Source organism: Staurois parvus, unplaced genomic scaffold, assembly GCF_062004578.1.
Source record: "Staurois parvus isolate SC_StPar_1 unplaced genomic scaffold, SC_StPar_1.0 ptg000220l, whole genome shotgun sequence".
NCBI lineage: Eukaryota > Metazoa > Chordata > Amphibia > Anura > Ranidae > Staurois > Staurois parvus.
Window position 1 is genome coordinate 2,417,992 of NW_028318016.1, and position 72,089 is coordinate 2,490,080.

The 72,089-nt window shown below is 40.9% G+C and overlaps 1 protein-coding gene across 1 annotated transcript; it reads right to left on the bottom strand.

Annotated features, from left to right (window-relative positions):
- Positions 1–27,890: 27,890 nt before the first annotated feature.
- LOC149460854 (uncharacterized) lies at positions 27,891–51,939 on the bottom strand (the record flags this gene model as incomplete). Its single annotated transcript, XM_089679191.1, has 4 exons — positions 27,891–30,481; positions 35,915–35,968; positions 43,066–43,251; positions 51,835–51,939. Coding segments are annotated over 4 exons (380 nt in total), but the record flags the coding sequence as incomplete, so codon positions are not given.
- Between the last annotated feature and the right edge of the window lie 20,150 nt (positions 51,940–72,089).

Consider the following 72,089-nt stretch of genomic DNA (forward strand, 5'->3'; position numbering starts at 1 on the left):
CTGAAAGGATAGTTCAGAATCCAGGGTTACACCTAGCACCCTGGCATGCGTGGATGGGTTGATAGTCATGCTATTGATCCTGACCAAGAAATCAGGGGAAGAGGCACGTGGGGGAGGAAATATTATGAGCTCAGTTTTAGATAGATTGAGTTTTAGGAAGCGGTGTGATATCCAGTCTGATATGTCTGTTAGTAAATCGCTGATACGTGATGAGGTGAGCTGAGGAGTAGAGAGATAGATTTGTGTGTCATCAGCATAGAAATGGTATTGGAAACCATGGGAAGCTATCAGCTGATCCAAGAAAGAATTGTAGATGGAGAATAGGAGAGGTCCAAGGACAGAACCTTGGGGGACTCTGACGGTAAGAAGAATAGGAAAGGAGGAAGTAGAGTTGTAAGTGACATTGAAGGTGCGGTGAGATAGGAAAGATTTAAACCAACGGAGAGTCACAGTCACGGAGGCCAAGTAAATAGAGTTTTTTGAGGAGCAGGGGGTGGTCAACTGTGTTAAAGGTAGCGGAAAGGTCCAAGAGTAAGAGTACGGAATAGTGACCATTGGTTTTAACTGTTAGCAAGTCGTTTGTGAGTTTTAGGAGAACAGTTTTTGTGAAGTGTTGTAAGAGAAATCCAGACTGAAGGCGATCAAGAATGTTATTCTCAATGAGGTGGCAGCTCAGCCTGTTGTAGACTAGACATTCAAGGAGTTTGGAGGTAAAAGGGAGTAAGGAGATGGGTCTTAGGTTGCTAAGATTGGTGGGGTCCAGTGAGGCCTTTTTAAGTATGGGGGTGACTAGCACATGTTTTAGAGAGTTGGGGCAGATGCCATTAGAAAGAGAGAGATTGAAGATATGAGTTAAAGAGTGAAAGAAAGAGCCAGAGGGTGTCCACAGTATTTGTGAGGGAACAGGGTCCAGGGGACAGGTGGTTAGGTGGGCTTTAGAAAAAGTTTACTATCTCTATAGTAGCTGAGTTAAACAAGGGAAGTATTGATTGTGCAGGTGGGAAAGGAGTGTAGGGTGAGGGAGATATCTGTACAGTGGAGATCTCGTTACAAATTGTGTCAATCTTATTTTTGAAGTGATTAGCAATCTCCTGGGCAGTGAGTGAGTTAGTGGGTGGAGGTAATGAAGGGAAAAGTAGAGAGTTAAAGGTGGGAAAGAGTTGACGGGGACTGTGTGAGAGGGTGTTAATGAGATTGATAAAATAGGTTTGTTTGGCAGTGTGGAGACAGGAATTGTATGTATGAAGGGCAGATTTATATTGGTCGAAGTCTTGCTGGATCTTAGTCTTACGCCATAAACGCTCAAGAGCACGGCTATGTTTTTGAAGCATCTGGTATTGTCTGTTTTCCAGGGCTGTAGCAGTCAGGGCCTAATTCTGTGTGTAGTGAGGGGGCCAATGTGTCCAGGTGGATGACAGTGAATTGTTGTAGACAGAAGTGGCCAGGTTGGGGCAGGACAGGGCTGAGATTTTGTCATAGAGACAATCTGTTGCAGAAAAATGAAGAGAGGGACTAAGATAGAGAAGGTTTCTTCAGGTAACTGTTTGGTAGTTGGAAGACAAGGAGGAGGAAGCCAAGGAGAGAGTGAGTCTAATAAGAGAATGATTAGAAAGAGGAAAAGGAAAGTTGGTGAGGTTGCAAGGAGTTCATAGGTAGGAGAATACAAGGTCAAGGCAGTTACCATTAGAGTGAGTAGAAGCATGTGTCCATTGTTTTAGGTCAAAAGAAGTGGTTAGGCTCAGAAGTTTAGAGGTAGCAGGAGTGTTAAGATTAACAGGGATGTTGAAGTCACCGAGAATGATTGTGGGAATTTCAGAAGAGAGAAAGTAAGGCAGCCAGGCAGAGAAGTCATCAAGGAATCTTGATACCGGTCCAGGAGGCTGATAGGTCACAGCAATTCTTAAAGAAATTGGAGAGAATAGACAAATGCAGTGAACTTAAAATGAGGAGAGGGACAGAGAGCGAGGTGAATGAATGACCTGAAAAGTGCTTTCGGCCAGGAGAGGGAAAGTCAGATTCATGAAGCCAGGTTTCTGTATTTGCAAGTAGGTTAAAGAAGTTTGCAATAAAAAGGTCATGGACAGAGGTGAGTAGTTACAGACAGAACAGGCATTCCAGAGGGCACAGTAAAAGGGGAGGCTGGTTCTAGGAAGAAGAGGAATAGTAACCAGATTGTGTGGATTGCAGCCGCTGTTAGAAGATAGGGGGTTCCAGGTGTGTTGGTCAAAGGAAAAAGATGGTGACCCGGGATTTGGGGAAATGTCTAATGTTAGAAGAAGCAGGAGGGTGAGAGAGGTAATATGGGAGTATGACTTATATGGAGGGACAGGTCCCAGTTTCCTGGAGGTTTTTTTAGCATGTGCGTTCAGAATTAGCAGAAGTTGATGACTGCAGTAATAAAGTGAAGACAGGAGTGAGGGTGATATATAAGCTGTGGTGTGGAAAAGAGGGGTGAAGGGCAGAGATTTTGAAGAGAGAGGATACAACTGTGAGAAGTGGGAGTAGGGCGTGCATGTTACAGAGTGGTGAGATGAAAAAGTAGGCTGGGTAAGAGATGAAAGAGCTGGATGGGGAAACAGGTCACCTGCAGTCTGTTTAGTATTTAGAGTTGTCTGCTATGGTTTCTCGCTTTATTCTTCGCTGAAGTGCAGAGCCGAAGTGCAGTGATTAATACTTTATCCAATATGATAGTTGCCAATGCTACCCCTGGCTGTGCCTCCCCAAAGGAAGGTCTAAATTTATACTGAGTTGGGTGGGGGTATTGCCAATTAATCAATTAGGAATGCATAGGAGAAACACATGGCTAGCAGGGGAAACTTCTCATACCAAAGGAGGACTATAAGAGACAAGAAAGCAGGAGGGTAGAGTTGTAAAGATTAGGATCAGTTCATAAATTTGGGTTAGACAATAAGAGCAAAATAAACATCACAGTAATATAGACAGAGCTAAAGCTTTTGGAAGCAGAAAAACTTTCCAATAATAACATTAATAGTTATGAATCAGCTTCAGTTAGAAGTGGATTTTGAAAGCAGTATAGATTACCATATAGCACAGCAGGGTTAATTAGCAGTCATACATGGCATGGGTGATAGTACAGATGGCTATTGCTCACAGACATTTACCATATAGTGCAGCAGGGTCAATTAGCAGTCACGCAAGGCATGGGAAATAGTGCAGATAGATATTGCTTGCAGACATCTACCTGTGATGGGATAGAGAAGAGTTATGCAGATGGTTCAGAGCCGAAGTGCAATGCTCAATACTTAATCCAAGATTAATACTTTAGCGAGGATGATAGTTGCCAATGCTACCCCTGGCTGGATGAAACACATCTCTTCCACCATGGTGATCTCTCTGTGAATGTGCTGCCTATTTGTGTCTGTTTCAGATCCAATTATTGTGTAGCTTTCACCTGCAGAGCACTAGAGTGAGGGACCCACAGATTTTGGGATATGTAGTTTCTTCACAGCAGTTGTCACTTCTTAAACTACAGACAGAAGTCCTGCATTAAATTGTGCAGTACCATGCTGCATGCCTCATTTTTTAACAGAAACAGAAATTTTTAACACTGGAAGGTGAAGATTTACTCTACTATAGGCTGCGTGTAGTGAGCAACAAATGACTCAATGAAACTACATTATCAAAGTACATCTTATGCAGGTGAAAAACACACAGTGCAGGCAGATGGGTTTATTTTGATGGCTCCTCTGTATGTAAAGCCTATGTTGTTCACTGGTTAAATGTTTTTTTATTATGCTGCTACCTTATGACCATTTTTTTGTATTGCATGTTATATTCTGTATTTCCTTCCCCATCTTGTGAGGCAATTTTCTTTTCCTCTATGTTGGCTTCTCTAATGCTTCCCCCTTTCAAGACACACATTGCAGCTAGGAAAGTCAATACTCATTTTGACCATCTTAAACACTTATATGTCAAATTTACCATAACTTATTGTATTGCCTCAGCATTCTGCATACAATAAAGTTATTTGTGAATTCCAACTGTTTGGTGAGTTTGACTATCTGATGAAGATTGCTCGCAGTGGTTGTCTCTGCCATATTCAGGCCAGGCATTGAGGTCTCAAGAACGAATAATCACTATTATAACAATTGGAATCAAAATATTTATATAGACTTCAAATCAAACCTGTGCTCTTTAAGTTTGAATTAATCCCCCACCACTACTCCATATATTTTTTTTTCCTTCATTCCCCTGCCACTCAGTTCAGTGCCTGGAGCTGAAATAAATACCCAGTGCTTCTGGGTAAGAAGGAGCATATGACTTTTTCTGTGTGGCAGTGTTGGACCACTGCAGGTAACCTCTAATCATGCTTTTATGTCGATTTGAGTTGTCCAGTTCTGCAACAGATTAAAAGATAAGTTCACTTAAAAATAAAAAAAAACAAATTTTTTGCAGGAATTTTTTTTCTTAGGATTTTGCAGAGCATTGCACCTATGAGTAGATCATGGGTTCAAAGTCAGACTCTTGCAGACTGCCAGTACAGCTGTCTTCACATACCTCCTGTATGGGCAAACAGTTACTGAAGTCCAGGATGATCAGTGAACTACGAGAGCACTCACCGGTGCCTTTGCAGTTCATTGAAAACCACAAGGCGGCTGCCGTGGTGGCAGATAATACATGTTGTTAATTAACTGACAGAACTCTGTAAATGAATTACACAGCTGCGTGGGCAGAACTCAATGACAATTTTAAAATGGTGCTGTGGGAAACAAATGTGATCTCAATGCCTTTTTCTATTTCAATAAGTTCTTATTAAAGTTTTCAAATACAAAAAAGATTATAGAAGGGAAGTACAAAAGTGATTAAAAAAGATACAAAAGTAACCCTCACAGCTAGGGGAAGTAACATATAACAACAAACACCAAGTATGCAATACCATCGCAAGATACAGTGTGAACAATACGTTTACAATAACTTATTTTTTATACCAGTCAACCCATATTTAAAAAAGAATTAACAAAAGCAACATGTTTAAAAGATCTCAAATAAAATAAGTACTCAAATGAGTAGTTTTGATTTATGTGGGTAAGCACTTCTGAGGGATTAGGTACCAGTGTTTTTCCCCAATGTCTTGTTATAGTAATACATAATAGAAGCAGGATATGTGTGACTACTGTACAATATGCATGGGGGAAACTATCAATGGCCAAATTGTGTACTGCCAGTCCGGAGCAGAAGATTTTAAAATTCCTGTGGCTTCGGAGATAATCTAGAAGATCTTTCAAGAGCTTATGAGGCTAGGACATGCCCAAAAAAAGTGCATCAGACGTCCTACTTGACCTCACCCCCATCAGCATAAGAGAGAGGTGGAGGAAGAGAATTTAGCTAAATGGTATGGAGTATAGTACCATTGGTTTATTATCTTGTGTGCTAGTTCCCAATGACTGACACATTGGATTGCATGATATATGGAATGGAAGGCAGTCTGCCATTAGGAGGGAGCGATGGTAGCTCGAAGGTCTGCCCCCCATTTTAAAATTGTGGACGTTTTACTAAATGATAGTTCATCATGTAAAAAGGGAGATGGCTTTCTGAAGCATCATGGGTGACATGAAAACTTTCCATGCTTTAGGGTAGGAAGTGACTACAGGATCAGGGTGGGTAGCCAGAAAATGTAAATTATGGGTACAGATAAAGTGTGCATCTTTGAGCAGCCTGAACTCTTCCACTACATTGTCCAGGCTTTTGGTGTGGGTTCTCGGAAACTATCATCTATCAGTATCATGCCATGCAGTTGTTGCACAGAGAGCATGGGGATTACTGATTCAAGGAACAAGCTAGGGATGGAAACAACCTTGTTGTGTATGTTATATACTGCCATGATGTTGATAACTCTCCATACCATTAACCACTTTACGACCACCCACCCACAATGTACCGCAGATGGGTAGCCGCTGTAGGAAAAGCAACCTACAGGTACGTCTCTGCCTACTTCTGTTTTTTTGACCTCCCGGCACCTGCTGTGATTGTACACAGTGGCAGCCTGTCAGCAAGTCCTGGCCAATGATTCACAGCCAGAACCTGCTAATTGGTTCTGTACATATAAAGCCCAGAGCTCTGTGTTGGTAAACAACACAGAGCTCTGTACACAGGGAGTGATCTGTCAGATTCTCACCCCTGCAAAGCAAACTTTACACACACTACATATAGTTAGGCACACATTTAGTGCTTTGATCACTCTAGATGTTAACCCTTTCCTAGCTAGTGTCATTAATACAGTGACAGTGTATAGTATAATAACTGATCACTGTATCAGTGTCACTGGGGATGTCAGTGTCAGATTTCCCGCTGTACTCCCACAGTCCAATTATAAATCACTGATCACTGCCATCAATAGTGTAGAAAAAAATTCCAGTATATATACCATAGTTTGTAGCATAGTTTATACTTTTCACACAAAGAAAATATACATTTGTTGGGATTTTTCTTTCATTAAAGACATGTAATAAAGTACATTTTGTCCAAAATTTATGAAGAAATGTGATTTAACCACTTGCCTACCGGGCACTTATACCCCCTTCCTTACCAGGCCAATTTTCAGCTTTCAGTGCTGTCGCAATTTGAATGACAATTGCACGGTCATGCAAGATTGTACCCATATGAAATTTTTATCATTTTTTTCTCATAAATAGAGCTTTCTTTTGGTGGTATTTAGGCGTCGCTGGGTGTTTTACTTTTTGTGCTATAAACAAAAAAAGTGCAAAAAATTTGAAAAGAAAAAAAAGTTTCTTTGTTTCTATTATAAAATTTTGCAAACAAGTAATTTTTCTCCTTCACTGATGTGCATTGATGAGGCAGCAGTGATGGGCACTGATAGGCAGCACTGAAGGGCACTGATAGGCAGCACTAATGAGGTGGCACGGATAGGCGGCACTGATAGGCGGCACTGATGATGGGTACAGATAGTCATCACTGATAGACGTCACTGACTGGTGGCACTGCTGGGCACTGACTGGTGGCACTGACTGGCAGCACTTCTGGGATGCACTGATGGGCACTGATGTGTGGCACTGGTGGGCACAGGTGGGTAGCCCTGCTGGGCACAGGTGGGTGGCACTGATGGGCACAAGTGGGTGGCACTGCTGGGCACAGGTAGGTGGCACTGCTGAGCACATGTGTGTGGCACTGCTGGGCACTGGTGGGTGGCACTGGTGGGCACAGGTGGGTGACACTGCTGGGCACAGGTGGGCGGCACTGCTGGGCACAGGTGGGCGGAGCTGGTGGGTGGCACTGCTGGGCACTGATCATCAGGGCACTGATGATCAGTGCCCTGATGATTGGTGCCGATCCCTGCTCTGACAACTGCCAGTTCTCGGCAGTACTTTCCTCACGCTCTGACAGCGTGAGGAAAGTGCAGCCGAGAACCGGCAATTGCATTTCCCTGTGATCAGTGTGTCATTGGACACGGCTGATCATGTTGTAAAAGGCTGCTGTGATTGGCCTTTTACCACATCACATGGACACAGCAATCACGGAGATTGCTGGGGGCGTGCAGGAGAGCGCGTTCTGGGAGGACATCATATGACGCCCTGCCAGAACTGGCCGGCTAAAGTGGAGCTGTCATTTGGCTATCTGCGGTCGGCAACTGGTTAAAAAAAATTTATTGGATGTTTTATAGCAGAAAGTAATTTTTTTTTCTACATTTTTGGTAGTTTTTGTTTATATCTCAAAAAAATTAAAAAACCCAGTGGTGATCAAATGCCACCATAAATGTGAAAAAATTATATACATTTTGAGTACAGCATTGTATGAACAGGTAATTACCGGTTAAAGTAGTGCGGTATAGCAGAAAATGGCCTGGTCATGAAGGTGGTAAAATCTTCCAGAGCTGAAGTGGCTAAAGAAGCCTTATTTGGCAGATCCCAATGCCTTTTCTTAACAACACCTGGCACTCAAATGGATAAAGAACTTTAGCATTGAGACAAACCTGAACAACAAAAAAAGACCTTTAGCACACAGGGCTTCCTCCATGACATGGCCAATAAAACTGTTAGGACCTGATCTGGATTTCAGGAATGCTGATGGTTCCTCCTGTATTATCAAAGACATCAAACTGTGTTTGCAGGCTTCATTCAGAAATAAATTATAACAATATTGTCACAGTTGATTTTTTATGGTTATGTGCGAACTAAAACCTTTTCATTGTATATGCACCTTAAGTGCATTCCAAAGAATTTCACATTAGTACAAACAAATGCTTCTTTTTAACTGTTTATTAACCCTTAGTTAACCAAAAAAAGCCAGTGGAAGTTGTGCCCCAAGTAAAACATCCATTAAACAAATGGCTAGTTATAAATGATGTCTGTGGTCTCCCTGCATTTGATCATTTCTTCATTCTTAAAGTGGAACTACACTTCATCTCAGCACCACAAACCAAAAACACAATTGAATTAATTTATAATATTATAAGAAAACTCCTCCTTCCATCCATGTCTCCATGCTTTATGTTGCTGAGAAATCACTTTGAAAAACACCTCTTAGCATTCCTGGCATGTATTCCTCTGTTCTTAGCACAGACATGTAAACAGGAGGTAAACAGCCTGTGGTTTGCATAGGTCTGAAAACCAGGAAGTAACTGAAGAAATGTAAAAAAAAAAGTTTCCATTAAATATTGTGTAAGACCCTGCTATAATACAAGATGTCAGTGTCCTGCAATTCAGTGGCACTCAAGCTCTGTAGAGCAGCCCCATGGATCTTGTTTGCTGAACCACAGGACTTTGCTGGGGAGCAGTGTACCAGAGGACTACATTTCCCAGAGGAGCTTCCGTGAGGGCAGGTGCATTTATATACAGAAGCCCAGGAGACTGGACAGATGGAGAGAGGGAAGAGATCTGGAGAGCAGAAGTGGAGAGAGAGAGAGTTGTGCTGACTGTCGGAGTACCAGGCCAGGCCGCAGAGCAAGAGAGAAGAGAGGCAAGGAGGAGTCGCTGAACGCCAGCCTTACCATCCTGTTCAGCCATGCCAGCAGATGACCAGGAAGTCCTCTGAGGGACTGTCACCTTCATCTCTTCCTACTTAAAAAGGTCTGGATCATGGTAGTGCACCAACTGGGCCCCAATGAGCGTGCAGAAGATTCCTCACTGCATTTAAAGGGACATTGACTACCCTAATTAATGAGCTTTTTCCTCTCTCAGATTTAAACCTTGCCATCAGATCCTGAAAGCCCTAAATGAGCTAGTTCAACCTTTGATAGTTTTCCTTGCTCACTGGGGACTAGAAACTTTGGGTTAACTTCTGAATAGCAGGCCTGCCAACACTGATTGAGATTTTTCTGTATGTGTTGTTTTCTTTGCTTAGAGTTGCTAAGAGTGGTAATTGCCATTACGTACACATATACCACTTTATGTTGTTGACTGAGCTTACAGTCAAGTTTAATATAAACATCATATCAGTTCGCTCTAATCTGTGTACAAGTATATCTTCTGGTGGTAATTTACTTTGGTCAGATGAATACTCTGGTGTCAGCAGAGGTTGAGCTTTCAGAGAGGGGTTCAGAGCGTCAGGGAGCCTGAAAATAACTCAGCGACTCCTAAGGGGGTAGTGCTACAATAATATACATTCCTATCTATTTACTAAGGCTAGCAGCATAAAGACTAAAAAATGTCAATGTTGATTGAGAGGGTGAAGTTCCACTCTAACTTACAATGCCTTGTTCTGCACTATCTCTGTGTGAAGGCCACCATCTTGGTTGGAGGGAAGGGTTGCTTCCTTATGTCAGGGATTTCTGAGGAACGGGAACAGTGAGCAGTATACTACTGACACCAGGTAATCTCCTGAGACTAACAATCAGAGCCATCAGTGTCTAGATCTCACTTTCACACACAGGAGTGCCTAGGCACCCTAACATATCAGGAATTGCACTGGAAGAATTCCAAAACTAAGCTCCACAATATCGCTTCTAAATGCCCTTTGTAAGCTCTGACATGGAACGTACAAAAGGTTTGGGGTTTGTGTTCCAGTAGAGGAATGGAGAGACAGGAGAGAGCAGGAAGAGTATCAGCAGGTGGTGTGTTTTTTTTTGTTTGTTTTTTTGCAAGATAACCTGCCATTTAGCATTAAATATGAAAAGTGACAGAATACCTTTAAAAACGTAAGCGAAACATTTTAAAATGACAATCTGGTGGATTCTAACACTGATTTCAGATTATTCAACCATGGATGAGAGATCTGCCAGAGGTGTTGATGTTTTTTTAATGAGCAGTGAGGAAAATACAGCAGAGACCTCCTAAGCGCCGCTACAAGTGTAGGAGATGAAATGCTTGTATAAATGAGTTTCTCCCTCTGAAGAGTAATCCGTGGCGGCAGGGCAAGTGCTACCACTAGGCAAGCTAGGAAGCCACAGAGGGTGCAGGCACGGCCAGGGGCACCAAAAGGGCAGTACAGCCGGCCCTGCTGTTACATTAATTATATTTTCCCTGGCCTCCATCAGTTCACCAGAGGGGCCCAGGAGGCAAGGAGCAGAGGGGTACTCTTTTTTTTAATTTTAGGCGCAGGTGGCTAAAGCTGTGTTTTGCAATGCTGATCAGTGCCTGCCGCCCGCAGCTGCTCAGAGTCTTTCACTGGCAGAGTAATTATTTTACTGGTGAGGAGATTCTTTCACTGGTGGAGTGATTCTTTCACTGGTGGAGTGATTCTTTCACTGGTGAAATGAATATCCCTTCCTTCACTGGAGGACGGAAGACAAAGGCAAGGCTGTAGCTCGGTAGTGGAAGGCACAGCCACAGGCCAAGCGCACGGGCAACTATGGGAACCCGGTGCACAGTCAAACTCACAATTTCTGTTTTCTGAAGCACATACAGAGATATAGCCATACACTGCATACAGACAGACATACAGCACCTTCTGTACTGTGTGATCATCATCATTATAATAATGATGATCACATAAGCAGTGAGATGCTTCCTGTTAGTTCTTATTTACATGTGTGTTTGAGGGACTCATTTTTAACATCCCTCAAACACAAGAATAAATAAGAACTACCAGGAAGCATCTCATTGAGTGTGAGGCTGACTGTCAAGTGGAAATGATCCAATAGCTGTGCAGCCTCCAGATCGCTTCCACACCCCCCCATGTGCCCTGCCATGCTTCCCAGGCTCCACACTCCCAAAAGCAGACCTGGGACCTGCATGAATGGTGCCACCGGTGGAAGGGAGGGAGGGAGATCAGCGAACACCTGTTCACTGATTTCCCCTTCCAGTTAATGATCCGGAAACAACATGCAAAACGTCATTCTGGGTCCTGGTGTCACTGTCTCTAGATAGGATTGGATGATATTAGCTGGAGATGAAGCTGTCTCCTGCAAAATTCAACCAGTCTGAGAGGAAGAGGTATCCAGCCAATGAGGTGCTGCACAAGATGTGTTTCCTCCCAGTTCCCCAGTCCGTATGAAGCTAACATTGGCAAAGATTAGCTCTGTGCAGGGGCGGACTGACCATTTGGAAACTTGGGCACTGCCCGAGGGCCCGGGGTCAGTAGGGGGCACCATGAGATGCACCTGGTACCTTTTTCAAAGGCTTTTTTGAGTTTGGGCAAGGACACAGGGGTCCCATGATCCCCTATTACCCGGGGGCCCCATGAGTTGTCAGTCCGCCCCAGGCTCTGTGTGGAGTTTTGTTATAAAGTTTTATCTGAAGTTCAGTTTTTTTTGGAGGGGGAGGTGCAAGTAGCTGGTCTTGCCTAGGGTGCAAAATCGTCTAGCACTGGCCCTGCGTGGCAGATTTCTTCTCAGAGGGCATTTGACAGGTGGTGAGGACACATTGTGTTGTACATCCTGTACACACTGTATCAAATAGCTAATGTGTAGCATTTCTTTATTACAAAAAGACAATTAATCGTTTGATTGTTAGTGACATGGGTCATCTTGACAAAGCTTCAGCATGTCCTGACCACCCTTATACTAAACTTTCAAGCCAGCATTTGCAATGAAAATCCCAAATGTCAGAGTCGTTACTAGCACTATTAATTGTTATATTCCTCAATGAGCTTTTTATTTCACATGAGGGAGAAAAAAAATAAGAGGATTTAAATGTGTGCAGCTTTAGAAAATCTTCTTTAGAAAAGAAGGCTTTCTGCTTTATACAAGTGATAACCTATAAAGCACTGGGTGGAAAATGCAATTAATATGATAAGTTAGATGTTCCAAAGCAGAATGCATAGCTGAACTCAATAGGGCCAAATTCTAAGCAGTCAGAAATACAATTTAAGGGAACAAAATAGAAGAAGGTGAATAGAATAGACATCAGGAGTGAGAATTCAAACAGTAATGCAGATTTTGTTTTTTTTTTTTTTGGATTGACACATTTCTGCAGACAGAATAACAATCAAGTCAACCTGCTTTACTCCATGCAAAATCAAAGGGCTTGAGATGGGCTTGTCAATCTTCCTGAGCAGCCGGGTCCCCTGAGAGAACTACTGAGGTGGAAAGAAGCTCTAACCTTATGTAGTGATATGACCGCAGGATTCCATTAACTGAAATGAAACGTATATGTTATAGATATATATTTATTCAGGGTCATTTTTCTGACACTTGTGCCACATCATACATAGCTAATGAAATGTTCAAGAAGCTGAGAGTCTTGTACAGAACATGCTAAACATCATATGGTTGTATGTAGGGGTCCATCATGTCTCATATCTTAAGAATATACGGGGCCAAAGAGATCCCAGCAGATGGATGCTCAGCAAAGTGTTTGTATCAGTTTCTATTGTTTTATAATAAGTTGACGTTGTAACATCAGTTCGTAATGACATTCATTTTTATGGAGGATGATTCTGCTGTGAAGATGCTCTTTGCTGGGGGAAGGGGATTATTTCTACTGTTGAGGGTGCTTTTTTATTTTGGGGGGGGGGGGTGGGTTATATGAGGACCAACTTTTTGTCAGGAAAAGGTGATTATGTTGCTAGGGTTCTTAAGGGGAGCTCTTTGCTAAGGGGGTGATTCTACTTTGAAGGGATCTTGTAGGGAGGAGTTCTTTGTGTGTGGGGGGAGATTTCTGCTGTATGTATTTGGGGAGGGGCTCTTTCCTGGGGGGGTAGATTTCTGCTCTGGGTGGGAGCACTTTGCTGGGGGTGATTTTTTTCTGTGTGTGTATGGGCAGAGGGGAGTATTCTTGTAGAATGGAACTCTTTCCAGAGAATGAGGGTAATTTCTGCCGTGGGTTTTTTTGTGCAGGTGAAACGCATTAAAAGGGGCAGTCCAAGGGTGCAGACTGTTATTGCCATGCTCGTAGATGTCTCATACAATAAACATGGATGTCAGTGATTTATCCAGTGAGCTGCGGCCCTTTCTTTCTGCACTGTCTATTATGGGGGTTTAATTTCTGCTGTGGGGGATACTTTTTGGGGAGGAGCTCTTTGCTGGGAGGTTAATATCTCCTGTGGGAGCACTTTCTGCTGTGGGGATTATTTTCTTGTAGAGGGGGGGACTCTTTTCTTAGGGAGGAGGGTATTTTCTTTTGGGGAAGAGCTCTTTGCTGGGGGAAGTTGCTTAAGGGAAGTGAGAAGTTTGCTTTGAAGAGGGGTTGGATTCTGCTGTGGAGTTGGTTGGGGTGAGGAGAGGGATTTTTGATGGTGGTGGAGATTATGGCAAGTTCTATAGAATGACACTTTGCTTTAAGTACATCTGGCCTCTGCACTTTGTATGATGAAAGTGCCCTTATGTGGAGTGTGCAAAATACAGCATAGCATACAGAGTTCAGAGATCAGATATGTAACGATTTATGATTTCACTCTGTATGCTGTGCTGTATGGTACATAACGCTTATTGATCTATGCTACTGTATGCACTTACAGTGCTCAGAATAAATGAGTACACCCCAAAAGATTTGTCAGAAAACCTTTACTTTCCTTTCAGAATCAATATTTTTTATGGGACACTATACTACAAAGTACTCCTAAAAATTCAGGACATTGATTGCAAACAAGATTTGTTCATTTGCCCACACAAAAAAATATTTTTCCTAATAAATTAACTGAAGACCATGTTGCAAATATGAAAGTTTTAGGCGCAAAGCTAAATTTTAGACAACAAAATCCTAATTAACAAGAATTCAACTACAGGTGAGTCTAATTATTTATTAAACAGATGTACAGCAGACAGTTGATTATAGAAGGGTGTTACTTAACAAAGAAAATCCCTAATTTCTTTACACAAGAAAGGTGAAGGCTACAAGATCAGCAAAGCTTTACTTATCAGTCAGAATAATGTAGCAAAAGTGATACAAAAATTTAACAAAGATGGAACTGCAACCATCTCATAGACACGTCTCCGCTGTCCATGGAAGTTAACACCTCGACAGGAGCGTCTTCTGATGAGAAAGAATGAAGAAAATTGTCATGCAAATTCACTGCAGTTACAAAGTCAGTTATTAAGCCTTACTCACACTGGCTTTGTGAGTACTCCTTTATATCTGGCTGTGTGAAAATTGCTTTATAACTGGCTTTATGAGTAATGCTTGATAACTGGCTTTGTAAGTACTCCTTTATATTTGGCTTTGTGAATAATGCTTTATAACTGGCTTTATAACCACTAGTTTAGACATTTTAAAGGGAACTACACTTTATAACAGGGTTTGGTAGTAGCTCCCAAACCCTGTTCTAAGGCTACATCCGCAAGAGCATTTAGGCATGATGCAAATTTCAGGGGCAGGAATCTGTTTATTACTACTGCTATTTTTGATACCCGTGAGTACCCGCTATATTTGATACCTGTGTTGCCTTTTGATTGTTCTGAAGATGCAAGAATGGAGATGATCTTAGGTGTGCAGGTGCAGTAATTGGACATGATCTGAGGTGTGAAGGTACAGGAATTGAGGGGTGAAGGTGGAGGAATTGGGGTAATTTGAGGTGCAAAGGTGCAGGAATTGGGGCTGACCTGAGGTCTGAAGGTGCAGGAATTGGACATGATCTAAGATGTGAAGGTGAAGGAATTGAGGTGATCTGAGGTGTGAAGGTGCAGGAATTGGGGCTGACCTGAGGTCTGAAGGTGCAGGAATTGGTGTGATTTGAGGTGTGACGGTGCAGGAATTGAGGTGATCTGAGGTGTGAAGGCACAGGAATTGGGGCTGACCTGAGGTCTGAAGGTGAAGGAATTGAGGTGATCTGAGGTATGAAGGTGCAGGAATTGAGAGGTGAAGGTGAAGGAATTGGGGTAATCTGAGGTGTGAAGGTGCAGGAATTGGGACTGACCTGAGGTCTGAAGGTGCAGGACTTGGGGTGATTTGAGGTGTGAAGGTGCAGGAATTGGAGTGATCTGGAGTGATAATGTGCAGTAGTTGGTGTGATCTGAGGTGTGAAGATGCAGGAATTGGTGTGATCTAAGGTGAAGGTACAGGAATTGGTGTGATCTGAGGTGTGAAGGTGCAAAGCTCAGTATTGATTTTCTACTTATTATTCAAGTGGTTTACAGCATTTGCTTTATAAGGACTCCTTTTCGTGATTGAGAGTATGATTTTTTTTTTAATGTATCTGGTGTAGGGTGATGTCAGGAGGGAAGGTCGTATGCAGCTTCAGCTACCTATTGGCTCAGGAGGCAGCAATGGCTGCAACTAAATATTCATCTCACAGGTTTCCTGTCAGTACTGGTGCGGGATGGAGCCGTGGTTGAGATGCGGGGAAAAGCCTGCAGACAAGCACTTGAACTGAAAGCACTGAAGCTCCTGCAATGAGCAATGCACCAGCAAGAAACTGTTTTTCCCCAATAGAAAAGAAGGAAAAACAGGGAGCTTCTAATAGCCTGTGCCCCACCTTAATAACACTCATTGCAATGCCTTCCACATTCCTGCATTTTTACAGGGTGAAAGCAACATGACACTTGTGCAGCATAGGTGTCAGCTTATGGTCACCTAGTTAAAAGGACAGGAATATGGGTAGCATTACAATGAGTGATTGTTATTAGGCTTGGTTTACAGTAGATCTGAATTGGATCACTTTTCAGTTTGCAGTTAAGCAGCTGGAGGCCAAATGGCAGTATATAATGATGCTAATGTACTGAGGGGTGAGCTGAAAGGATGGTTTGTACTGAGGGAGAGGAGGTATACGCTGACGGGTGTCTTCCTTACTGACAATAAATTCTTTTGTAATGGCGCTTGGCTCATGGTTGTGGCACAACGCTACTAAGTTTGATAGTCATCACCAGGGGTGGACTGACAACTCATGGGGCTCCCAGGCATTATTAACACAATTTGCCACACCAACTATTTGTCACATTGTGGCAGATGTGATGTCAAATTATTGTTCACTAGGTGCCCAAGGCTGACACCCCCCCCCCCAAAAAAAAAGATCTACGACCCTGGCTAATACATAAGAAATGCTTATGCATTCCACATAAATACCCATATTTCCCAAACTGGGGAAATAATTAAAATGTATATCATAATTATTTATGGCTTCAGTAGATCTCCAAAAATGGGATGCACTATACCATACATGATGATATTATGTTGTCTAGTTTGGGATATAAGGGTATTTATGTGACATGTATAAGCACTTTTTATGTATCAACTTTTATACTGTATATTTTATGTGTGTTAACTGGATTTACAAAGACATGATTTTATGAAAAAGTATTGTGACACATGTTGCCTAAAAACTTCCATGGGAAGTTGTTACTTTTGAACACCTGACTTGCCTAGCACTTACACAATAAGCAGTCTCTTTGTTTGTCTGATGTCTCACCTGATTGCAGAGTTCTGTTCAGCCAGCAGCCCAGTCTTTTTCTCACCCCCTGCTAGATTAAGACTGTTCTCCCTTTTCCTCCTAGCAACCTACAGGCACACTTATCCTTGCTTTCTTACATGAGCCAATCACAGTCCTCCAGGATCGATCCAGACCCAGCCAATATGGCTGCTCCCTTCACTGGAGACAATCCATAGAAGAGCATTGCAAAGTGGTCTCTTTAAAGATGAATGCTGCACTTCTGCATTAATGAATACTCAGTTTAACCCTATCCACACTACAGAAGGACACTACAGCAGTAATGAAAGAAGTTCCACAACAGTTAACTACAATCCAGGTTACATATGTATAGCTAATACTTTTTAATCCCTTCTCAGGAGAAGAAACATCAAAAGGAAATCTCTACAAAGCAGAATTCCCACTCTTAGTTGTTAACAGAACAGGTATCCCCAATGGAAGATTTACCCTTGCCTCCTGAAAACTGTAAAATTAGGATTGCCTTTCACTTTCTGTCTTTCTCACAATGTGCACCAGCACACATAAATGAATAAAGCTACCTAGTGAGAGCACAGATTGCAATAAAACCTTAGCCTACTCTATCCAAAAGTTTAAAAAAAATCATTGGCTTTGCAAAAACATTAAAATACTTTGTGGATATGAGAAATGTCACATATGTATGCCATTGCAATATGGCCACACCCACCATTCATTGGAGTGCACTATGCATGCTGCATCATTCTTCTCTCCACAGCACCCCAGGTCTTCACCTAGAGCAGTGTTTCTCAACTCCAGTCCTCATGGACCCCCAACAGGTCATGTTTTCAGGATTTCCCTCAAATGAAACAGCTGTGGTAATTACTAAGGCAGTGAAACTGATCAAATCACCTGTGCAAAATAATGGAAATCCTGAAAACATGACCTGTTGGGGGTCCATGAGGACTGGAGTTGAGAAACACTGACCTAGAGAAACCTCTGCTAGCAGAATTCATCCTTTTCATTACCCAGGGTTGGCATAGTGTTTATTAGCTCCAGCACTACTTGCTTACTGAGTTAAAGATAGACTTTAGTCATAAAAAATAATGGTCAGGCTACTGACTGGTAAGATAGGCACCTGGCAGACTGATCATTTTTCTTTAATAAGTCATAACATAAACAATAGAGAAAGTTAGGGTCCAAAATGAATAAGCCTTCCTAATTTGGGGGTTAGATTTATTACAACCAAAGGGACTAAATCATGAGCTTGGGCTCATGACAAAATACCGCTAGTGCCAGAAAATTGCATCCTCTTGTTGAATCCTCACTCGCTCAGAAAGTGCAAGGTTAGTTCATAGGTAGGCTATACTGTATAACAGGCATACCTCAGCTTATGAATTTAATTGCTGGACTTTTCGTATTGCGAAAAATTTGTAAACCGAAACGCGTTTTCCCTTAGGAATGCATTGAAAACCAATTAATCCGTTCCGGAGGTCTGTTAAAAAAAAGTATTTTATCTGTTCAAAACTCTTTATAAAGTGCACTTTAAAGGCATAAATACTGTACAGGGACATGATTAAAAATTAATTTGTAAATGCATTGAAAAGCAATCCGTTTCGGAGGTCAGTAAAAAGTTAAAAAAAAGTCTTATCTGTTCAAAACTGTTTATAAAGTGCACTTTAAATGCATAGTACTGTACAGGGACATGATTAAAAAAAATTTGTATTGAAAACCAATTAATTCATATTGCGAAAAAAATTAATAAACCGAACCATTATTTTCAATAGATTTTCATTCGTAAACCAAAAATTACGTTAACCGAGGCACGCCTGTTTATGTGTATATATATATATATATATATATATATATAGCCCTTCCCCAGCATCGATACTCTTCCAGTATCATACTTTTTGCCACATAGTCATGCTCTCTGATTGGATGTTTCTCTAGTCAGAGGATGCCACCATCCAGCACATATTGGGATGTGTGCTGTTCTAGTTGCAGAGGCTAGAGCATTGTGGGCTCTTAAAAGTGAATCTGATCTGAACTCACTCTTTTCTTAAAAAAAATAATAAAAATATACATCTCTTCCACTTAAGTGGATGTCAATTACCCATAAGCAATTTCTGCTTTTGACTCTTCCAATATATGCCTATAGCTATGCTGTGGATCTGCTGAATAATGGATGAGTCTGAATGAAAATGAAAAATGACTATTGAAATTATTGCAAATAGTAATCAGCAACAGCTTCATGATATTGGATTTCTCTCTAAATTTCTTTGGAGTGACGCATAATTAAACCAGCTGCAAACACATACTGAGCATTTATATGTAGCAGTAGTGCAGAGTGATAAAAATAATGGTATCAGAAGTGATGGGTTGTAAGAATGATATTATATTTAGATGTTCTTTTGATTTAAAAACAGAAATGGATAAATTATTGCTCACAAAAAAATGTAGGCATTTTTCTATATAGGAGAGCTATACGATGTCTTATTTCAGTTCTTCAGTACTTTGTTGTTAAAGCGGTTGTAAACCTCAGTCATGAAATCTGAACAAAGCATATATATCTATAATGTCTCTCTCCAAAGCACTAAGTGTTTTTTCTCTGTGGTGCTTCGTTCCTCGGTTGTCAGCATGAGTCTTCTGAGAAGTTTTCCCGACCCCAGAGATAAATTTGCATCAGGGAGGAGGGGAATGGGGGAGGGGGTGACCTCAGCAGACAGCTTGCCTATAGAGAAGCTCCAGTGTGCTGTGTGAAGGGGTGTTTGTCCCATTCCTCCAATCAGCTCTCACAGAGCTCTAACTGCAGCTCCCTGCCCCCTCCTCGGCGATAATGACAATATGCAGAAGGATTTTACCTAAAATCAGCCCCTTTGAAAGGCTGTAAAGAAGTGAAGACTGCAGATAATCAAGTAAAATGTATGTAGGAGGATTTGTTTCATCTCTGTATCACCTGAGGCTATTCACTGCACTGGGTATATGACAGGGTTTACAACCCTCTCAGTGGAATGTTACAATGATGACTGCTTGTAATTTCAAAAAAGTATATATTTAAGTTAAAGTGTATCTAAACTCAAAAACAAAAATGTATTATTTTGCATTTTACCAATTCTTAGGTGTTGTGGGTACATTTCTAATCCTAGAATGTCAACATTGGATCACTTTTCATGAGGAGGTTTACATGCATCCAGGATGTGATACTGTTGCCTCTTAATGCCTGTGGGTTTTTTTTAACTGCTGAAAGGATATTTTGCATTGCAGGACTGTGTTTTTGGCTGGAGGGTTGGGTGCAATGCCATTCACCCTGAACAAAAATTAAAATAGAGGGACATGCATACTGACAGTCTGCCCACCACTTACTTCAATCCATTTGACTTGAGCTTTCCTTTTCTCCCAAAAGTATTTTTGCTTGGCCTGCTCCCATCCTCTCTCTTTAAAACCGCTAAAAAAATGGCACGTCACATTCTTACCTATCTACCCCTGCACCCACTGTATGCCAGAATGAAAGCTGTGGAATTTATGCAGTCTTTTATGGCACGCCTTACCAATAACCTTGAAAGGCATAATAAGGTTTGGGAGCTTTGGCATTATATTGAAGATTCACCATAATAGGTTTCTCTGGATAGTTCATGATTCCTTTTTTCTGGAGAGAGGTTACAGCTCTGGAGACTTCTACAGGTGAAACTCGAAAAATTTGAATATCGTGCAAAAGTTAATTTATTTCAGTAATGCAACTTAAAAGGTGAAACTAATATATGAGATAGACTCATTACATGCAAAGCAAGATAGTTCAAGCCGTGATTTGTCATAATTGTGGCTTACAGCTCATGAAAACCCCAAATCAACAATCTCAGAAAATCAGAATATTGTGAAAAGGTGCAATATTCTAGGCTCAAAGAGTCCCACTCTAATCAGCTAATTAAGCCATAACACCTGCAAAGGGTTCCTGAGCTTTTAAATGGTCTCTCAGTCTGGTTCAGTAGGAATCACAATCATGGGAAAGACTGCTGACCTGACAGTTGTGCAGAAAACCATCATTGACACCCTCCATAAGGAGGGAAAGCCTCAAAAAGGTAATTGCAAAGAAGTTGGATGTTCCCAAAGTGCTGTATCAAAGCACATTAATAGAAAATTATGTGGAAGGGAAAAGTGTGGAAGAAAAAGGTGCATATGTAGCAGGGATGACTGCAGCCTGGAGAGGATTGTCAGGAAAAGGCCATTCAAAAGTGTTGGGGACTTTCACAAGGAGTGGACTGAGGCTGGAGTCAGTGCATCAAGAGCCACCACACACAGACGGATCCTGGACATGGACTTCAAATATTGTATTCTTCTTGTCAAGCCCCTCCTGAACAACAAACAACGTCAGAAGCGTCTTACCTGGGCTAAAGAAAAACAGACCTGGTCTGTTGCTCAGTGGTCCAAAGTCCTCTTTTCTGATGAGAGCAACTTTTGCATCTCCATTGGAAACCAAGAACCCAGAGTATGGAGGAAGAATGGAGAGGCACACACTGCAAGATGCTTGAAGTCCAGTGTGAAGTTTCCACAGTCTGTGTTGATTTGGGGAGCCATGTCATCTGCTGGTGTTGGTCCACTGTGCTTCATTAAGTCCAGGGTCAACGCAGCCGTCTACCAGGAGATTTTGGAGCACTTCATGCTTCCTTCTGCAGACGAGCTTTATGGGGATGCTGACTTCATTTTCCAGCAGGACTTGGCACCTGGCCACACTGCCAAAAGCACCAAAACCTGGTTCAATGACTGTGGGATTACTGTGCTTGATTGGCCAGCAAACTCGCCTGACCTGAACCCCATTGAGAATCTATGGGGCATTGCCAAGAGAAAGATGAGAGACATGAGACCAAACAATGCAGAAGAGCTGAAGGCCGCTATTGAAGCATCCTGGTCTTCCATAACACCCCAGCAGTGCCACAGGCTGATAGCTTCCATGCCACGCCGCATTGAGGCAGTAATTGCTGCAAAAGGGGTCCAAACCAAGTACTGAGTACATATGCATGTTTATATTTTTTAGAGGTCCGATATTGCTCTATGTACAATCCTTGTTTTATTGATTGCATGTAATATTCTAATTTTCTGAGATTGTGGATTTGGGGTTTTCATGAGCTGTAATCCATAATCATCACAATTATGACAAATCACGGTTTGAACTATCTTGCTTTGCATGTATTGAGTCTATCTCATATATTAGTTTCACCTTTTAAGTTGCATTACTGAAATAAATGAACTTTTGCACGATATTCTAATTTTTCGAGTTTCACCTGTATATGTCTTTTATTTTCTGTTACTTCTTTCCTTTCTTTCATCTCCCCTTTCTTATTAATAAGATGGTAAACTTTGTACGTTTATAGTAAAGATGGACATCGAATAATCAAATTGTCTGAATAATTGCCTGCCAGTGAGGCAGTTTGTTTAACTATACCATTTTTGGTCTTGGGTTGGATTTTCAAGGTTGAATTTTCTCTATAAGTACTGCTGATTGGTTTATGGACCGTTGGACATTGTTATGCACTCTATCCGCCTGCATGTGGTGCTTACTTACCCAGCTTTTGTAGAATGCTGTACTACTCCTATTTCATTGAAACATAATAAGAAATTGTTAATTATATAAAAAAAATAGAGGGACATGGCTCTGAAGTCTTGGAGAACAATGTAATTGATAAGAGTGCAGCACAGGCAGACAACACAAAAACATTATCACCTCACAAGATTTCTGACAAGATCAATAGGTTTTTTGTGAACATATTAAACAGATTTAACAATTATTTCATGATATATTTAACTGCTTCCCGTCTGGCCTATAGCAAAATGATGGCCAGGTGGGACCTTTGTTGTTCTGGGTGGATGTCAAATTACATCCTCCCGGAATGGGTAGCACTGTGGGAACGATCTGTCACCGGCTGTGTCCCGCTGAGGGTACCATGTGATTGCTGTGACTAATCACAGCAGATCACATGACAATTGTAAACAATGAACAATTGTGTTGCTAGCTGGTATTGGTTACAGTGATAACATGGTACAGGCAGGGCCAATCACAGCCCATCTGTACCATGTGATTAGCTGAAGCCAGTCACAGCTAATCACAACAAAACACACTAAATTAATTGATTTGATTCAGTAAAATGCTTGCTTATAGCAGTGAAATTCACTACTATAAGCAATTGTAATGTGTAAAAAAGCAAAAAAAACTAAATCCTGATCACTTCCCCAGAGTATTACAATGTACTATGGTAACATTTTATTGCTCTGGTCACAGTGTATTAAAATAAAAAAAGGAATAAAAGAAGCAAAAAAAAAAGTAAATTAAAATAAAAAAACTTAAGTTTTGTATTTTGGGTTTTTTTTTCATACTGTCACTGGTCAGTGTTCCTGTACACCGCCACACCAATTATATGATGACGCTGTACTGCACTGGTGATAGTATGTTACAAAAAACAATTGTGACATTTTTATTTTAATTTCTCTTACCATTTCATTTTCCACAAAATTATGACAAAAAAACTACAACTTCAAAAAATTTGCCATGCCTCTTACTAAATACCTTGGACTGTCTCCTTTCCAAAACGGGGGCATTTGGGGGATATCTGTGCTGTCCCGACATTTTTGGGCCTCAAAAAATGAGACAGGCCAATCAGTAAAACAAGACTGAACAATTTTCAGATATATACCATAGTTTGTAGACTCTATAACCTACAGACTAAATAATAAACACTGATTTGGGTTATTTTCACCAAAGAAATGTGCATTTAGGCCTAAATTTATGAAGAATTATTTTTTTCAAAACTTTTGGATACATTTTTTCCGTTTATTTAGCAAAAAATAAAATCCCGTGGTGATTAAATACCACCAAAAGAAAGCTTTATTTGTGTGGAAAAAAAAAAAGAGATAAAAAGGGACCAAAAAAGAGACATTCATTAGGGTTTACACTTAACAAGGATATATATATATTCTTAAATTGTATTAAGTGAACATCTAAATGATTCAGAGAAGGATTGGGAGAAAGTGCTGTGGTCAGATGAGACCAAAATTGAGCTCTTTGGAATAAACGTGACTCGCTGTGTTTGGAGGAAGAAAAATGCTGACTATGACTCTAAGAACACCATCCCTACAGTCAAGCACGGAGGTGGAAACATTATGTTTGGGGCTGTTTCTCTGCTAAAGGTACAGACTGACTTTACTGCATTGAGGGGCCAATGGATGAGCCATGTATTGTAAAATCTTGGATGAGAACATTCTTCTCGCAGCCAGAACACTGAAGATGACAGCATGACAATGACCCAAAACATACCACCAAGGCAACAAAGGAGTGGCTCAAGAAGAAGCACATTAAGGTAATGGAGTGGCCTAGTCAGTCTCCAGACCTTAATCCTATAGAAAATTTATGAAGGGAGCTGAAACTTTGAGTTGCCAAGGGACAGCCAAGAAACCTTTAGATTTAGAGAACATCTGTAAATAAGAGTGGACCAAAATCCCCCTGAAATGTGTACAAACCTGGTAACCAACTACAAGAAAGGTCCTACCTCAGTGCTTGCCAACAAGGGCTTTTCCACCAAGTACTAAGTCATGTTTTGCTTGAGGATCAAATACTTATTTTACTCACTGAACTGCAACTCAATTTATAACATTTGTATCATGTGTTTTTTCTGGATTTTTGGTTGATATTATGTCTCTGTCATTTAAAATACACCTATGATAAAAATTATAGACCCTTCATTTCTTTGTAAGTGGGCAAACGTACAAATATTTGCAGGGGATCAAATAATTATTTTCCCCACTGTACTTATTGACACCAAAAGTAACCCAAAAAGAGATTTTCAAATGATGAGACAGCTGAGCTCGTCAAAGAGCATTTAACAGTCAGTAAGAAGGCATTGTATTGCCTCCTCCCCACGAGCTTTAACCCCTTGGACCCCACACAAGTACCCCCATTCACTTGAATGGGTCACAATCAGCAGGCATACAGGAGGCATAATTCCTGTGAAGCAAAGCATTATGGCCACAGCATGTGTATACCCTTGGCCGCTGTGTAAAGAAAGTGGTTGAGGGGCACTAAAACTACACCTTAACCACAAGGTTTTACTGCCCCCAACTTCATGTGTGAACAAGTACTAATAGTGCAGATTGCCACAACAGCCACAGTGTCACCAGACCAGTGTAGCAATTAGTGTTGCCGATTGCCACCACACCCAGGGGCGGACTGACCATTTGGAAACTTGGGCACTGGCCGAGGGCCCGGGGTCAGTAGGGGGCCCCATGAGATGCCCCTGGTACCTTTTTCATAGGCTTTTTTGAGTTTGGGCAAGGACACAGGGGCCCCATGATCCCCTATTGCCCGGGGGCCCCATGAGTTGTTAGTCCGTCCCTGACCACACCAGACCAGTGCAGAAAGCAACAGTTTTTCTGATCACCACCACACTAGTCCCAGTGTCACTAGACCAGTGTATGCCAGTAACAGTGTTCCTTATCACAACCACACCAGTTGCAGTGTCTGCACACCAGTGTAAGCCAGCAATGGTTTCCCTGGTTGTCACCACACCAGTCCCAGTGTCTGTCACTAAACCAGTGTAAGTCAGAAACAGCATTCCTGATCACCGCCACACAAGTGCAGTGTTGTCTCTACCTGCTGCCTGTACTAAGCCTGGCCTGTTTTTTGACCATGTTTATGCTTGTTGCCTGGACCCATCCTTTGCCTGTTTGCTGGCCATGGGGGTGATTCACTAAAACTGGTGTACACAGAATCTGATGAAGCAGTGCATAGTAACCAATCAAATTCTAGGTTTTATTGTCAAAGCTTAATTGAACAAGCTGAAGTTAGAAGCTGATTGGTTACTATGCACAACTGCCTCTGATTCTGTGTGCACCAGTTTTAGTAAATCAAATTTTTCTCTGTGTGCCACCTGAACTGACTCATCTGCATGTTTCACTGAATATGTTCCCGTGATACACTAGTCCTGCTTTCTCCTGCTGACAACTGCACTCCTGGAAACATTTTTTTTGTCCTTCCATTCTCCAGTCTCCTGCACCTCCTGGCCAGTGAACATGGCATTCCTGGCTGTAACCGCATACCAGTAGGCCGAGCTTACTTGCTTTATAGGAACTGGGACTGATTTAGGTTAGGCTACAGTAAGCCATGCATACAGAGGCAACCATTACAGTACATCCAAAAATTTGTGACAAGAAAAAGTCTGTAAAAAACTCACCATGCCACTTTAATACCTTGAGATGTTTCCTCTCCCAAATGTAGCCATTTTGTAGTGGTTTTCACTTCCCCAATGCTTCAGGACCTCCATAAATATTATATGTAGTCAGAAAATTAGAGACCTAATTTATACCCCCAAAAGCCTAGAAAAAAAAAAAAAAAAAAAGCTTATGGTACCCATCATACTCAGGAGGAGTAGCAGAATGTGTTTTGGAGTGCAATTCTAAGTGTGTCATTGTGTGAGCTAGACAGATCTTATTGACAGTTTTTGTATTTAAGTGCCTGAAGGTGCTGCATGGATTTTGGGTCTATCTATGAATCTAGGTTGTGAAAGTCTCACAAATGTGGTATCCCCATAATCAGGAGGCATAGCAGAATGTGTTTTGGGGTGTAATTGTAAGTATGCCTTTGCTGTGTATGTGATTTGTTAAAAATGACAACTTTGTGGAAAAAAATGTTAACTTGTGACAAAAAAATTACAACTACAAAAATTAAAACCTCATATTAAATACTTTGGACTGTCTACTTTCCAGAAAGGAATAATTTGAGGGATATTTGTGATGCCTTAAGATGCCTGCCATTTTAGGGCCTCAAAAAAGAGAACATTTTTAACAGAAACTAAAAAAACATTTTCAAGATGTTTTCATTTATATAGCAAATAAATAAACACAGGAATCATTTTATTGCAGTGTTGCATGAATGAGCAATTGTCAAAGTGTGACAGTGCTGAAATCTGAAAAAATGGCCTCGGCAAGGAGGAGGGGGGATGTGGTGAAAGTGTCTGATCTTGAAATGGTTAATAAAGGGGATTTTTGGGTCCCTTCTCGGATGGTGGAAGTAAATCCCCCAGATTTTTCCATTTTTTATCAGGGAGGGGTGAAGCCTTCCCAAAATAAATCTCCTCTCTGCCATCACCTCAACATTTTCCTCATCCTAACCACCAACACTTCTCCTCATATTCCTCCTTTGCCTCCTGCTGCCTCATGGCATTCCACATCCTATTGTAGGGTAGGGAATGGCATTCTGTGCAATATAAGGGTGCTGGCTTGACCTTTTGTCAAAATAATGGTGACTGTGTACCTGCCACTGTGGTATAGCACAAAATAGAGTGCATTAGCAGTCCCAAAGAAATGGCTCCTATGCATCTTTCAGAAGGAAAATAAAGAAAAGGGTGCAATAGCGGTCCCAAACAAAAAGAGCTGCTATGTGCCCTTGTGAAGGTGAGAGGAAAAACTGCACATGAACAGCATGATAAGGCCCCTTATTTGACAATGTCTTGCCTATTTCCCTTGAAAATGGTCAGAATTGCTCAGCAAGGTTCTCCTCCAAGGACTTCAATGGGGTTTGGTACTAAAGTATTTCTACCTTTGCAGTCAAATTTGGAAAAACTCAATTATATGTTTGTTATATGTTCCCCATTACACAGCATGCCTAAACATTTTAAAAATATTTTTTATCATTTGGATGTTTCTTAACAGAAGGTGTCATTGGCAGACAGCAAACAGTTATGAAGAAATTCAGAATGGGTCTGTCCCATCAAAAAGGCTTAGAACAAGTTCCTTCTTATTAATATAAAATGAAGACCCTTAGCTACTAAATCATTATCCTTTTGCTAAGACAAACAGTGTTCAAATGTAGTATGCAACTGATACTCAGATCTGCCAGCACAGTATAGACATAGTGAATTACGTTATTCAGCTCCCCAGCCCCCTCATAAAACAAAAAAACAAAGTAGGATTTTTCAGTGCTGGAGCTATCAGAAAAAGAGCTATCAGAAAAATTTTTTAAACAGGTTTATATTTTTAGGTTATGATGCACAAATGGGAACATGTAATAAATTAGGTATTATCCTAATTTGGAAGCAAAGTGGAAAGTTTCAGACTTTAAGCTGGGTTTAACACCAGCCACATTAGCCCATTCCTTATAAGCACCCTGTGTCTTCGAGTACATGATTGTTTTAGACATTTATTAACAAGAGATAACCAAATATTTAACACCATATACAAACTTTTTTAAAACATGTTTATTTTATTCACATTTATTTTAAAGCACACATCAGATTATTTTTTGAAAAATTCACAGTTTTAAACAGCTGTATATTTTTTTTTTTAATGGCACAATTTGTATAGCATCATTGTGTTATGTCCAACTGAATAGTCCAATTAAACAATACCTGTAAATACCTGTATATAAAATAAATATTACTTTGGTAACAAAAGTCCTTGAAACAACTTGGGATGACAAAAAAATGACTAATAAGGTTCCTTTGGACTATAACACGACAATCTACTGTATTACAAGACAGTTCAAGCAAAATATATGAACTGGAATGCTTAGTATACAATGACCTGTGGAATCAACAAAGTAATCCTACAATTTAATCTGTCACCAACTAGCTTTGTATAACATAAAACCAGCTGGTGGCAATTTGCTTCAGCAAATGGGAAAGTGGAATTGATTGTGTTACTGAACAAGTAATCATTTTTTTTCTAACAAATAACCTGATGTTTTCATTTTCAAAGATGGCTGTACAGGTTAGGGAGAATTCAGTGCACTAGACAATGTACAATGCTGCACCATTTTAGTGGTCCAAAAGGGATGCACCAAAAATAAAAAAGTGCAAACATAATGAATATTCTTAATCCCAAAATGTTCCTAACTTCATGTAATTCACAAACAAAGTAATGCATACAACTAAGGCATGTGTGTTCACTGGCCCTTGCATCAGTTGTGTAAAAGAGGCTCCACAAGAAAAAGTAAAGTGAAAGTTCATTATGTATGCACTGAAAATCAAAAAAATACTGTATAATTTTAAACACATTTTAACACTACTCAAATCTATTTTTATTACTTTCCCTTATTCGTCTGTACCTGAAGGAGGAGAGTCAGCACTCTTAGCCAATCTGCACTTCTAACACATTGGGTTTGATTTACTAAAAATGGAGAGTGCAAAATCTGGTGCAGCTCTGCAGAGGAAACAATCAGCTTCCAGTTTTTCTAATCAAAGTTTAAAGTGGAACTCCAGGCTCCCCCCCAAAAAATAGATTTTTAATATAATGACACTTACCTGCCCAGGGATCCAGTGATGTCCTCTATCGAGCAGATGCTTCAGGCACAGGTGTCAGCATCCTAGGTAAAGGAAACCAGCAGTGAAGCCTTGTGGCTTCACAGCTGGCTTCCTAGCATGCTATGCTTTGTGAATGGTCCCACAGTCTTCTGGGACCTGTGAAGTCTCTCAAAAGGCTGCAGGGTAGGACAGGGGGGGCCTGTCAAAACCAGGTACTCTCTCCCCCTCCCCTACAAAAAGTGCCAAATGTGGCAGTGGAGGAGAGGAAGATGCAAACAAGGAAACTTCCCCTTTTGGGTGAAGTTCCACTTTAATTGAACAAGCTAAAGTTAGAAGCTGATTGGCTACCTTGGATAGCCGCACCAGATTCTGAGTGCACCAGTTTTAGTAAATCAACTTTTTTGAATATACTTACTGGTGGCAATAGAACAGGAATGACTACATCAACCTACTGCGATCCGTTGTCTAAAAAGTTGCCTGAGGAAGGAGAGGAGACTAAGACAGCCCAAAGAATATAGAGGGCATCGAACCCATTGGGCTGCGTTTCACCAACTTTAGAGCAGTGAAATCTCCTAAATGCTGCAGGGTACACCATAAACTTGTATGATTTGAGGGTGCGGAGGTGAGCAGGTCTGAAGGTGCAGGGGGCCCCTGAGATCAGGTTTGTAAATAAAGTTCTACAGAAAAATGTAAACTGTAACTCTGAGCAAATGTTAAAAAATAGTCAATTAAGTATGTAGTTATAACACATTTTAAAATGATTTTTTTACAACAGCTAGCAAAACTGCACAAATCTATATTTTGTTTCCCGTAATCATCTCTACTGAATATAGAGAGGGACAGACGTTTAGACAGCATTTTACTGCTTTTAGAGCAGTGAATCTCCCAAAGTGCTGCAGAGTAGTCTATTAACTTGTACAATTTTGTGGCTGTCCACTTGGAATATACATATAACTGAAATTCTAAGATAATGACTTTTGCCTGGAGTTCGGCTTTATACTTTTGTCACTTGTAAAGCCGGATATTCAGTGACTTACTTCCCTCAGATCATTAACTGTCAAGCAAAAAGATGTGAGGCATTGCACATCCAAAGACTGTAAAACACTGGCCATACCCACTCTATAGGTAAAGACATTTTTATTCGAGAGTTTTGACACAATTGCCTCGCTTTTTTGAGCCAATTAGAAACCACAAAGATAAAGGTATAACAAGACATACAAAAAACCCTTCTACAATTCCAAAAAAAGATAAGAGTACCTTTATAATATATTCTAAAACACATTTAAAAATTACAAGCTGTCTTTTATATGGAAACATGCGCTTATTAATAAGCATTGATTTCTTAATGAAATATTTAAATGAACATTCCTCCTGGCTGCTGCAGGAAACACAGGACACAGTAGATTTATTCATGGCACGTAATGTTGCAAAGTCTTCAGTGATGTAGTTGGTTTAAAAATTAAAGGTCTACATGAGTTCAAATCTTTATTCACTTATCTAACGTCGTAAATTTGCACTTCCACGGTGTTTTCCTTGAAGGGATAAAGCATAATAAAACATAAAATTATCCAAACGTCCTTTGTAGATATATTTTATGGCAATGCATACAAACTTTGATCATAACATTGGTTGGTTATAAACTCTGGTATATTTCACAGTTGAAATACATTTGTTTACCTGAATATTACCTTTAAAGATAAATGTGATATTTTCTAGCCATTAATTAATAACTATGTAGTGCTCACCTAAATAACAAACAAATGTGCAGTGAATATCCCCTTAGTGAGAACAGTAAAATAATAATATCTCAAAGTGAAATAAAACAATGTTCCAATCCACATAACATCAATAGAAAATCCTCCTTAAAAAACATGATTGTGTTTTCTTAGTCTAATTGTGCTGCTCACACCATCCCTCCACCTCAAACTGAACACTCACTTACCCTTTTTATTACCTGTCATGGGAAGGTTACCAACGCTTACATATTTCAGTGCAGAAATCTTCCAATTATATATGCTTCCCTTTTTTTTTTTAATAACAAATCTTCTCCATTTCACTTGCATTAAAATAAAAGATAAAAGTACTAACAGTGTAAAATCTTCCACTTAATAGCATTTAAAAACCATAACAAAGTGACAACTCACATGATACTAGTGCATACATGCACTATTAAAAAAGCCAAAAACAACAACTTTAATACTGCACACAAATCATGCACACAGCTCTGTCCATTCCTGTGGCATGTTTACCCTCAGTTTAAGTTTGCATAACTAGGGTCTGCCCCGGCATGTTTCGTCAGAGATTACTTCAAAAAGGGGACAGCCCAGTTATGCATAGCACTTCTTAAATATTAAATATCCATGGCAACCCTGTTGAATTCTGTATATGCAGTAAAGCATGATTGATATACTCACTGTGGAACCTAAGGGGTTAATTGTCTGCATTCTATAAAAAGGCTGTTTGATCCTGACTTCTCTGATCCTCCCCTTCTTCCAGTGTCCCCCTCTTATCTACTTCTAAGAGATATCATGTGGAGTCAATCTGCACATGCTCAGTTTGGTCTGTATTACTAGAGAGGTTTTTTCTTGGGAGAGTGCATGTGATCAGCACAGGGCCAATCAGAGGTCAGGGGTTCTGCATCCTCAGAGCATAAAGAAAACTCCTTCTACAAGCTTTAACATGTACTCTGCTGAACACTGATAGAAGTCACAAGACTGTTCTAACCGCTGATGAGAAAAGGTATTTAGCAGTTTATATTTATTAAAATAATTGCATTTCCATGTTGTGTGTACTATGGGAGACCAGATAGAGTGAATGCAGGGTCCTGGGTTTAGTAACACTTTACCTTAGGAGCACTTTAATCACTTGTATACTAGGGCAATTTTTTATTTTTGGTGCACGTTAAAATATTAATTTTTTATTGGAAATTACCTCAAATCCCCAAACCATTATATATTTTCTGAAAGCAGAGGCCTCATAATAGAATAAAATGATGGCAGTCAATTTTTTTTTTAATGTGGCACAGTTCCACAACTTTTTCTCAAACGCATATTTTCTGGAAAAAAATATACTAAAATTAATTTTAGTACATACACACTATTATACCCATTTTCTTGTTAAAATATAAATGATGGGGTTGCATCGAGTAGATACCAAACATGTCAGGCTTTAAAGAGGAACTAAACACTCCTACAATTTACAGCCAAGCACAGATCTTGCTTGATTAACTGTATCCTCAAACAGAGAATAATGGCTGTGAACCTGGAAGTGATGTAATGCAATTTGCTTCTGGGTTCATTATTTGCAGGGGGGGGGGGTTCTCAAAGTTACTGTCATTCACCACGGGGGATCCCAGGAACCACTAAGGGTCCCAATGGTAGGGGTGGCAGCTTTGGGGCCCTTTAAAAGTTATTGATCAGTGCTAGAGCTGCCCAGATAACTTATACTTTAACTTGTTGTTACAGTTGTCTCTAAAAATCAATACCAAAGCTCATGGCTGTAGGTCTGTGGTACTTTACAGATCCATGGGTACTGTGACAGCCTCTGAGCATTTTCTTCAAATCCAGAGCTGTTTCACTGCTGCTGGCATTAACCACTCTCTGACAAATTGTTTTTTCAAAAAAATAATAAGCACAGGAACATGGTAAAGATTGACTTGATATGTCACCTTGAGCTCTGCTTCTTGGCATTTCCAGACTTCTCAGTCTACTGTATCTGTTACCAGCATAGCATTTTTCCTACAAATCCAGAGCAGTAGCACAGCCACTGGCACAACCCAGTCTCTGCGGTCTTATCAATCACCACTGTTAATGTTGAAGCAGAACTTGGAAAACACTAACCGTACCTTAATTATCTGGTAATTTGTGAGTTAATTTAGTTTGTGACATTCACTCTCTGCATTCTAGTACTGTCAAGACCTCAGGTAATTTGTTTGCCACTTATCAAACCTCCTGAAGCAGTATAACCCATATGTCCAAGATTTTGTACAGTCCTGTGTCCCTCAATGGACAAGAAAGAAACCTATACACTTTCCTTTCAAACACAGCAAAACAGCTAAATACACTATTGCAATACATATATGATAGTGGTTTGTAATTGACAAAATTATTTCTATACATCTAGCCCTGAGATTTACATGTCCCTGTCACATGACTAAGGCTGGTCATACACTATACAATTTTCTGTCCAATTTCTGCCCAATTTTCTTTAGATTTACCTTCAACTATGTAGTGCAAGGGCCTGCTTAATTGGATACAAATGAGATTTGACCTCATATTATATGGTTTTTGGTAAATCTAAATCAAAATTCTCAAAAAAATTGTATAGTGTATGGCCAGACATAGTCCTGTCTGACAGGAGCCTGACCATTCTCTGCTGCAGTTTTACTTTCACACCCCTGCTCCTTGAAGGGATAGTGAAAGGAAAAGGAGCACAATTATATCCTCATCTCAGTGACCCTCTGTATATTCTACAGATCAGCATGCACTGAAATGCATCTGATTGTCTCTTGTGCTGTTTCTCCCTCCCTCCATGAGCTCTGCTGTACAGGGACTGCAAGAAATTGATATCAGGTCATGTTAAGGTTCATATGCTTGCTTTAAAAACTACATTTAATAGTGTATTAATGATTAGAGAGCTGCATTAATTTGTGTCTTTTAAATCTACCTAGAGATTAGCTATTATGGATCCTTCCACCAAAAAGTAATTTCAGTTTCTGGCAGCTAGGTAGTATAATTGCTTTCCTTTGTCTCTTGGGAAAACCAGTATTGAGATCACTGCACTTAGTGCTTAGGTCTGCTCACGTGCTGCAGCCATTTTAAATGGTTTTGGACTCGTTTTAATATTTGTTATGTTTTTCAGAGTGCAGCAGGAGGATTTAAACTTGAAGCAGAGATGTGAACTATACCAGCGTGGTCTAACTACTCATCAAAAATCTGTTTTTGGTCCATAACATCGCGTACCCACCTTACATTGCACAAAATAAGTTTGCTATGTGCAAATACAGTGTATTAGAATTGTGCATGGGAAGAATAAAGATTACAAGAAAAATCTTGCATGAAGTGTAACTTTCTTTCTGCTTGGTACATAAATTTTGCCAGCATGAAAATACACTCAGCCAGCTTCATATTTTCATGATCACATCCATTAATCAGGCTGCAAATTTCAGATAATCGCAGGATGACAAACAGAGAAAATGTGCACAGTTGCTTACAACAGTAGACCTAAAGCCATCAATTTGTCTGATAAATCCAACTGAGGACCTAAAAAATGATGGTATTAGTAAAAAAAACAAACTCCATGCACTTACAGGAGCATAATGGAGAGGTCGTCTGGGAACATGGCATCAGACTCATTTAGTGCGGCCAATTTACTTCTCAGCAACATTTTTTTTTTACTTCTACACACTGATTTAACTGGCTGACTATTCAAATTAGAAATCTCAGTATAACCTTGAATGACTTTTAAACCACTTAAAATGTGACAAGCACAGTGAGAACAGTGATTTACCACTATTCTTTTTCATAGATCCAGTTTAAAATCTGGATTGGTAAATAAAAATGATTTATACCTGCTGAATCTGCCTTGTCCATGTGTTCTTCTAGCAATGTATAAAACTCTATAGAATAAATATGGCTCAGTTTGCATTAGCTCAAAGTCATGGAGTTCAGCGTGGTTCAATCTCTACCAGAAAGGTTTTTAAAGCCCAAATATTTTTTGGTTTAGGTAGAGTGAGGAAGGAATAAAACTGTTTTTTTATTTTTTTGTCGGTCTCCACTGGAGACATTTTTCATAATTTCCTGTCAAAGACACACAACAGGAAGTTAGAGAATAACTTTTCCCTCTCAGACAGTTCTCAAGAGAACAGGTATCCCTATTGTAAGATTTCCCCTCACTTCCTGTCTTCTTACAACTTTATTATTTTGGACTTCACTTCTGTCCAAGTAACAATGGTCATGGACAGAGAGAGAGGGCGAGACTCCCTAGCAGGGACAAAGACAGCAATAAAAACCTGACAGGAGATCTATCACTTCCATTTTCATCTAGAATAAAAAAAAGTTTTGGATAGAGAAACTTTCAAATCACCATTGAATTCTAAGAGTTGTGCTTTTTGCATTTTTTTCAAATTTGTGGTTTAAGCCATTTACTGTATTGTCATTTCTACTTGGCCAACAACAGTGATAATAGGGTAATAGAAAACAATGATATAGGGGCCTTGTATTTTAGCCTTAAATTGGAAAGTCCCACCATTACTGAAAAGAGAATGTCACCTTGCTTGCAACCCAGCAATCATCAATCAGAATGCCATCATGCTTAACTACACTAACAGCTCTATACACCCAAAAACATTGCCCTTCAGTTTGTCAGAACAGAAAATATTTGCTCAGAAAGTGTCAGAGCAGAGAGATCCCGTTGTCTGCTACTTGACCTAGGAACACTTTGGTATAGTGTACTCCACAAAGAGCTCAGCACTGGCCTCCTCAGTCTTCAGCACCTGGGAAGCCCTCACCCATAACTCAGCTGAAAATGATTGACAATGCAAGGTTGGTATTCTATTAGAACATTCCTATCTTAATCATAATGGATATTAATTGCTATGCATATTCTATAACATAATTCAGTAATTTATCTTTGGTTTAATATTTAAGGCAATTAAAAAAAAAAGATCAAACATATTGAATAAAATGTCATACATATAATTCTGTAAGAGTAACAGTGTTTCAGAAAGAGTGCCCTACACCATCATGCATCGACTTTGGTTAGACTCTTTGGTAAAAATGGTTGGTTAGTTGGTATGAGTTCCAAATGAGGTAATAGCTAAATTGCAATGTATTAGTCAAGGATTAATAATGTTACAGAAGTAGATAATTCAACCCTGACATAGGCAGCAGGATTGATGTTAGCAAAAGAAAATTGCTTTTAGTGGTGAAATATTATACAGGATTAGGGCATATTTAAAGCAGTACCCATTTTGTGGCGAGCTGCATTTCTTCTTCTCAAGTATTGTGAAATCTTCTCTTCTGATAAAATACATAAATATGTGATACTGAAATTTAGCATGCCAATAAAAAGTACATTAGTAACCTGGGTTTTGTTGAACATCATCTGTTACAATGGTAATTGTATGAAGCATTATTAGTATGATCATGACGAGTAACCGTATTCTCTCAGCAACTCCTAAAAGAAGGTCTCCATCATCCATGTAATTATCCTATTTTTGTTTTGCATAGACACTGATAAGGGCAAGCAGTGTGTAACATTTTAATCCTTGGATAAAGCCTAGCCTTGTAAGTACATATCTGTTCATGTTGTCAAGATGAGTAAAGTTACTAGCTTTGAATTTTCTTTGGCGTACAGTCAATTTGTCCTCTGGATTTGTGCAGTCTGTGGGGCATAGGACGAGCCCCTGCTGGCATTCAGCAACCAGTCTTCCATAAGGGTGGCCCAATCATTCAGGGCTTGGAAGCAGCTTTCCCCTTACTTTTGCCTCTTTTCAGTCTATCAAAGATGCAGTTCCATGGAGTTCATACACAAAACCTCTGATGTGCTGCTGCTCCTTGTCAAAATGTTAATTACCCCCTGTGCAGTATCCACTGTGTAATACATCATTGTGATTCAACAAATCAGAATAAAACAGGCCTTTTTTGCATACATTTGCAAATACAAATGAAGCCACACTGTGAAGTCACCTCTGAGGGATCCCTAACTCTATGATTAACTGCATTCCAGATTATAGGACATATGGACCAGTGCATAAAGAGAGAGCATTCTTACCTGTAGGAAGCCCTCCCCTCCTTCAGCTGTCTTTATTATTATTATTATACAGGATTTAGCTAGCACCAACAGTTGGAGCAGTGCTTTACAATATAAAGGGAGACAGTACAATATAATAGGGTGGGACAAGTGGTATAAAAGATTAACTGAGCTCATGGAAGTGATAAATATTTAGTTGGAGGTGTGATAGGCTTCCCTGAAGAGATGAGGTTTCAGGAATTGCCTAAAGGTAGCAAAAGTAGGGGATAGCTGGACAGATTGAGGTAGAGAGTTCCAGAGGATGGGAGAGGCTCTGGCAAAGTGCTGGAGGTGAACATGGGAGGAGGAGACAAGGGAGCTTGAGAGCACAAGGTCATGAGAAGAGTGCAGAGGACAGTTTAGGAGACAAGATTGGTGATGTTGCTCGGGGCAACGTTGTGAATGGCTTTGTCTCCTAGATTGTAAGCTCGAAAGAGCAGGGCCCTCAATCCCCTCATGTTTTGCATTGTATTGGTATTGTTCTGTCACATGTTCTGTCCCCCTTTGTAATGTACAGCGCTGAGTGAACTATTGGCACTTTATAAATACTGTATAATAATAATAATATGTTGTTAGCATTTTGAATTTAATTTGCAGGGCAATCGGAAGCCAGTGGAGGGATTTGCAGAGAGGGGTGACAGACACTGAACGGTTGGTAAGGTAGACGATTCTGGCTGCAGCATGCATGATCGACAGAAGAGAAGATAGCCTACAGAGAAGTAGAACTATGAGAAGGGAACTGCAATAGTCAAGGCAAGAGATAACAAGGTAGTGAATGAGTAGCTTGGTGGTTCATTAGTTAAAAAGAGGTGAATATAAGAGATGTTACGGAGGTGAAGTCTACAAGATTTTGACAGCGATTTTGATTTGGGCCCAAAAGGATAGGTCAGAGTCTAGGATTACACTCTGGCTTGAGGGGAGGGACTGATATTTACATTATTGATCTTGATGGAAAAGTCACAGAGGAGGGCACGAGTGTGGGGGGGGGGGGGGATATCATCAGTTGAGTTTTAGAGAGATTTAAGTTAAGGAAGTGGTGCAACATTTATACTGATATGCCGATTAGTAAGTTAGTAATGTGAAAGAAGACTGAAGGAGCGAGGTGTGGAGTAGAGATAGATTTGGGAGTCATAGGCATAGAGGTGGTATTTGAAGCCATGGGAAGTTATCAGTCGGCCAAGATAGGAGTTGTAGATAGAGAAGAGAAGGGGTCCAAGAACAGAGGAGTCTTGGTGGACCCTACAGAAAGAGGAATTGTAGAGGAGACAGAGTTATACAAGTAGGAAACACTGAAGGAGCACTGTGATAGGTACAGTTGTGTCCAAAATTATTCAACCCCCAATGCTGTAAAGGGGTTTAGGGACTATAGTGTACATTTGGAATTGTATTCAGAATCAAATCCTACAAGGACGTTGTAACTACCCAAATGCAACTAAAATGACATCAATTGTTTATGTAATACAGTAGTAAATGGTTCTTATGTGGTTTCTTCATTGCCACAATTATTCAACCCCTTAAAGACTACCACTCTGAAGAACAGAGGTTCATACAGGTGCTTTCCATCAGGTATTGAAAACACCTGTGGATGTCACCGAGCAGCAATCAAGCATAATAAGCACCAATTAGGCAGCTTTAAAATGACTGTGATACTCAGCTCCTTCTAGACATTTACTGGTGTGGTTACAAACATGGTGAAGGCAAGAGAATGGTCCAGGAAGACAAGAGAAGAGGTGATTTCTCTTCACAGGAAGGGCAATGGCTATAAGAAGATTGCAAAGATGTTAAACATACCAAGAGACACCTTAGGAAGCATCATTCGCAAATTCAAGGCAAAGGGCACTGTTGAAACGCTACCTGGTCGTGGCAGAAAGAAGATGCTGACTTCGACTGCTGTGCGCTACCTGAAGCGTAGAGTGGAGAGAAGTCCCCGTGTGACTGCTGAGGAACTGAGAAAAGATTTGTCAGATGTGGGTACAGAAGTTTCAGCCCAGACAATAAGACGCACACTGCGTAATGAAGGCCTCCGTGCCAGAACTCCCAGGCGTACCCCCTTGCTGTCTCCAAAGAATAAGAAGAGTCGACTGCAGTATGCCAAAAGCCATGTGGACAAACCACAAAAGTTGTGGGATAGTGTTCTGTGGACTGATGAAACAAAATTAGAACTGTTTGGGCCCATGGATCAACGCTATGTTTGGAGGAGGAAGAACAAGGCCTATGATGAAAAGAACACCTTGCCTACTGTGAAGCATGGTGGAGGGTCAATCATGCTTTGGGGCTGTTTTGCTTCTGCAGGTACAGGGAAGCTTCAGCGTGTGCAAGGTACCATGAATTCTCTTCAGTACCAGGAGATATTGGATGGAAACGTGATGCAGTCCGTCACACACCTGAGGCTTGGGAGACGTTGGACCTTTCAACAGGACAATGATCCCAAGCATACCTCCAAGTCCACTAGAGCATGGTTGCAGAGGAAAGGCTGGAACATTTTGGAGTGGCCATCGCAGTCACCAGACTTAAATCCGATTGAGAACCTCTGGTGGGACTTAAAGAAAGCAGTTGCAGTGCGCAAGCCTAAGAATGTGACTGAACTGGAGGCCTTTGCCCATGAAGAATGGGCGAAGATACCCGTAGATCGCTGCAAGACACTTGTGTCAAGCTATGCTTCACGTTTAAAAGCTGTTATAACTGTAAAAGGATGCTGTACTAAGTACTAAGATTGAATGTCACTTGGGGGTTGAATAAAACTGATAATGCTGTGAGCACAGAAAAGACATTTGTGGTTATTTCATTATAACTGTTATGTTATATTTGTCTGACCTACAAGTGCCTCTTTAATGTAAATGTAAGCAAGATGACTGAATGATCAAAAGCAATGTCAAACTGGCCAAAACACTCAATTTCAGTGGGGGTTGAATAATTTTGGACACAACTGTAAGAGGAGAACCAGAACAAAGCTGAATTTCGGAGACCAAGGCAGTGAGGTCAACAGTATCAAAGGCTGCAGAGAGGTCTAGTAGCAAGAGTATGGAGTAATAGCCATTGGTTTTAGCAGTTAGTAAGTCGTTAATGTGTTTTAGTAGGGCGGTTTCTGTGGAGTGCTACCGAAAAAAGCCAGACTGTAAGGGGTCAATAAGGTTGTTTTCAGTGATATAGGAGTTAAGATGGTTGTAGACTAAGCATTCTAAAGGTTTAGAGGTGAATGTGAGCAAAGAGATGGGTCTTAAGTTGTTCAGGTTTAAGGGGAAAGTGCCAGTAGATAGGGAGAGACTGAAGATGTGAATGAGATCATAGGATAGAAGAAGAAGAAGAGGGTGACCGTAGTAGTTGCGAGGGAACATGATCAAGGGGACAATTGGTCAGGTGGGCATTTGAGAAAAGTTTGGTAACCTCTTCAGTATTAGCCAGTTCAAACAAGGAAAGTGTAGTTGCGAGGGAACATGATCGAGGGGACAATTGATCAGGTGGGCATTTGAGAAAAGTTTGGTAACCTCTTCAGTATTAGCCAGTTCAAACGAGGAAAGTGTTGAATGTACTGTAACAAGGTATGTTAATTGGGGAAGATATCTGTACAGTGGAGGTGTCCACATGTATTGAGTCACTCTTGTCTTTAAAGTGATTGGCAATCTCTTGGGCAGTGAGGGAGTTAGTGGAAAAGGGGGTGGGGGACAAAGCAGTGGAGAGAGTAATTGTATTTTAGGAAGGCAGATTTATATAGGGAGAAGTCCTGCAGCGATTTGGTTATATGGTACAGTCTTTAAAGAGCATGACAGTGTCTCTTAGGATTTCTGGTTTTGCCAGTTTGCCAAGGTTGTAATGGCCGGGGCCTCATTCTTGTGTAGTTAGAGGAGCAAGTGCATATAGTGAGGATGAGAGTGAACTGTTGTAGACAGAAGTGGCCAGGTTAGGACAGGAAAGGGATAAGATTGTGTCATAGAGGTGGTCAGTAGTAGGGAAGGGTTAGATGGTGAATGTTTCTACAAGTACTCGTTTGCTGCTTGGAGGGATAGGTGTTTGGAGACAAGGATACCATGAAACTGATGAGGCTGTAATCAGATAGAAGAAAGGGGGTGTTGGCGAGGTGGCCAGGAGTGCAGAGATAGGAGAATACAAGGTCAAGGGTGTTACTACTGGAGTCAGTGGAAATTTCTGCCCATTGTGTTAGGTCACAAGATGAGGTTAAACTAAGAAGCTGAGATGTAGTTGGACTGTTAACATTAACAGGTATACTAAAGTCACCAAGAATGATAGCGGGTATTTCAGAGGAGAGAAAGCAGAGAAGCCATCAAAAAAGTGTGATACTTGTAGAGGCGGCCAATAAATCACTGTAATCACTGTACTGGAGAAAACAGACTAATACAGTGCCTCTCGAAAAGAGATGGATAGAGAAGGAGGGGTAGGAAGGACTTGGAAGGTGCTCTGTGGGGATAGAAGGAATTTAACTCCACCTCCTTTCCATCCACTAGGTCTGGGTGAGTCCAGTGGAAGCCACCATGGGATAGGGCAGCAGGGGAAGCTGAGTCAGAATCTTGAAGTCACGTTTCAGTTGTGGTACGTATATTAAAGCAAAGGGAGATAAAAAGGTCATGCACAGATGTGAGCTTGTTAAATTTTGAGCGGGTATTCCAGAGGGCACATGAGATTGGAGAGTTGGTCTTTGGAAGCAGTTCAAAAATGGAGGGCTAGGATTGGGGGAAATGTCCCCAGAGTTTAAAAGAAGGAGGGTGAGGGAAGTAAGATGGGAGCTGGATGTATATGAGCGCAAATATCTTACTGCCCTGGTGTTTGTCTCAGCATGTGGTTTCAGTATTTGAAGGAGGTGATGGATGTAGTAAAAGGGAGAGGGTAGGCGTGAGGGTGATATGTATAAGCTGTGGGGTGGAGATGAGGGGTAAAATAGGGATAATTTGAGGTCAGAGAACACTAATGTGAGAAGAGTAGAGGGAGCATATTAGTGGGCATCAGACTTTATAGGAAAGTAAATATCAAATGTTCATTTGCTTGCTGTTCTTCCAGATCGTGTTGTATCTTCATACAGCTTTAGTTATCCTGTTTTAGTTAAACTGGGGGTTGAAACTGTAACAACACTCGTAAACGAAACACTCAGAAAAGAAACATTCTGTTCACGACTGACCCCTGTCTGCGACTTCCCCATCAGCTAAACTACATTTATAGGGAGATGGGGCTGGCAAACATTTGTCAATTGATGACATAAGGGTCTGATAACAGACACTTGAATGGGAGGGGGAGGGAAAAAAAACAGACCAGTCACAGACACAGGCTACAGTCATAAAAGGTAGCTAATTATATGATTACGGAGGCAAAAATCAAATCACCAGTTATATAGACACGTTTAAAGGCTATTGCAATCAGACATTTACCATATAGCATAGCAGTGTCAATTATCAGTTATACATGGCATGGAGATAGAACAGGTGGATATTGCAATCAGACATTTACCATATAGCATAGCAGTGTCAATTATCAGTCAAACATGGCATGGAGGTAGTACAATGTTTGGCTTCTGCTGAGTTGCTGAGCCTTTAAGTGGACAGGGCTGATTTTAAGCAAGTCTATCAATTCATGCATTGCTATATATGTTCCATAGCAATCCAAACCTTGACAGTTTAAATTTAGTGAAAATTTATAAAGGTGACTTGAAGGGCAGTCTAGCTTCCCATACAGTATATTTGCAAATGCATGCAAAAACAAACTCTGTTTTTAACCTGAGATGTTGAAATACGTTAGTTTTTTTTGTGCTAACTACCTGAAGAGTGCGTTGATGAACTTTTGCATTGCTAGCCCAAAGCTATCTATCAATACAACGTAAGGCAGCATTGCATATTGATTGGCAGTCAACATCAGAAATTCTGTCACGGTATTGGCAAACTTAGGTTAAGTATGTATAAATTTCCATAGGCAGTGGAGCTGGTCTAGCAGAATAATACATCAAAGGCTGCAGTATGACCATGGTGATGATTTCCACTCACTTCCTGTCCTGATGACCATGTTTTACCAGACAGGAAGTGAGGGAGAATCTGCAACAGCAACACATACAAAAATAAAAATGATTTTTCTTTATTAGTGTAGGGGAAGGCTAGAACCCCTAATATTTTTTTTTTTGGCCATTTTGAAGATTTTCCCCCACTTGCTGTCCCAGGGTTACATTTTCCACCCCATCCAAAAGCTAGACTGAAAATGTTTAAATAAATGTTAATGTATACAGTTCAGAAATAGCCAAGCACATGCAACAGTAGTGAACAACAGAACAGTATTAAAATTAGTATGCTGCAAATCATCTTTCTGACAAATTTCATTTAAAAATTCTCACCTGGCCCCCGTCTGCTGATGTCACTATCATAGCCTTCAATAAGTTCTCCTGGATAACTCTCAGAGGCACTCACTGTAACCCCTCGATCACTTCCCAGACTAGTCAGACTGCCAGACAAGCCACCAGAGTGGATGCCTCCAAAGTGTTTCCTGCTGGTAGGTGTCAGTGTGGGTTCAGTACTTGAAACTGGGGACGAAAATATGAAGATCTACATTAGTGTTCAGTATAGACATTTCCTTTTCACACTTAAGAAAAATCTTTATTTTTTCATTTTGGACAGAGTAAGGAAGGGTTATAGGTGTGGCACCCCTCCTAGTTAGCTAAGGGGAGCTAGCTGATTATTTTTCAGACAAAAAGGCCAAGTAGCAGCTTGGGCAATAGCCAGCTAGGTCAAATTCAGGTCAGGGCTGAGAGGCTCTGCAGACCAGTTCCTTGATACCTTCCCTTGCTCCAGAATCTTGGAGGAGATTCTAGAAGCAGTGGACGGGGATGAGGAGGGGCTGGTCTGCATACCCAAGGGACTCTGGCCAATACCCAAGCGGGAGGCTTGGCATGGGACCAGAGCAGCCCATAAGTATGACCGAGCCTGCTCAGTAGCAGGAGAGTTCAGGTGGAAGATGTGAGAAAGACCGAGATGCAGGAGCTTGGGAGGGGGCCCAGAGGGAAGAGGTCTACCAACAACCAGGAATATGAAAAGGAGGATAGCTCAGCCTCAGCAGCCCCCAGAGCAAGGACCACCTGTACAGCCAGGAAAGGAGCCAGCCCAGGAGAAGGTCTGAAGGCAGCCAACTACCTACACCAGCTCACAGGAGAGATACTGAGTAATTCTACACCCTCTGGGCCAGTTAAGAGGAAAAGAGCAGTCTGGTGAGGAACCTGATGAGCTCCTTACCTGGGACTGTTCAACTTACTGTGGCAGGCATTGGATCCCCTTGCCAAGGGATTCCCTCAGGCAGCTGGATAAGAAGAGGATTTATCTGGGGTGGTACACTAGCAGAGACTGGAGAGCTCTCCCAGAAGAGAAACCCTTCTATGGACTTGTACATAGTTGCTAAGGATTTTGTCCTCAGACCACTGTTCCTTGGGCAACCCATACACCCCTTACCCCACCGAAGTTCAATACCCCTGATAAAAAAAAAACAAGCTCAAGGACTGTTTACTGTATCTGGAATGCAAGTCTGTGAAAAATGTGTTTTGTTTGGCTGTGCAGAACTATAGGGGGATTTCTACATAGATCATGTTATCTTTTTTTCCTTTTTGCCATCTGTGTCCCATTGAGAGGATTTCCCTTTACTTGCTGACCCATCACCAAACAGGAAATGAGAGGAAATCACTGGTTGTCAATGGGGTTGGTAAAACTAGTGTCCCTATTGTTAGATTTCTCTATTCCCATTTTGGCAACAACCCAAAATTGGGAATATTCTTTTACTTTGATTCTTGGCAATAAAGGTATATGGGACAAAAAGAAAGGGTGAATCTCCCTAATAGGGACACAAACAGCAAAAAAACTGAAAAAGGTGTTCTTGTCCCTTTGTATTATATCCCAAACTAAAAAAATGCCTTTAGTTATACTTTATCTGTTTCCTTTCAAGTCAGACAAATAAAGTGAACAATCAAAATGTCATCCCTGTTGGATCTAGTAAAGGAATATATTGCCAAGTATGTGATCAGTATTAGAAACTGGCAGAACAGAGAACAAAAATATTCCCCCAAAATGTATATAGGCATTTTATAACCACGGTGTACATTATTACCTAATAGGGGCACCGATACCCAAAATTCAGCTTACCGTTCTACCTTTTCTAGCAAATCCTATCATCATGAGACAAAGAAACAAAGCAGGAGCATGATTTTTAAATTTTTGAACACCATGAAATGAAGAAACACTGGCGCTTTTGAAACTAGTCTTTTCACCTATAACTCACGTACCATTTAATATCTTTCCCCTTCAAATCAACAGGCTGCAACCCCCTAACAGGAGAAGGTAAGAGCTGATCATGCATGAAATGTGCTTATTCATCTGGTCAAAGAACTCTTCCCTTATGAAACAAGGAAAGGTAAAGATGAAGCTACTATTGAAAAAAGCAGAAAGAACAAATATTACATGCAGGTCATGAAACTAACACTGAAGGAAAATGCCAGCTCCAAATCATACAGTCTCAGCATAGCCAACTTGCAGTTGTCTTATCAGACGCAAAGAGGACCTTCTCTCAGTACTTTAAAAATTAAAAGTCCTGCAGCTACAAATACTGTAGCTGATGACTTTTAAAAACAGGTACGTCCCAGCCCATGGGAGTCCAGCGCTGTCTTCCGACCGCCGATTCTTCTCACCACTGCTGGATGTCTGGCGACACCATCTTGAATTTGGAAACTGGCTTGTGACTTCCTGATGAATCACAACTGGCTCCCCCAGTGCATATGCACAAGATATTGCATGGAATAAGATATTAACCACATTCATTAATAACACCCTGCTTTCCATGACATACTATGTATATTCTTGGATCCAGAAACAGGCTTTCCCCTCTGTGCACGGTACACAGTATAGTTAGGATTTAACTAAACATTGACAAAGCGTTGCAAAAAAAGATACATAAAGTAGCATGGTATGAGAAGCAGGTAGTATGTGTAATCAAAGTGGAAGGTTTCACTTGCATGGAGAAAGGTAGATAAGCTGTTCTACAGTCAGGTCCATAAATATTGGAACATCGACACAATTCTAACATTTTTGGCTCTATACACCACCACAATGGATTTAAAATGAAACGAACAAGATGTGCTTAAGCTGCAGACTGTCAGCTTTAATTTGAGGGTATTTACATCCAAATCAGGTGAACGGTGTAGGAATTACAACAGTTTGCATATGTGCCTCCCACTTGTTAAGAGACCAAAAGTAATGGGACAATTGGTTTCTCAGCTGTTCCATGGCCAGGTGTGTGTTATTCCCTCATTATTCCAATTACAATGAGCAGATAAAAGGTCCAGGAGGTCATTTCAAGTGTGCTATTTGCATTTGAAATCTGTTGCTGTCAACTCTCAAGATGAGATCCAAAGAGCTGTCACTGTCAGTGAAGCAAGCCATCATTAGGCTGAAAAAACAAAACAAACCCATCAGAGAGATAGCAAAAACATTAGGCGTGGCCAAAACAACTGTTTGGAACATTCTTAAAAAGAAGGAATGCATCGGTGAGCTCAGCAACACCAAAAGACCCGGAAGACCACGGAAAACAACTGTGGTGGATGACCAAAGAATTCTTTCCCTGGTGAAGAAAACACCCGTCACAACAGTTGGCCAGATCAAGAACACTCTCCAGGAGGTAGGTGTATGTGTGTCAAAGTCACCAATCAAGAGAAGACTTCACCAGAGTGAATACAGAGGGTTCACCACAAGATGGAAACCATTGGTGAGCCTCAAAAACAGGAAGGCCAGATTAGAGTTTGCCAAACGACATCTAAAAAAGCCTTCACAGTTCTGGAACAACATCCTATGGACAGATGAGACCAACATCAACTTGTACCAGAGTGATGGGAAGAGAAGAGTATGGAGAAGGAAAGGAACTGCTCATGATCCTAAGCATACCACCTCATCAGTGAAGCATGGTGGTGGTAGTGTCATGGCGTGGGCATGTATGGCTGCCAATGGAACTGGTTCTCTTGTATTTATTGATGATGTGACTGCTGACAAAAGCAGCAGGATGAATTCTGAAGTGTTTCGGGCAATATTATCTGCTCATATTCAGCCAAATGCTTCAGAACTCATTGGACGCCGCTTCACAGTGCAGATGGACAATGACCCAAAGCAGACTGCAAAAGCAACCAAAGAGTTTTTTAAGGGAAAGAAGTGGAATGTTTTGCAATGGCCAAGTCAATCACCAGACCTGAATCCAATTGAGCATGCATTTCACTTGCTGAAGACAAAACTGAGGGGAAAATGCCCCAAGAACAAGCAAGACAGTTGCAGTAGAGGCCTGGCAGAGCATCACCAGGGATGAAACCCAGCGTCTGGTGATGTCTATGCGTTCCACACTTCAGGCTGTAATTGACTGCAAAGGATTTGCAACCAAGTATTAAAAAGTGAAAGTTTGATTTATGATTATTATTCTGTCCCATTACTTTTGGTCCCTTAAAAAGTGGGAGGCACATATGCAAACTGTTGTAATTCCTACACCGTTCACTTGATTTGGATGTAAATACCCTCAAATTAAAGCTGACAGTCTGCAGTTAAAGCACATCTTGTTCGTTTCATTTCAAATCCATTGTGGTGGTGCATAGAGCCAAAAATGTTAGAATTGTGTCGATGTCCCAATATTTATGGACCTGACTGTATGTGCAAAGCATGGCTTGTGGAGCAGCTGCAATTTGAAATTTTATATACACATAAGATATATTGTGTTTATATAATTAAATATGGATAATGGCATTAGAAATATACATAACATGGGAAGCCACAGATTTTTATAATTGCCATAACCATACGATTACTGATAGTAACGTATAGTCTATTTCATTTTAAAACTTATTTGATTAGGTATAGATGAAATATTGCATTGAGTATTTCTATTTACATTTACCATCAATTCTTTCCATTTAATTTGTTTACCTGGCCAATTTTTCAAACACAAAATCCAATACAAAAGGTGCAGCGCTTAAATATGTGAAATATAAGCTAAAACTGATAAAATGTCCAGATGAGATGACAAAATTATATTGTATACATATGCTCCGATGCCGTGCATGTGACATAAATATGCATCAATAAAGCGTAAAAAATGTGAACAGTCCACACATAAAAAGTGACTGATGTGCTCCACGTTAATTGATAGTGAGTGATCCTTGCTTCTCAGACGATCAATCAGGTGATGTGTCAAAGGGGTATTAAAAACGCACACTCACCAGAAGAAAGATCATGTAGCGCATGGTATGAAAGATAAAGCCGGAAGTCCCCCTTAAGAGGTGGTCAGCCGATCAGGTCCAAGAACTCTCCTTCCTCCCTGGTACTCTGCCCCACAGCTATCGTCCTCCAGGAATGGGCTCTGCGATGGTGTTGGCTCATGAAGAGCCAGAAAGAAGAATGCCCATAGTGTAGTATTTCAACATCCAAAACGTTTATTCAAAGTATAGCAACTCAGTATGAACAGCAAAAAGGAATCAGCACTGACCATGTACAGTATTAAAGATGGCCGCCGGACCTCCTTGTGGTCTCGACGGCGGCGTGACGTCACCGCGTATGGCTCCTCCTCTACGCGTTTCGTGCACGAGGACGTAATAATGAGGGGTATGCACATAGAGCCGGGGATGTCATTCAATTCAATATATAGTCGGGTTGAAGGATGTAGATCTTATTTTATCTTACCATTATGATCATGGTTTTTCCCCATTATACTGACAGCAGTAGATGATTTAGCACATTTTTTATATATATATTGGTATATACGTAATTTTACTCAGTTTTGAGGTTTAGTAGTATATTTATCCTTTGGATCTTGTATTTAATGATTCTCCTTCCTGATCCGATAACTGTTTACTTATTCAACATACGTCATTATCTTTGCGCCAATGCTAGTTCTCTTTTCACATCTGCTGTCAGTTATTCTAGGAGTAAAACCTATGGTACAATTGCACTTTAGTCAGCACGTGTATGTACTCCAACAAAATGTCGGATCGGGAGTGCGCGTCCGCCACCGCGCCCGCTCAGAGGTTTCCTTGTGCACACGCGCCACCCCGACTATATATTGGATTGAATGACGTCCCCGGCTCTATGTGACGCACATCAGTCACTTTTTATGTGTGGACTGTTCACATTTTTTACGCTTTATTGATGCATATTTATGTCACATTCACGGCATCGGAGCATATGTATACAATATAATTTTGTCATCTCATCTGGACATTTTATCAGTTTTAGCTTATATTTCACATATTTAAGTGCTGCACCTTTTGTATTGGATTTTATGTTATGAGGTTTTTTGGTTGCCTTTGGTGTATCAGCTGCTAGTTAGTATTGGCGCTCGCTTTGTTTCCAATTTTTCAAACACAGCTCAGTGAATGAATAAGGTGACTGGCCATTCCTCCCCTCCCCCCCCCACAACACACTTTACATATGAAGCAATATGGAGATTCAATTAGTCACAGTGTGATAACATACAGTTAAAAAAAATCAATGAAAACCCATAAGACTCTGCAAATCAATCATTATACCCTATATTAATTTTTTTTTTATTTGATAAATACTTGCTAAATACTGTAAATCATTAGATCTACAAAACAGTATAAACTTAATGAAAAAAAGTATTATCATTAAACTTCACACCATTAGCATTTCCCTTTAATTCATTTTCTGGTGACTGTGTGCCTTGGGATGTTCTATGTCAATGGGCAACAGGGATGTGCATACAGTAAATATGCAAGAAACCTTTACAGTTCTTGCAATATTTGACAGTCTCTTGTAATGTTTAAACATTATTTAAATAAAACTCTAAGGTGCCCTTAGCGAATTAAAGTAACTGTGTCATAAAAAAAAAGTACAGAAATGTTAGACTCCTAGTTGTCATGAAGACACTTTGACTTGAAGATTAACTCCACTTTTGTTGAGGTATAAAAATTCTCTCTGGGTGATCAATGTACATTTCATTTTTGTTGCTCTGATTAAATAGCGGTTTGCTTCACCACAACTTTTGCAGACAGAATGGGAGGAACTCATTCTTTATAATCACCTACCTGCATTGCACCATGCACTCCCAGTGTTCTAATGAAAAATTTGCATGGCCTGTATCCCTTTAGAAGTATTGAAGCCAAAACCGAAAATTCCTATTGAAGGGACTATCTAGAATATGACTTGTATCTAAGTGCAGACTTCTGGGAAAATCACTGAGCCAAACACACAAGCAGGAAATTGTATTTCTGCTTGGGAACCCCTCAAGATTGCCAAATTGCACTGAATTTTACAGAAAATTACTGCGGGCGCAAATTGAAAATGAAAGGTAATTTTTAATAACATTAAATTACATGGCTTATATAGCAATTGTATACGCCATGTTATTTTTTTTTATTTGCTATATTTCTTTTGCACGAAAGTGGAGTTACCCTTTAAATGCTGAGTCTCTGACCTGACACAAGTACAGAGATAAAGAATGTGACACTTTGACACTCATTTACTGCCTACATGTTCTGGGTCTTTGACTCAAAAGCACTGAAGCCAGACCAGGGGCGGACTGACAACTCATGGGGCCCCCGGGCAATAGGGAATCATGGGGCCCCTGTGTCCTTGCCCAAACTCAAAAAAAGCCTATGAAAAAGGTACCAGGGGCATCTCATGGGGCCCCCTACTGACCCCGGGCCCTCGGGCAGTCCCCGAGTTTCCAAATGGTCAGTCCGCCCCTGAGCCAGACACAGCCAAGGCTTCTAGCATATGCAAGAGCCAGCAATATCAACGCCCATACTTTTTACATGACAGAATCACTTTAACCACATTCACTTATTACAGGCCTTGCCCACTTTTCAGTGCTTTGGAAGAGTGAACCCTGACTCTCATTTTCTCTGGTGGGCCTCAGGAATTATAGTATGACCCTGGACAGAAAGAGTTATGTAGCACCCTTCCTGTATGGGGGCATTACAGAGGGCTCGTCTCCAGCAGGGAGAAGGATGGCATTTACATTAGGGTGAATCCATGGCCACAGTAGGGAGCATTACGAAACAAGGAAGGGCACCAGTCACTTTAGGATTTTTCAAAGTTTTATTGCTTTGGCTCACAGGAAGAGAGGGTTAGACATTTAGTAGGAACCAGGCTTCCAGACTCTATTGCTTTGAGCATTTGCCAGGACTCTTCAAAAGCAGACATCCATCGGGCAAAAGAAAGGCCAGGACTCCCCAAGAGCAACAATCATTGCCCCTTCAGCATATATCCATCGGACTCTTCTACACCAAAATGAACCTTCCTTGATTAGGCAGGGTGGCTCAGCTAAACCTGTGTTAGGCCCATAGGGCTCAGGCCTACACAGCACAAATTCAAAACATGTCCTCCCCAGGCTGAGGCATAGGGTAGAGAGAGCTCGCCAGGCCACTCGATGAGCTTTTATAACCTCACCCAGCATGCACCACTGCAGAAATTACTAGTGGAAGCAAGCAGGGACATAAAGGCTCAATAGCAAACTACTTACCAAGCCCCATAGCTATGGCCCAAAGGCATCAGGGACACCTAGTGGTGACAATAGCTTGCCACAGCAACTCTACAACATAAGGGAAAGACCCAAGTCCTGGGGACAGAGAGCTTGCCAGGCCCACTCCCACTCCCTGAGCTTTTATACCCTCTCCCAGCATACACCACTGCAGAAACTATTAATGGGAGCCAGCATGGACATAAAGGCTCAATAGCAAACAGCAACTCTAAAACAGAAGGGAAAGGCCCAATAAGCAGCTAACTATTGTCACTGGTTAGTGTTGACACCCAAAAAATATAAATTTAGACCCCCTAAAATACAGTGTGGCTAAAGTTATATTTGTTTAGGTTCCTATGACTCACAGATACATTTTCACATTCTAAAGACACATTTGTAGAATTAGCAGCTGAATGAAAAGTACAAGGGATCCTTGCTTACTTTGTCATTTAGTATTGGCGGCAGTAATATTACAACAGTATTGTTCAAGTGGTACAAGTAGTGCAGTTTTAACTTCCGGATCATTATGCCATTACATATAGTATATTATATATAATGCATCACATTTCATATACTGTAAAAAAGGCATTAATGCACATTTAGAATGAGAGCTTACCTGAATCTATCCTAATATTTCTAGTTTTTTCTTGTAGCGTTGAAGTTTTGTCATCCAAACTTGATGTGCTTAATTCAGAGTCACTTTCACTGTCACTGAAGGCCGCTGAAAAGAAGATAGTGCCTGATTAACGTAATAAGCTTTAGTCATTGTACGTGTTGATTTAGCAACTGAGTGAACTTTCTGCAATTATTTGCTCTATTTGCTCAAAGAATACTCATTATTTGTTTCATAACAGGCAATGTCCGTGTGAATAATGTGGTAATAAAACACATTAGCCAAGAACACATCTTTGCATTTCTACATAAAGGACAATATAGATGCTGAATTGTGTATATTTCTGCTTCAATAAACTGATAAGAGTTGAGATGTGCTTTCCCTGCTCTGGCCCCAGATCTTTACCGTCAGGAAAAGTAGATTCTGTTGATGGAAGTGGAACTGCAACCAAACGCTGGCTATACCCTGAAAAATCCAGTGCGGTATAAAAAAACTTTATTGTTCTGGACAAAAACATGATAGCCCTGCCTAGCACCTCCTTGTTTGTCATGTTTTGCCCAATGACAAGCAAAATCAGGGCCCATGTAACTGTAAAAGTCTAATTGTTCAATCAGACAGGATAATACAAAGCAAACTGCCCTATTTCTTTTTCTCTTTATATAACTCTTAGTGCTTTGGGATGCCTTTGTTGTGTACTAAAGGTTACATTTGTAAAACAAAGATTTAATATATATAGTGAAAAATATTAAATAGTAGTTTAAAAACTGCCTAAACAATTTATAAATTCATTGCAAAGGCTCAAAACCTTCTCTGTACAGAATCTCACCTAAGCCCCCTCTCGATTCAGTGATGTGCACTGAAGTCCTGGCTATCCCGGGACTCTCTCCCCCCCTTTGGCTGAGACAGTAGTGGGAACCATTGGCTCCCACTGCTGCCAATCACAGCGAGTGAGCCAATTAGAAGAGGGGACAGGGCCAAGCTGCTGCTTGTGGGTGAATGGATACACAGAGCAGCGACTGGGGAGTGTATATGCTCGGGTGCCCCCATAGCAAGCTGCTTGTTGTGGGGGCACCCAAAAGGAGGGAGGGGCCAGGAGCAACGGCGGGGAACCCAAGGAGAGGAGGATCCGGGCTGTCCACCTTTTACAACATGGTAAATGTTACATCCGTATTTAGGGTGTAACATGTTACTGTGCATCAGCCGACCTCTTCCCATCATCCCCCATGACAGCAGGCATATATATTATCTGCTCTGTGCAACAATATTGCACAGAAAGGTCACACACCTTCTCTGACAGTGCTGTCTGCTCTTCCCTTCTTTGGGTGTATTCTGTAGCAAACCAAATGCTCAGAAGGAACCCTTGTGTGCACGCTCATGAGCCAGGCTTTGTGCATCTATAGGCACATACACACACAGCACCAGTAAGTCACACATCCATTCCATCCACACAGTTTGACTTACAGTAGCAGGAGCCTATGGCTCCTCTGTTCTTAGTTTCAGCAGGATGTGGTGGTGTGGAATAATGCTGGAGCTGGATGCAGTGATGGGGCAGTGACAAGAAGCCCAGTGTTTAGGGAAAGGGGTAGAAAGCAGGGTCATATTTTAGCTTAATGAATAGTATTTACACTTTAGAACCACTTTAAAGAACAACTAAAATAAAATTGATCCAAAACAATTATTGTTTCCCCGTAAGCATAGCATGTCTGATTCTACTTCAGTTGAACTGCTCCCCACACCTTAAGCAAATGCATATGAAAATAAACAAAAGCAACACACATGCTAGCCATTATTTGGAGTAAGCAGCTGAAAACATCCTTCATGAGTAAGCCCAGGGACAGGGTGCAATGCGTCAGTGAGGTGGCTTGATCGGAGACTGCCGAGACTGCTTTTACCCTTATAACATATGGATGTGCATAGTGTGCAGCAATTGAAACCTTTTTCACTTCTTGATCTGAAAATATGGTGGATGGGTTTATAATTGCAAATATGTTTGTGGGTCCGGGGTGTACAAGGTGGCCAGTACGGGATTGTTTTTTTGCTGGCCTGGGTGCACCCTGAATGCATTGGTATGGATACCCGGGTTTCCAGAATGTAAGATGGCCGTGGCTTTGCCTCCCTAGCCAGTGATATTTAAAGAGAGTGAGGAGACACGTCCGTATCCCTGTTGAAAAAGTCCGGATGTGACGAAACGCGTCCGGGGCACGTGACGTGGTGACGTAGTGACGCTCTTCCGGAAGTGCTGTGGCGGCCATCTTAGATCCTGGAACACGCGGTTGTGTTTGTCCTGGAATCCTCTACATGCGGTTGTGTTTTTCTTGGAATCCTCCACCGATGATTTGTCTCTCCTCCAGAGTGGTATGGTGATGATACCTTGGTGCCACTCAGGAGGGGCGCTATTGTGGAACCATTTTCACTGTATGGAAGCTGATCTCATTATATTTTAACGTAAGTTGCTACAATGAAGTGTAATTATTATCTATTATATACACTGATCCCTGGTCTGTTTATGAGGTCTGTGGGAAGTGGCTGGAAAGGTTGATGAAAAAAAAGGCTGAAAATAATCTCATCTATATGATGGATCCTATGATACTATCTTTAGGGTAATTATGCACTCCTGATATTTGTGTGCAGGGGATTGATAATTAAGGCATAGAAGTTTTTTGTTATTTCACGGTTGCTGTGGCACTTTAGTTTGTTCAGTATCTTTTCCTTTGAGGTATATGAAGATTTTTTTTTTTTGGACTATACCACTAATATTGTTTGGAGACACGAAGAATTGTGAAATCACCGGCAAAGATTATTTTTTTGGGACTTTCATTTGGGACTTTAAACACTATATTTAGGTTTATTGAAATCAAGTCTGCTTAATTTTGATTTATTGATCTGAAAATATGTTGCATTTGATTTACATCTATGTCTGATGCCAATCTGCGCAAACCCTGACCTTGAAAGAGCTTAGCCAGTTGACAATTTGTTTTAATACTTTTGGCTAGAGTGATGTGTGGCTTGCCTGGATTTTGAGAGAGACTGCCTCACTGTAATGTGCTTCAATGAAACACAGCCCAGATTAGGAGCACTTTATTGGTAAGCACTTGCTACTGAACCTTAGACTACCTGTTAGACAATAATATATTAAACCAAGAATAGAACATACAGCTTACTTTTTAGATGATAATTCATTCATTCATAAAGACCCACAGTCAGTGGGTTTACAGTACTTTTGCTCATTACCGAGCAGTATATTTTTACAAATTGGTTTAATAAGCATTACAAAACGTTAGAAAATTATGATGTCTAACGTGCAGTTTTCTGTATCAGAAATCATCTCAACTAAGCTAACCATATAAACATTAAACCTGATTGACTGCTATGGGTTTCTGCATTCTGCCTATCACCGTTGGAACCTGCAACATATTACTGAAAAAACACATATTTTGGTTTAAGTACATGGTTAACAAAATAAACTTAAGTTTACAGTTTATATAACAATTACAGTACTTGCCATTTGTTATGCAGCATTAACATTCCTATCTAAATATGTAAATGTTTCAAATAACCTTTTTCCTTCATGGTATTCTTAATAGAATGCAGACAGGCTCAGGTGAATGCATATTCCTTTCACCATCAATATGAGCTTAGGGAATGTGCAAAGCCCAGGCCATGGTAATATGCAATATAGCTACCTTTAAGGGTATAGTAACCCTAACAATGAATTTCTTGTTTTTGTACTGCTTGTATATGTAGCACCCTCTAGTTTAGGTAGGATTTTTGTGTTTAGTTAGAGGCTTGTTAGAAGCCTGGGTATGAGTCAGCAGGGTCACTTCAGGTTAGACTGGGATGCTCTACAGGTCAGGGCTTCTGGAGCCCTCCCACCCTTCTAGAAACTGTTGGCACTTTCTAGAAGAGGGGAGGAGGAGGGGAGGAGGCCTGGATTTGCATGTTTGAGGGAACCAGGCCAAACCCCAGGCAGGAGGCATGGTGGCTAGGACAACCCTTAAATATGGGAGAGCCTGATCATCAGTGAGCTGTTAGAGTCAGGTAGAAGATAAACTGAGGAAGGTGCTGCTGATATGGAACCTGGGAAGGGGGCACAGAGGAGAGGGGCCTGCCTTCAGGCTGAAGCTGTGCAGAAGACCCTCCACTGTCCCACAGTCTGCTTAGGAAAGACAGCCTGTCAGCAGGGAGGGAGCCAGCCCAGCATAAGGCCTGAAAGAAGCGGCAACCCATTAAACTGCAGACACCTGACAGTGTGAGTACTTATACACCGCCTGGGCCAAAGAAGGGAGAGGGTAGTCATGTGCAATACCAAACTAGTTCTCCCTGGTACAGGGGCAGCTCCAGACAATTTTTATGGGGGGTGCTGTGCTGGAAATGCACGTGGGGGTGCTGATATAGTGAGCGAAGCAAGCCAGCTACCTTGCGTTTGTGGGCATGGCTAAAAGTGGGTGTGGTCCACAAGTGGATGTAGCCAGAAAGTGGGCATTTCTGCATAGTCTATGGCTTGTAGTATGACACTTTTCTCCATTTGTATAGATTAAATAAGACATGGGGTGAACTGAAGAAACTGCAAATAAAAAAGGCCCATTTGCAGCCGAAATCATAACCCCCCATCACAGCAAAATAATTAACTCTCAGCACCCCACAATAATTTACACAAGGTAAAACACAGAACAGTAATTAACCGTCAAGAATGCTGCTGCTAGACTCATCCACCTTACTAACCGTTCCGTATCTGCCAATCCCTCCACTGGCTTCCCATTGCCCAACGGATAAAATTCAAAACATGAACATATAAAGCCATTTATAACTCTGTCCCAAATTACATCACCAATCTTGTCTCCAAATATCACCCAAACCCTACTCTCCACTTCTCACACGACCTCCTGCTGTCTAGGCTCCCTTGTCCTCTCCTCCCATGCTTGTCTCCAAGACTTCTCCAGAGCTTCCCCCATCCTTTGGAACTCTCTACCCCAATCTATCAGACTATCGCCTACTCTGCTCACCTTTAGGTAATCTCTGAAAACCTCTCTCTTCAGGGAAGCCTATCCTGTCCTCAGCTAATAATGGAATCTTCTATTACTCCTACCAGCCCATCCTCCAGTTATTACCTTTTGTACCACTAGCCCCTCCCTTTAGATTGTAAGCTCCAAGGAGCAGGGCCCTCCTAACCCTCTTGTACTGAACTGTATTGTTGCTCTGTATTGTTGCTCTCCTGTTATATTGTTAAGCACTGAGAAAACTGTTGGCGCTATATAAATCCTGTATTATAATAATAGTAATAATAACCAGGACATGGTTCACTTACTTAAAGTAGAACTATAGACAAAACTTTTTTTCATGTTGAATAGAGCAAGGGAAAGTTTATAACCCCTGCCAAATTTTCTTTTTGCCATCTGTGAGATTTCCCTTTAGTATACCCTCTGTATACTGATAGCCAGAGGCCCTGCATACTGGTGGTCAGAGTACCCCTGTTTACTGGTAGTCATTTCTCTTATATACTGGTGGTTAGAGATTTTTTTCTCAAAGAATAGGTGCAGGAACACAACTACGCCCCCTTCCACAATACGAACGACCCCTCTCCACTAAGGAGGAAAGCATGTCACATCAAAAAGTGAGTCTGGCCAAACTGCATGAACAGTGGGAGAATCTTAACCTCTTGCCGTCCGCCTGCTGTTTATAAACGGCAGGGCGGTGGCAGTCCAAGGTCGGGTTGCCGTTCCTAAACGGCACCCGCCTTTTCTAGCTGTGCGCGCTCCCTAGGAGCGCGCACCACCGCGATCCTGTGTCCGCTGTGTCCTCCGGACACAGTGAAACACCGATCGTCGGACGGGACCTCTGTACGAGGTCCCGGTCATGTGATCACTGATTGGCGAATCAGTGATCACATGCAAAGTAGTAAGCAAGATGTCACTTGTGACATCATTGCTTACTACGTGTGAAATCTGTGAATGATCACAGAGGTCACATGGTACAAGGCTATTCACAACAGCCTTGTACCATGTGACAAGTTGTGACCAATCACAGCTCACTCAGTATTTCTCAATGACTGCAAGAATGCAGACAGAGAGAAAGAGAAATGATTGCTTTTACATCCTATATGGGTGTAAAAGCAATCAGTGTAAAAAAAAAAAAAAAAAATCTTCATCACCCCCCACAAGTAGTACAGTGTCACCATGGTGACACTGTACTGCTAGGGTGACAGTATGTAAAAATAAAAAATAAAAATAAAAAATAATATAAAAAAAAATAAAATAAAAATGTAAAAAAAAATGTTTAAAAATTATAATGTTTGGTTATAAACTAATTTGGATTTTTTTTTTACTAAAAAAATAACGGAATAAATTTTGGCCAAGATTTAGGATGAAATATTATTTATTTGCAAAATTTTATTAAAAAAAACTTTTTTTCAAAATTTTTGGACTTTTTCATTTACATAGTAAAAAAAATAAAAATCCCAGCGGTGAATAAATACCACCAAAATAAAGCTTTATCTGTCTCAAAAAAATGGTAAAAAATTCATATGGGTACAGTATTGCATGACCGCGCAATTGTCATTCAAAGTGTGATAGCGCTGAAAGCTGAAAATTGCCCTGGACAGGAAGGGGGTAAAAGTGTCCGGACAGGAAGGGGGTAAAAGTGTCCGGACAGGAAGTGGTTAAAGGGCATTGTTAAATAGCAGAAGTGTGTTATACACAGGGTGCAGGGTTCAGGAGTGCGTTACATAGAGAATGCAGGGTTCAGGAATGTATTACGCACAAAGTGCAGAGTTCAGTGGTGCGTTCCATAGAGAATGCAGAGTTCAGAAATGCATTACATACACAATGCAGGGTTCAGGAGTGCGTAACACACAAATTGCTGCATTCAGGGGTGCATTACATACAGAATGCAGGGATCAAGAAATGTTGCATACAGAATGTAGCATTCAGTGTGCTGTGTACAGACTATAGAGTTGAAGAGTGTTACACACATGGTGCAGAGTTCAGATGAGTGTTACATACAAAAAGCAGGGTTCAAGAGTGGCACACAAAGTGCAGAGTTCAGGGGTGCACACTGTGGACCAATGGTCAATGGTCAACACCCACCAGCAGTAATATATAAACATATATTCTCCTTGCTTGCTGAGTGCACACAGGGTCACCCATACAGAGCATAGGCAGGCTGTTGTATTAAATTTAAATCACTGCAGCGCAAGCTTCTAAGTTGCAGGATCAGGAACAGTTTACCTCAAACCAGGGGTGGACTGACAACTCATGGGGCCCCTGGGCAATAGGGGATCATGGGGCCCCTGTGTCCTTGCCCAAACTCAAAAAAGCCTATGAAAGGTACCAGGGGCATCTCATGGGGCCCCCTATGGACCCCGGGCCCTCGGGCAGTGACCGAGTTTCCAAATGGTCAGTCCGCCCCTGCCTCAAACCATCTCTGGACACTGGGGAATTCCATAGCAGCGTGAACCTCCCTCCTCGCTCTGCAGGATTAATGTACAAGCTGCTGCCAGACTGTCCACTTACCCCGTCCCCTCCCTCCTGTAGAGCCATGCAGGCACCCAGGGTTCTGTACCTCACAGAATATCACTCCGCCGCTCTGTGAGAGACTGTGTAGCTGAGACATGGCAAATCCCTCCTCAGTCACATTGCTTTGCAAATTTGTATCAATCCAGGGTGGATTGATGCAGATTTGCAAAGCACTGTGTGTGATTCAGGCAGGTACATCTATGGGTGTGCTTTGGAGGTGCTGCAGGAAATTATTGGGGTGCTCCAGTACCCCAAAGCACCTACCTAGAGCCGACCCTGCCCTGGGACTACTTAATTTGTATGTCTCAGAATTCTTTGCTTGGGGACACTCTTAAGACAGCCAGGTGGATGAGGAGATTTTCATCTGGGGGGTCTGAGGAGGTTCACTAAGGGTATCAAGTGCTCCTTGGAAAGACTGCTGCTGATTTTTTGTCCTTTTTCTGAAGAAGTTTGTCCTCCAAAGTTGTACAGTTCCACTGGGCATCCCATATATAACCCTAGACCTCATCCAAGTTAAATCCCCTAATAAAACAATAAAAACCAAGCTCAAGGACTATTTTACTGACTTTGGATGAAAGTGTGGAAAATACATGTTACCTGGCTGCGCGGAGCTTATGGGGACCCAAAAACCTCAGCAGCCCTCGAGAGGGTAGCACTACATATACTTCTTGTCCCTTTTGGTCTGGATATCCTTCCCAAGGCTGACAAGGCAGACAAGGAAAACCAGCTGCCTAGCAGTAATGGGGCACACATCACCAACCTGTTTTAGGGGGGCACACACACTGCCGACTAGAGAACCTCAGTGTTCGAACCAATTGTAAGATTTTTGATCAATTGTCTTTATTTTTCATTCTTGCTGTAGGATTGCTGACTTTTATAAAGAAAAAAAAAAAAGAACAAAAAGACCCCTCCAAAGGTCCCTCAATATACATAGCAGAATCTTGAAGGGGGTCTGTTTTTTTTTTCTTTTTTTAAGAAGCTGGCAATGAAATGTCATTTGCTGGCAATTTTAAATACTTTTCCTCTGTAAATATCAGTGTTGAAACAGCACTTTTTGTACATCACAGGTAGGATTAGGACCCCCCCCCCTTAAGAATGTTATTGAAAGGAATTGTGTGTTTTTAAGGTTTCACTTTAGGCACTTAAAAAAAAATCACTGCTCCTGGCATAATGGAATTTTTTAAATCTTTTTTGCATTGGTATATGTTCCCCAGGGCAGTGTTCACCCACCTATACCATTTTTTTTTAAACACAGCTTTGCCTATTAGCCCAGAAAATAGGCATTTTTAATTTAACATTTTGACTCCAATTAATTTCAACAGGGTTCATGTTTGGCATTCTATCTTCTTTGGAATTCATTGAATCCTTCTCAAACCGAACCCAAGGGAGTTTGGTTCATCTCTATTGTGGACCACCAATGTGGGAACAGTTCCAAACTCCAGGGGGCACACAAAGTCGACCACCAGTAAGTATAGTCAGTAAAATTAAGAGGTGGGTGCTGGGAGCTGGGGAGGGGCAGAGACAAGGATGGCCCAGGGAAGGGGGGATTACTATTCTCTTCAAATAAACCCTGGATAGAAGTATTTTTACATAGTTGTATATAAAGAGCATTAGCATCTCTGTCCAGGACAGTGCAACGTTCTGAATACAGGTGTCTGACTTCCCCCACTGATGAAATGTTTTAAAGTTGACAAAACTATCCATACCCACATTTACATCTAGCCAGGAGGAAAGGATTTAACATCCACCATTTGCTTGTTCTAAAAAATGCACAGTGATTTTGTGTTTCTAAAGAAAAGTTCAATGAAATGATTGCAAAAAAAAAAAAAATTCCTAGCTAGTTATTTTCCCTGACATTAGCCATATTCATGCTCGCTACATCTACTAGATGCACTAACATGCCTCTTTCTCTATACGACCTCAATCATATACTTAACAAAGATATGTAATCATTTATTCTGATAAAACATCAGGCTGCTAAAAGCAACTGTATGAATAGAGAAGGTCTCTGGTAACTGATTAGCAAGTCGACCTTTTCTGCAGGATACTGTTTTATGAGCAGAGCTGAAGTGAAAATTTTACCGAGTACATTTGCTAAAATGATTTGCCCCCTTTACTTATAATTGTGGGTGTCTGCTTGCTGCTTTTTAAGTCGCATTATTGACCCAAGTGACCTGTGCTTGGCAGAGAACCAAGCTAAATGTGTAAGATGTGCACTGCTCAACCTTAATTTATTACTTAATGTAGTTCACAAACTACATTAACCTTTAGCACAGCTCAGCCTATATGTGTCTGTAATGATGCGTTAGTCAGACACCCACTTATTCCACTTGCAATTAGTAGTTCAAGGAAACATGCTGCATCAGGTCTTTGTTTCTACATGGTTTGCTGATCATCTCGTTTAGCTTCTGTGAAGCAGAGTGCCAGGTTGTCTTCCTGAGTGTCTGAGACACAAACAGAGTATATGGGGGGAGATTTAGTAATACATTTGCGACAGTAGCATTTATTACTGTGCTCCAGTTAGTGTATATGTTGCAGACTTGCAACGGATTTAGAATGTCGCATTTCATATAATAAATGTGCGTAAAACATTTTGGTCGTTGTTTTGTTGCATTATGCAATTACCCACAATTATTACCTTTTGTATCTCTTGACCCTCCCTCTTAGATTGTAAGCTCTAACTAGCAGGACCCTCTGATTCCTACTGTATTAAATTGTATTTTACTGTCTGACCTAATATTGTAAAGCTCTGCATAAACTGTTGGCGCTATATAAATTCTGTATAATAGTAATTCATTTTCGGATAATGAAAGGATTCAATCGGTTCATGGCATTTTTCTTGGTGGGTTGAACTAGCATCCAAAAATATTGAATCTGTCCAATTCCATATATCAAATATATAGCAATCTTTCAGAAAAACTGCAAAAATTTGCAAATTCACCTGGACCAACGAATATACGAAATGAATGCCAAAGATATGAAATGAATTCCAAAAATGAAACGGTTCAAAATAACGGATATTATGAAACAAATTTCTTCAGTGAACAAACGCATCCGAAATTAAATTCAACGTGCACATGGGTAATGAAAAAAAAAAAACCTCTGTCCTTATCAGACACTCTGCTCTGTCTCAGAAGCTGTCTAAAGATGGAACCTACTGAACTGAGAACACTATATGAAAATACCCTGTGATCGTGGCACTGATGTAGACTTTATGACTGCTGCCCTCTATGTATTTTATGCATCCTTCTTCTGTCCCCTGGATGAAATAATGTTAGATCTTTAGCACTCCAGGTGCAGTTTTGTTTCGTGAGTTTTGCTAGGTATTTTAGATTAAAGATAAATCTGTGAGCAAAGAAGTTTGCTCAACATAAAAAGCAAACTCCTCTCATTCAAGATTTTATTTACAGAGTGCTAAAATGAATCTCCTGTTGTCTATTTTCACTGTTCCATTCTAAGTCCCCAATTTATTGAAAAAAAACAAAGATGGGGGAGGCATCTTTTCTCTGAAATATCTAGCAGTCACCTAAATTAATCTCATATGGGGGAGATTTGCTAAAACTGGTGCATTTAGAATCTGGTGTAGCAGCACATGGCAGCCAATCAGTTTCTAACTTCAGCTTGTTCAATTAAGCTTTGACAATAAAACCTGGAAGCTGATTGGTTTCTAGGCAGAGCTGCACCAGATTTTGTACTCGCCAGTTTTAGTATATAACCCTCAGAGTCTAAATTATATAACAGAAGAACAGGATCTTGTGAAACTTGCACATTCCAGCTCATACTTTGTTCTTGGGTTTTTTACTTTATTTATTCAGTAGAAGCATATTAACTGCAAGGTCTGCTATTGATTGAAGTAATTCATTTTAGCTAGGTCTGGAAGTCCTGGAGTGAATGTTTGGGAAATTTGCTCTCCTAACTTGAAACCTAGATGTAATTAGTCAATGAATAGGTGTCCCAGCATGGACCTAGCATGGGTTAAGGAAGGAATAGGATGCTTTGGGTTTTGTTTTTTCTTCCTGCATAACATTGTAGATGGTTTTGGGGGTCATGCGAATATTGAATACATTTTAATTGAAACTAGTCTTGTTTTTCTTTTTCATTTGAAATGTATTTTATTTTTTAAATGCATTTGGCTGATGAGGTAAAGTGCCTATCATCACCAAGATCACGTTTTACTTTAAATTGTATAAGGGAATTAAACAAATCACCACTGGAGCAGATGGTAAAGAGTTCAAAGAGCAAATGTAATTCCCCACCTCCCCCAAAAATGTAGAGATAGTCAAGTAAAAAAAAAAAAAAAATTGTGCAAAGTCTAGTTCAGAAGATCAGATGCAGGACCAATTGGGAATAAAACATTTTATGCCATTGCTAGGAGGTGATATCTATTAACCACATGCCACCCAGCCACTGTAGAAATACGGCGTCGTGTGTTTTCAAAACAGGTAGGGGGCGCGCGAGGCGCACCGCCGCCCTACCTGTCCCGCCGATCATGGCCACAGATGTCAGTCGCCGGGTCACAGCCAGTCGTTACCGGCTATGTCCCAGCGATTAGCGGCAATCACTGAAAGAGAGCACAGCTGCAGTAGCTGTGCTTTCTGTCAGTTGCCTGACAGCTCCTGACACGCTGATCGGGACAGAGGAGTTTATCTGTCCGGATCAGTGCAGTACACACCCCCGCCCCCTAGTAAAACACTCCCCTCACACATTTAACCCTTTCACTGAATAATAAAGTTAACCCCTTCCTCCCCAGTGCCATTAGTACAGTGTCAGTGTTTTTCTTTTTTTGCACTGATCACTGTATTGGTGTCACTGGGGATGTCAGCGACCCCAAGTCAGTTCCCCCCCGAGTGTCAGAATGTCCGCCGTAGTCCCGCCATAAGTCGCTGATCGCCGCCATAAGTCACTGATCGCCGCCATAAGTCGCTGATCGCCGCCATTTTTAGTATAAAAAAAAAAAAATCCCAGTATCTATCCCGCCATTTATAAACGCTATAACTTTCACGTAAACCAATTTACACGTATTGGGGTTTTTTTTTTCAGCAAAGACGTCGCAGAATACATTTTGGCAGAAATTTATGACTATATTTGATTTTTAAATTTTTTTTTACTGGACATGTTTTATAGCAAAAAGTCCAAAATTTGTTTTTTTTCCTCAAATAGTCAGCCTTTTTTGTTTATAGCGCAAAAAATAAAAAACGCACAGACGATCAAATACCACGGAAAGAAAGCTCAATTTGTGGGAAAAAAAAGGTGGTAAAATTTCATTTATGTACCGTATTGCATGACCGCGCAATTGTCCGTTAAACTAGCGCAGCGCTGTATAGCAAAAAAATGGCGTAAATTGCAGTATCTATACCATACACTTATTGGGATTTTTTTTACCAAAAACATGTAGCAGAATACATTTTGGCCTAAATTTATAACTAACTTTAAGTTTACTATATATTTTTTATAGCTGAAATTAAAAAATATTGTTTTTCTTCAAAATTTTTGGTCTTTTTTTGTTTATATCGTGAAAAATAAAAAGCGCACAAGTGATCAAATACCACCGAAAGAAAGCTCTATTTGTGTGAAAAAAAGGACGTAAATTTCGTCTGGGTGCAGCATTGCATGACCGCGCAATTATCAGTTGAATTAGTGCAGCGCCGAGTAGCAAAAAGAGGGGGGTAAATCCTCAGGAGGGCAAGTGGTTAAAAAGGCATAAAACACAGATATTAGCGTATTTTTAAATGTGTCACTGATAAGGCAAACACCAGACAAAATCCTGTTGTATTCATTTTTAACAGCTCATTATTACTGCTCATATAATGGTTTAATTTAAGCCGAACTTCCAGCACAAGAACTTTGATTTCAATTGCTCAATAGCCACAAAGAATATGAATCCAATTTGTGTGCACCACATGCCTTTGCTACCCAGTTATTACCTTATAAATATAGCAGTGTTATCATTACTTGCGCAGAAACTTCTGTGGGAGAGACACAGCATTCACTACATACCCCCTGCACAAAACTACAGGAGGCGGCAAAGTTTCACACTGGATACTCCACAGGTCTGGAACATAAAATGCACAAAGCACACAAAGATACACATGAGAATATACATGGCTCTTGTGTTTAGATAATGCCCATGAACACATTTTAGGTCTGTTTTTGTTTTTTTTTAATGATGAACTAGTATATTTCCCCCCTTATCTGCAAAAAATTGGGCATTTACCTAAAAAGATGAAATTTGGGTTTCTATACCCTCTTAGATATAATTTCCCTCTTAAAGAAAAGCAAATCTACAGACACATGAAACAAACTCAAAACATATACTAAATGTGACCTATCACTTCCCCTGGATTTGTTGTTTTTTGGATGTACCTCCACTTCCTATATGGTAGATACTGAAAAAGGAACTCCAGTTAATTGGATCTGTTTACAAAGTGCACCGAACAACTTGAAAGAAAGCTGTAGGTGCATATGTCTGAACACACCATAGCACAAAATCCCATCTACAGCTAGGTTCACACTATGTCGGTGTCCCTGCAGCTGTGTTTGCATGGGCGCAACAGCCGATTCAGTTGAGTAGGCTGATGTACCTATGGAAAACGCAGGGAAAAGGTCCATACACTTTTTCCAAAAATTGCAGCTGCAAGGAAACAACACAGTGCTATGGGGTTCCCAACACAGAAAAATGCTCTGCGGTTTCCAGTATGTGGGGGTGCCAGTAAAAATTAATGCCACCCCCACATGTCTGCTAACAGCAGCATGTTTTTTCTGCAGGTGTGGGAAAGTGTGCAATTTACACACAGTCCCATACCAGCAGAAGTATGAACCTAGCCTTAGAGGCATCTTTTTTTAAATCAGCAATATCCTGACAGTGTCTTGTTTCTCGTTTTGGAAGTGATGATCTTTATACTGTATGTAGGGCATTTCTATATTGAAACTTACCATCTCTTATATGTGGTAATTGCATACATTTCCTTTTTGAAGGCTTTTTATTTTTTATTTTCATCTGTGACCCTGTTAGTAACCCTCTTCCTGACCTAGGGTGGCAATGCTCACGCACTGTATTGTATCACCCAAATTGCTCTCCTGATTTGGAATACGAACACCTTCCTCTCTCCTAATCTATATGATATAGCTAGAAGTACTTTTTTTTTTATGTTTACCGAAGATAGCTGGGAACAGGCCCAGATCTAGGGGGGTGCTGGGGTGGGCTATGCCTTCCCCAGATTTTAGTTGTGTACCCCCACACCTCTGAGAATGAATTCCCAAATTCATGAGACCTGATAGGGACAGTTGATGTAAGGGGGCACTCTGAGAAGAACTCCTGATGTAAGGAGGGACTCTGTTAGGGACACCTGATATAAGGGGGCACATGTTCTGTTTAATCACCCTAAACTAATGACAGAATTCCCAGTTCACTCCTGCACCCCCTCTGCACTACCTGTAAGATGTTACTTCCAGGTTATGACTCCATGGTACAAAAGTGTGCCGAGTGAACAGGGAATACTGCTTCCATGCATCCCAGTCACACTACTGACATTATGCCCCCTGACTTTTTTTTACTGCACCCCCAGATCAGACAGGCTAGATCCGGCCCCGGCTGGGAAAGCTTATAACATGGTTTAGTGCAGGGGTGGGCAAACTTTTTGACTTGAGGGCCGCAATGGGTTCATATATTGGACCCGGGGGCCGGACTAGCTGCTGGCCGGCCCAGCCACTACCATGCCATCCATAGTAAGTATAGTAATATTCCCCCATAGTAAGCATAGTAATTAATCCCCCATATAGTAATTCATCCCCCATAGTAATTCATCCCCCATAGTAATTCATCCCCCCTATAGTAATTCATCCCCCATATAGTAATTCATCCCCCATATAGTAATTCACCCCCCATAGTAATTCATCCCCCCTATAGTAATTCATCCCCCCTATAGTAATTCATCCCCCATAGTAATTCATCCCCCATATAGTAATTCATCCCCCATAGTAATTCATCCCCCATAGTAATTAATCCCCCATATAGTAATTCATCCCCCATAGTAATTCATCCCCCATAGTAATTCATCCCCCCTATAGTAATTCATCCCCCATATTAATTCATCCCCCATATAGTAATTCATCCCCCATATAGTAATTCATCCCCCATAGTAATTCATCCCCCATATAGTAATTCATCCCCCATAGTAATTCTTCCCCCCTATAGTAATTCATTCCCCCCTATAGCAATTCATCCCCCCTATAGTAATTCATTCCCCATATTGTGTCAATTCACTTACCTTTGCTCCGCGCGTTCCTCTCGCCGTGTTCCCGCGCCGTTCCGGTCTTCAGGGCGGACTGTGAGAGGAGAGGAGTTCGTCACGCTGCCCCGCCTACATCCTGACAGCCAATGTTTGCCACGCTCCGCGGGCCGGATTAAAAGGTCCGCCGGGCCGTATATGGCCCGCGGGCCGTAGTTTGCCCATTGCTGGTTTAGTGGTTTCAGTTCAGTTCATGGGACATTGCAATGGAACTGGATTTCTGACACATCCAACATTTATTTTCCTGTACATGCAGGGTCAGGCCCTGGACTTGAACCGGGGACTTCTACTGTGTCAGGCAGTAACTCTTCGCACTGAGCTACCTGGGATGCTGGACAACACTTTGCCCGATCTATTGGACAATCCTGCATTGTACCTTGTTTTCTGATAAACCTTGAACTCCTCCCAGGAACTTCCTGATAAAAGCCATGTCCATGCACTTCCTCCTTGCCAGATTATTATGCCTTCCAGCCAATATCCTGCTTATCCTTACTGCTGCCGTCTATATCTGCTTCTGTCTGATCCCTAAACGGTTTGATCCACTATTGGTTTCCAGCTTGCCCTTTCCCTGGTGGGGTGATCCTGAGATCTGCAACCTGGTATTCACACACAGCCATATCCATCTCCACCATTAGGAGCTCTGGTGAATACTTAGACCCCGCACCTCAGGTGAGCCTGCGTCATTCCCAGGGTGACCCGCTGGTGTACCTATCCTGCTGGTTTCAGGTAAGCCTTACACTGCTGTAGCAACTGGTCTCTGAACCTGACCTCACACCGTGACATGCAGAAAATGCAACTCACCTGAAAAGTGGTAAAGTAAGCAGAGAGGGACTTGTAGCAGCATTAGTAGTATTTCAAGCACAAGATGGCACATCTAGGTGCAGAGAATATCTCAAAATTCTCTCTACTATTGTTATCTTTACCCATCACAATTGCTAAAAAAAGTTTTTGCAAGTGCTGTAGAGACCCCTAAATATATGTGGTGTTAGCTGAGATTACATATATTAATCCCTTACTTGGACAAGTTCATTGCAGCTGTAGTCATGTACATTGTGGACAACAACCAGAACTGGGCTTCCATTGCAAAAATGCAGTCCCAAATTGCTATTGTACAGGAAATTGTACTGGAAATCAAGGCAATACAGGGTTTACAAAGATTAAATCGAACATCTTCTTACTGCTCGTCATTCTTAGTTTTTTCATTTTTGGGGGGGGTGTTTATAGCTTTGTTTCAATTACCAGGACTTCAAAGGCTAGTGATTATTTCTATCAAAATGCAACAAGACGACCGTTCAATAAATAATGGGGTAGGCAAAACTCTTATTGCACTCGAAGACTCAATTACAATAAAATGAATATTAATGAAAACAGGGGACACTTCAGGCAAGTAGGAAAAATACACTCAAAAGACACTTCATAGGAGTCAGTGTCTAGTCACCAAAATGTAGTTAAAAACAGAGTAAAACAAACTTGTCAATGAAGAATTTGGAAATTCAGAACATACAGATCCATGAATCTGTCAAAGAAAGTCTTTGTATGAACATATGTCTAAGGATGCTAAAGGTGACAACTGTTGTCTTATGTGACGGCTTTATTATGAATCATCATGGTGATTGACAGGGTCAGATTTATACTTCCTTCCCCCCAGGTAAGTTGTCTTGCCATTTTACTCCTGCTGGAGTCACGTGACTAATTTTAATAAACTCCCTGTCACTATTAGTCACTAATAAAATCAGAAATCATTGCGTACCGAGGCTGAGGGTGAAATAACTGAACCACAGTTTTTCCATTTTGTGCAAGGATACCAGGAGCCAACAATTAGAAGTTTAAGGCAAACTGTCACTCTTGTCTACTAGCAGTTCTACTCTTGGTGTATGGAACCAGAGTGGTTAAACTAAGTATATAGTACACTAATTCTCTAACAAATATGTGAAAAACAAATTGTATGGGTGTAGTATTACCTATTTACCTATCACACAGGTACCAACATCCCTATTACATAAACCACACACTATAACATAGTGGGACTTTTGATGTAGTAACATAGGTCATAACAAAATTCAACAGTGCAAATCATTATTTAAAACTTATAAAAAATTTACTCTGATGCTATTCATACTTCTAGCTCCATGTCTCTCCCACCCACGTTTTTTCTTATGCAACAGTAATATTGTCTGTATCATTTCCAAAGGGGGAACCTGGAGAAACAATATATTCACTGCACATTCTCAGATCTATTGTCTGCTTCTTTAGTAGAACCAAACAGTAGGAACTAGTCTACAGTAAATATGAATATCATTATGATAATTGTAGAACTGTTGACATTAACATTTCTCTATGGTCATATAAACACTCACATATACCGCATCAGATAATTCACAGAACACAGTTATAATCTTGCATCAGTGTCCCTGCTTGCCATCCCATTCCTACAGAGGAGTCCGTAAAGGATATTTAGGAAGATGGGAGTTGGCCAGAACCATAATTTATAATGTAATATGCAGTTACATTCATTATATAGAACATATGAGCTATTAGTAGTCTCTCTAAAGTGGCTGTGCACTAGTTCGTTGCTTTTTTTTTTGTTTTGTTTTTAAAGGGGCCCTTCTGTATAGCATTTCTGGAATTAATCTGATGAATTGCATCACTTGAGGATATGCCATGAGCATATACCAGTATTTATTACATTTCTAATTTGTCTATGTTGAAGTATATGTCTGGGCATATATTTTAAAGTTTCAATGGTCACAACAGAATTTTTCTTAAAAAGCAGTGAATCTCTAGATTTGTTTTTGGTAGGCTGTTTTCAGAGGGTTTGGACAGCACCTGTTGCACCGACTCCAGGTTCCCAAAAGGGCCAGCAGGGGGTGGCTGGGAGGTACAGGGGAAGTCACGGTGGCTCAGTCGGTGCTGGCCAGGGGAGGAGAGCCTCTGATGGGGCACGGACCCAGTCTCTGCTTGGACATGGTGTACACCATCCATTCCAGGGGGGTGGCCTTGGCTCTGTCCAGCCACCAGCAGGGAGTTTTTACTCCTCTTCACCAGGAAACATTTAGAAATGTCTGCAACGGAAGTGGTGCGGCTTTTTACCGGGCATCAGAGTGGCCCAGGGGGCAATTGCCCCCTGTGCCCAGTCTGCCCCTGGTTTTGTTATGTGAAACTCTAAAGATATGAATCACCATCTTCAGTGAATGACTAGATCCAGGATGAATTAGGATGGTGTGTTTTCTTCTTCTCAGTCCAAGCAGTAGTACTGATACACAAAGTTTAGGGAAACATTTTGCCAGTACGCATGATACCTCCATGTGAGACCTACCACAAGTTGCTATATTTCCATTTAAATACATTTTTAATACAAAGAAATGTGAATACAACAGAGTTATTACAGTTACAAGATAGTACCTCACAAACAGGACTGGGAGGTCCAGCCATGGGCACTTGCTCATTACCAGTGAGATAGTCAGCATGGCCCCATGGCCTATGAGAGATAGGTCTATATCAGGTTAGGTCTTAGGAGGAGAAAAGAGAGAAGATCCGAAGATCATAGGGGCCCCCATGCTACACAGCTGGTAAATATCAGGAAATCTCTCTGGCACTTACATGTACATGAAGGGCATTCAAGTCAAATGGGGGATTTAAAGTTTATATATATATATATATATATATATATATATATATATATATATATATATATATAAAGATCAAATTTCATGGAGTGGAAACTGCATTTATTTTTCTACATACTCCCCTGCTACATTTATACACTTATCCCAGTGTTTAACGAATGCCTGGAAAGCTTCAGCACAGAAAGATTTGTCAGTACTCCTGAACCATCCTAGGACAGCCTGCTTAACTTTGTCATGATTGTGTTCACCATTCCAACAAAAATATTTCTCTCTTGTTCAATTTTATGACAGGTTATGGGTCAATTGTCCAGGACCAGGTGTTCCAATCGCTGAATGTTCACAGGAATGACTGCTGTTGACTGGGAACAACCACAACCGGGATCATCACTGATGGATGTACGGCCATCTTTGACATGTGTACATCATTCAAATGTCTTACTGTGGCTGAGAATCTCATCACTGTGCTATGCTAGAAGTCTTCTGTAGAAATCCTTGGATTTTACACCTACGTTCACAGGAAACTTCATTACCACACGCTGTGCCATGCACATACTAACACTGTTGTCTGCCATCTTGACTCTGGACTGGCCAGGGACATGTACTCCTCCCATCAGTAATAGGACACACTTGGCACTTACTACTGCATGTAGTATTGTCATGCTAGCATCCCTTCTTATACTTGTAAAATTAAAAGTCCAGGTTTGACTTAAACACTCCTCGTACATGCTTGTCTTAGGTGTTGTCTGTCTTGTTGTTTCTGCATTAATGTTATGAGTATTGTATTCTATAATTCCTTTGTTTAATCTTTTATTTTTTCACTTCCTTCTGTAAAT